Here is a 72,089-nt window from a genome sequence, read left to right as displayed (position 1 = left end):
CGCGCAGGGCGCACATAACAAATGCACGCGCTGACTAACATGGCGCGCTCGCGCAGGGCGCACATAACAAATGCACGCGCTGACTAACATGGCGCGCTCGCGCAGGGCGCACATAACAAATGCACGCGCTGACTAACATGGCGCGCTCACGCAGGGCGCACATAACAAATGCACGCGCTGACTAACATGGCGCGCTCGCGCAGGGCGCACATAACAAATGCACGCGCTGACTAACATGGCGCGCTCGCGCAGGGCGCATATAACATAATTACCTAATATTTAGGTTGATTACTTGGTTTAAGGGATTGGGAATTTACCGGGTGTCACAGCAGCAGATAATCATAACAATTTGAGAAGCAGGTTATAGATGTGGGGTACCAAAAAGACCCAAATACACTTATATACCACCCGCGGGTCATAGAGGAGCCTCTCACATGTCACCCGTGGGACATATGGATCACTCGCATATCATGGTAGAGGAAGAACGTCCTCATACCACGCGCGGAAGCATCCTGGCACCCTCAGAAGTCATCCGCAGGACAAGACATCGGTCCGCCAAAATGACTGGAGGGCAATGCCAACTGGACAGCTGTCAATAACTAACTACCCTCTAGAAGAACGCTCACGATTGTTACTTGAGGAGTACGTGACTTGCCTACCAACGAATGAGGGACACCTGGCCAGGTTGTTATAACCGTGCACATGGTCAGGGTGCAATCCGTCCTATCATTGGGTGACGCATGTCCAGGTTGTTGTACCCATGCACATGGGACGTATAGCTCAACCAATCACAAGAGGACACGCGTCCAGGCGGTTATCGAGATCTTATAGAAGAGGAAAGCTGGCCCAATCACCTTCCTACATCCTTCGGCTATAAATACCTTGTCAACCTGCATGAGGTATTCATTCACTCACTGGTATTCTTACTCACTTATACTCTGACTACTCTTAGTCTGTGGAACTTCGGTACTTTCTCCTTTACGAACGTTACTGATTCTCACACCGGAGGGTGGTTACAGGAAGACCCCCCACCTTGCTCTTCCTGTAACGAGGCTCACGGTGTCTGTTTTGCAGGTTCCGGTCACTGGACTTTGGGAAGTTGTGCTTATACTGTGTTGATAGTTATCGTACTTTACTCTGTGGACTCATTGGATCCAGGACCCTACCAGGGGAACGGATCCGTGTTTCTTCATTGGCGTCATTCCTTTTGGTGTTAGAACAACACAAATTTTTTCTTCGTTGGTTTTTAGGTTCGTTTAAAGTATGAGTAAACTTCCTGAGGGGCCGACGGGAACTCCTGTACAAACACCACGTGTCGATAATACTGAAGTACCTGAAGGTTTTGTTTCCAGTATTTTTGTACGCAGATTAGCTTCGGGTTCACGTGCCACCGGTGCAACGCCGGAAGGTCGTACCCTGGAGCGTGTTGTTACACCAGCCAGACCAACTCCCACCGATTTGGGACGTGTTACGGCTCCAGAGGGTTCCAATTTGGCAAGTCAAGGACGAATTACGAGACACACTCGCCGTACTAGATCAGTTCTGGATCTGGAAGATGATTCCGGAGATTCTGAACTAGCGAGATCTCATCATCATGAGTCCAGGTCTAGAGGATTATTGTCTCTGGACGAATGGTTACGCGTGCAACAAGAGAGTTTGGCGGCTGAATACGAACGCAGGGTACGTAATGAATGTTACCATGCCCGTGCTTTGACTTACGAAGAATCTCCTCAGAGATCTCTTTCGCCTCCTCCAACGATAAGAGGAAGTCAAATTCGTTACAGCCAACAAACTGACCAAGAATTCGTTCAACCACGAAGGTTACGTCCTCGTCCTCGTCCTCGCATAGACATGCAGATGCCTTCTTATTTGGACGAATACGACAGCTATGACTCAACCTATCACCCGAAAGATAGTTTCTATACGGGTAACAGCAGGATGAGTTCACGAGCAAGAAGTAGTCGTCCGCGGGATGTAATCCGTCATACCGAGTATCACAGCGATGCTGAGGAAGATTTCACAAAGCCATACCGTCCGGCAGCCTTTGCCGAGAAGTCGAAATTTATAGCTAGCATTGCGACAGCACCCTTTCCTGTCAATGCTAAAATACCTACAATGGTAGGTAGATACAATGGCATGACTGATCCAAGTGATCATCTGCAGAACTTCGTGGTGGTAGGCGGAGTGAGCGGATGGACGCTCCCTTATTGGTGTCATATGTTCGCATTGACACTAACAGGGGAAGCAAGGGAATGGTTCGAAAAACTCCCTGATTTGTCAAATCTCTAGTTGGGATGATCTGGTGAAGAAATTCTCAGAACAGTTCAGCCAACAAAAGAAGCATACGCGTGACCAATCAGAGATTCTGGATGTTATCCACCGGGATAATGAGTCCATAGAAGATTTCATCACCAGGTTCAATGTCGAAAGCCTGAACATTGGCGGGATAAGCAGAGACATGCTCCGCGGTGCTTTTTGCAAAAACGTCAAGTGTGACAAATTGATCCAAACAATCAATGGCAGGGATGGAATGCCAAAGGAGTGGGACGATCTTATGACCGCAGCGAAGTTATTTACCAATACTGAAAAAACATTGGGGAACAACAGTTCAAGACAAAAATTCAAAGTTGAGTTTCAACTCCACGACCCAATAAACAGGCAAAGGGGCCAATCTAGTCAAGACTTCAGCCAAATACAGAAGCATCAAAACCATTTGATGCAAGATCTCTCATCGGCAACAAGAACAAGGCAGGACCAGCAAGTCGAGGTCCTAACAGATGGACTCCTCTTTCAAAAAGTCCCACCGAGATTCTTACCACTGAGAATGTAAATTTTCGAAAGCCACAACCGTTCACAAGGAGATCATTCCTTGATAATAAAAGGCATTGTTCGTTCCATAGTGACATTGGCCATAATACAAACGAATGCAATGCTTTAAAAAGCGAAATCGAAGCGGCTGTGAAGTCCGGTAAACTAAGACACCTGGTGAAAGATGGAAAGTCGGGGACTGATAAAGCTCCTATGCGGGACAACCAGGGCCCATCCAAAAGACAAGTCAAGGACTTGAACATCCATGTGATACAGGGCGGACGAAAGACGGGAGGAAAGAGAAGAGGAGTGGGAAAATGAACGAGTAATATTTCCACGAGTGAAGGGCGGACCCAATAACAAGAATCCCCTGATCATTACCGCCCTCTTCGGTCATTACCGTTCTCAATATGTGTTCTTTGACACTGGAAGTACATCGGACATCATGTATGAACAATGCTTTGAACAACTTGATGATGAGGACAAAGAAAGATTGAAACCCATCCATGCCCCAGTTTCGGGGTTTGGAGGAGAAATAATGCATCCGCGAGGGGTGATCTCTTTCCCAGTCACCCTAAGTGATGGAACTCATTCAAGGACCGAGGAGGTCGAATTCTTAGTTCTACCTGCAACGTCGAAACATGACATTATCCTCGGACGAGAAGCCATTGGTGACTTCAACGCTCATCCGTCAACTGCTCACGGTGCGGTAGGAGCTCCAATACCCACCGGTGTGGCAATAATTCATGTCAATCGACATTGTTTTGCAACTGAGAGTTCAAAGCCTAGCAAGATTCCAAAACAGGCTTAAAGAACTGAGTCTGAAAAGTGGGTTTTGAACAAGAAGTTTCCTGATCAAACTGTAACGATCGGACCATGCTATCTCAGAGATAGTAAGGACTTTTCTGAAACAGTTGTTGTCAAAAAAATGTTGATGTCTTCGCATGGCAACCCGCGGACATGTCTGGTGTCCCGCGGAGTGTTGCGGAACACTAGCTAAGGGTAAACCCTATGTTTACACCAACTGTTCAAAAACAGCGTAAGATGGGTCCGGAAAAAACAAAAGCAATGAATGAGTAAGTCCAGGACCTCTTACAGGCTGGAATCATCCGACCAATTCAAGTATCAAACCTGGGTCGCCAATCCAGTCATAGTTCCCAAAAGCAACGGGACGTGGCGGATGTGCATAGATTTCAAGGATCTTAACAAGGCGTGTCCCAAGGATTGCTCTCCTTTGCCCGAAATAGATCTCAAAGTTGATGCTGTGGCACCATTCAAGTTCAAATGCTTCCTGGATGCCTACAAAGGCTATCATCAAATCCGCATGGTTGCAGGCGATGAAGACAAAACAGCATTTCGCACCGATCAAGGCACTTTTTGCTACAAAATGATGCCTTTCGGATTGAAGAATGCGGGTGCCACATATCAACGGTTGATGGATATAGCGTTTAAAGGAAAAATTGGTCGAAATTTGGAAGTTTATATGGACGATCTTGTGATCAAAAGTGTTGAGGAAGACCAGATGTTGGGGGATATCGAAGAGACATTCGAAACCTTGAAGAGCATCAACATGAAGCTGAATCCAGTTAAATGTTCATTCGGGATGGAGGAAGGAAAATTCCTCAGAGTAATTGTCACGGGTGCGGGCTTCAAAGCTAATCCAGATAAAGTCCAGGCTGTAGCCCGCATGCCTTCTCCCTCCTCTCTCATGGAAGTTCAAACACTCAATGGTCGATTGGTTGCTTTGAATCGTTTCTTGGCGAATCATGCAGCCAAGTCTTATCCTTTTGTATCAACACTGAGGAACTGCCTTAAGAAAGCACACTTCAGATGGACTGCGGAAGCGGAACAGGCTTTCTTGGAAGTTAAAAAATGTTTGATGGAATTGCCCACGTTGACAGCACCTTATGCGGGAGAACCTTTAACAATGTATTTGTCAGCATCAGACATTGCTATCGGGGCTGTCCTCCTGACAGATAGGAAAAACATTCAAACACCAATTTACTACGTCAGCAGAACACTATCAGACCCGGAGACAAGATATTCTATGTTAGAAAAACTTGTCTTAGCATTGGTTTACGCTGCCCGACGTCTCCGCAGGTACTTCCAAGGGCATCCTATCAACGTTTTGACCGGATATAAGCTCAAAAACGTTCTCAGTAAGCCAGAGTCGTCTAGACGATTGGTAAAGTGGGCCATCGAGCTAGGTGAACACGCGATAGAATACAAACCTAGGCCAGCAATCAAAGGGCAGGTGTTGGCGGACTTCGTCACTGAAGTCCCGCAACACAAAGAGAAAGAAAGTTGGATCGAGCAACAACCCAAGCACCTCCTGATCAAGGACAGGTTTGGTCTTTGTTCACGGATGGGGCTTCAAGCAGTGAGGGATGTGGTGCAGGCCTCAGGCTAGTCAATCCCGAAGGCCATGAGTTCACATATGCCATAAAGTTAAACTTCAAGAGCACTAACAATGAGGCAGAATATGAAGCTTTTTTGGCAGGCTTAAGGATAGCCAAAAAGCTTGGGGTTAAACATTTGGAAGCTCACGTGGATCCATGTTGATTGCGAGGCAGATCAACGGCACATATGAAGCAAAGAATGACATAATGGCTTCATCTGTGTCACAGGCGAAAGATTTGATGCTTCAGTTCTCCTCATGCAAGGTCATCCACATAAAGAGAAGCGAAAACAAATTAGCAGATGCTCTAAGTAAATTGACTTCAACAAACTTCGAGCATTTTTCTAAAGACGTCCTCATCGAAATACTGGACCGCCCGTCTGTCCCGCAACACCAAGTTTTAGTGATCCAAACGGGAGTGGAATCCTGGATGACACCCATTACAACATACTTGTCATCCGGGGCCCTCCCAGAAAGAAAAGCCGCAGCTCGGAAGATAAACCACAAAGCCTTGAACTATCAGATGCACGATGGTGTTTTATACCGACGTTCCTTCCTCGGACCACTACTTCGATGTGTGGATGCCGAGGACGCGAACTATTTAATCAGAGAAGTTCATGAAGGCATATGTGGTCTTCACGCTGGCCCGCGCATGGTCGTAGCAAAGTTAATGAATGTCGGATATTATTGGCCAGGAATGCATTTGGATGCTGTGCACGAAATCAGAAAGTGTGATTCGTGCCAGCGTCATGCTCCTAACACGCTACGACCAAAGAACGAGTTAGTTCCTGTCACTTCAGCTTGGTCGTTCCCGAAATGGGCGATCGACATAATGGGACCTTTCCCCGAAGCCCCCGTACGTGTCAAATTCTTGATAGTAGCCATCGACTACTTCACAAAGTGGGTGGAAGCTAAACCGGTTGCTTCCATAACAGCAGCAAGTGTTAAGAAGTTCCTGTGGGAATTCATAATATGCCGGTTTGGTCTTCCTTTGGAACTCGTTAGCGATAACGGCACTCAGTTCGCGGACAGTGGGCAACAAGAATGGTTGAAAGAATTACACATTTCTCAAATCTTCACCTCTGTAGCTCACCCGCAAGCGAATGGTCAGGTTGAGAGAACCAACCGGACGATCAAGGAAGGAATCAAAGCAAGATTAGGGACTAAATGGACGAGCTGGGTCGACGAATTGCCCCATGTACTATGGGCCTTCCGCACTCAAAAGAATTCTAGCAATTCTGAAACCCCCTTTAGTCTAACCTATGGCACAGAAGCCATGATTCCGGCCGAGATTGGAATCCCATCGGCCCGAGTTTTACTGATTGATGACAATGATCATGAACTCCGAATGAATATTGACCTCCTCGAGGAGAGGAGAGAACTAGCATCGATCCGCGAGCACAATTACAAATGCCAGTTGCAAAAGTATTATAACTCGCGGGTCCAAAGATTTGAGTTTGATGCGGGAGACTTTGTCTTCCGCAACAATGAAGCCTCCGGGTAGGAGCCTCCGGGCAAGTTGGCCCCAACTTGGGAAGGACCTTATAAAATTCAGAAAGTTTTATCTAAAGGTGCCTACAAGTTAGAAAAGTTGAATGGGACTGAGATCCCTAGAACTTGGAATGGGGCCCAACTAAAGAAATGCTACATATAGTTTGTTTTTCTCTTTTGGCCTGCGTGCCTAATCAGATATTCACAACCTATATAATTTCACCTTTTGTAATTTGGCTTATGCCTCATTAATAGAAATTTTCATTTCAGTCGTTTAAGACTTGTATTGTTATGTAATCCTTTATTGGCCTACAAAGAAGATCCTCCAAACACTTATATTATGAAAAATAAACAAAGCGTACCGGATATAAAAATAAGCCTTCTTTATTCATACAAAAGAGATTACAAAACATTGAGAGTTTAATTACAAAGAAAAAGGAAAATCTATCTATGGTGCGACATCATTATGTCCCGCACCTTCACCTTCCGCACCCTCGGCATCTTCTTCATCAAGGTCAAAAAGAAATTTTAACTGCTCGATGTTGTCCTCCTTATCCGCAAGCTCGGAATTCTGCTCCGCCAAAGAAAATTTCAAAGAATCAAAATCCTTTGTTTTTTGTTTAAGGACGGCAGTAGTATCATGGCCGGCCAAAATATACTCTTCAAGAACCCTAGAAGTCGAGCCAAACTTGTAGCCTTCATCAAAGCCTAATTGGCAGCCAGCCTTCATCAAAGCCTAATTAGCAAAAAAAAGCTCCTAAAAAAATAATGAAAAATTAATAAAAAAAAATCATAACTCAAAATTTAATAAAAAAAATGAAAATCGTAAACGCAAAAATGTTTCCACCATCTTCCACGTTCTCAAAAAAAATAAAAAATAAAAATAAACTCTAAAAAGACACAATGTTGAGAAAAAAACACTATTGTGTCTGTTTATTTATCATAGTGTTTCGTGTTTATTTTCATTATTGATTGTGTCTTTTTTCCTTAACACTGTATCTTTTTTTCTTGATATTGTGTTATATTACTTAAAATTGTGTTATATTTTGTTCGGAATTGTGTTAAAGTTTGCGACATATTGTGCCTTCTTTTTATTTATCATTGTGTTGTTTGTTCATTTTCGGCATTGTGTCTTTTCCTCTAAATTGTTTCTTTTCGTCGATTTTTTTTAACGGGAATGACGGTGGAAGCATTTTGGTTTTTTAATTTTTTTTCATTTTTTATTTATGTTTTGATTTATAACTTTTTAATTATTATTATTTTCTTTTTTTTTTGAATATTTTGTTAATGAGTTTTGTGACCACAAATTCTTTTCATACTTCTATTTTTATCTCTATTTGTATTTTAACTTTACCCTATAAATTATGATAACGGTTTAAACCAGGTTGAGTCATTCGGATACGTAGACCCATGGGTCATAAAATAAAGATTGTTGAGGGCCCACTTCTTTATTATCTAGAAAACATGATGACGTCACGCTGTATGACTATGTTTATCTATTCTTATTTTATACTAGTAATTTCACCCGCGTTGCGGGGAACTGTGACGGTCGATTTGAATGTTGTTTACCGAAACAAAGAACTATGACGGTCGATTTAAATGTTGTTTACCGAAACATAATATTGGTGGTGCCCAAGTCAATCACCTATGCTAATGCTCAACTTGTGATGCCATATGCCATGAAAGAATCAAGTAAAGCTACATTAATGCCAAATTAGCCCTATGCAATAGCAACGTGTGAAGTTTACAAATTGATACAAAACATCAGAGATAATAAAAATCATATACAACGAAGTCCATCACAATGGTTTTTTTATTCTTTTGTTCCTTTTTGAACTGGCCATCACAATGGTTTAATTCCCAATTTCAATAGCAGAAACTAAAAAACAATTCATATATCCACACACATTCACAACCACATATATAAACAAATAATGTTAGATCAGACAAAATCATATATCCCAAAACTGAAGTAAATCTATTTTGCGGAGATAGAATATGATGCAGTGGTCAGATTCATCATGGTCTTTAAACACCATTCAAGCCATGAACACCACATGCAACATATAACCCCAAATGTGAAAACCGGATGCTCAGATCGATCAGTGTCGAGCGATCATCAGAAAAACAAACCCAAGACTTAAAACCCCCCATTGAAGCCATGAACCCACCGAACAAACAACACTCAGCTCTAAACTTTCGAACGAACTCATAAGTCCATGCATAATGCATTTCAACATTAATTAACAGAGCGGAAGCTTATAGGTAGAAACCCCAAACTAAACTATTGAGATAGAACCCGTCAACAGTAACCGCCATGATAGCGGTGGATTCAACGGAGAGAGAGAGATAAGAGAGAAAGCAGGTAAGCATGCAGTTACAAATAAATTGAGTATAGAAGGGGACACGTGCAAAGTGATGATACACGTCTTTCACTTGGTACAACCTCATAAGCTGAAAGAACAAATTATGAAGGACAATTCTCCCAATTTTATTATTATATAAATTTCTATTTCTTGTTCTTTTTAATTTCTCGAATAACTTATCTCATGAAAAAGGCCCGGGACAAGTGTTTCATAAAATAATTAACTAAACAATAATTAATTTACATTGTCATGATTCATTAAAAAACTCACCTGATATTAGAGTGGGAAAAAAGATTTGGGCCGGAAGCCGTAGTCCCAGGTTCGTATCCGACCCCATCAGATTTACCTTGGCGGGCCTTCGGCTACCCAGACCCAATACTGTTTATGATCACGAACATATAGAGTTGTCTTTGCCCCTGGTATCGGGATTTTTATTTAGTTGGTCGTTTAAAAAGACGAATAATATTATTTTATTAATTGAAATTTGTTTAATGTAAATTAGTAAAATAATTCTACAAGAATTCGAAATTTAGACTGTCAAAACATTTTGTTTCCGAGTTTCATTTAAGGAGAGACAAGAAAAGGAGGAGAACTGAAAGAGAAAAGAAAGAGAGAGGAAGGAAAATGTGTCACTTCATTTCATGTTCCCGAGTTTAATGAAAAATGGAAGAAAAGAAAAGAAAATGTAGGAGTTAATAGGTAGTTAATGTTATACACACGCATATTCTCTCCTAATCTCTCTAATTTGGAAGGATGGGTATAGACTTAAGTTTTCTAGCATTTTCTCTCCCCTCCCCTCCCCTCTCATCCTTAAAAAATCTCTGGAACATGATTCCTTCCCATTTCCTTCCCTTCCCTTCTTTAAATGAGACTCGAGAACACAGCGTTTGGATTCATGTAACGAGAAATCTGAAATGAAAATAGATACGGGTTTAAGAAAGAATAATACTTATGTTTACTAGTACTAAAATATGGTACCCATTTAAAACACTAGATAGCTTAGTATCTGATGTTCACGTGATTTCGCTCTAGTTTATTATTTATTTATATCGATGTTGAGTATATGAGTGGGTTGTGATTATGATTCTCGTTTTACCCCTGGACCGTGTATGTATTTGGCACTTAATCTGGTTATTCGGGGTTATAATTAAGAAATAAACTCGTATTTTGATAGTCTTCATTATTTATCCTTGCTTCCTTGACATCATACTTTTTGGTATATATGACAATATTAGAGCTAAAGAAACACGGATCCGATCTTCTATACGGGTCCTGGATCCAATGAGTCCACAGGATAGGATACAATAACAACCAACACAATACGAGTATAACTTTCCGAAGTCCAATGACCGGAACCTACAAAAACCAGACACCGTGAGTCTCGTCACGGAAGGACAAGAGGGGGGGTCTTCCCGTAACCACCCTCCGGCGTGAGAATCAGTACAGTTATTAAGAGAGAAAGTACCAAAGTATTAGAGTAAGTACAGTGAGAGTGTATGTGAATGAATACCTCATGCAGGTTGACAAGGTATTTATAGCCGAAGGATGTGGGAAGGTGATTGGGCCAGCTGTCCCTTTCTAGAAGATCTTAATAACCGTCTGGACGTGTGTCCCTTTGTGATAGGTTGAGCTATACGTCCCATGTGCATGGTATAACAACCTAGACACGTGTCACCCTATGATAGGACGGATCAAACCCTGGCCATGTGCACAATTATAACAACCTGGCCAGGTGTCCTTCATTCATTGGCTGACGAGTCACGTATTGCCCAAGAAAGCATCTTGGTAAACCTTCTGGAAAGTAATTAGTTAATGACAGCAGTCCTGAGGCATTACCTCCCGATCATTTTTTGCGGACGGGTACTCTATCCTGCGAATGACCTCTGACGGTGCCAGGATGCTTCCGCATACGTCCTGTGGATGTTTCTTCCTTAGACGGTTAAGCGGGTGATCTGTATGTTCCGCGGGTGGTATATGAGGGGTTCCTCTCCGACCCGCGGGTGATACTTAAGGGTATTTGGGTCTTTTTGATACCCTACCTCTATAAGTCCCCCCCAGTCCAGTGTTTCTTCCGCGTGAAATTTTTATGCGGGAGAAATTTTGGACTTAATATATTTTGGGGGTTTTTGAATCTTGTAAGTTGTTGAAATATTTTTTTTTGGAAACTGTGGATAATCATGAAAAATGACAGGTTGACCACTCGCAGGTGCGTGAACAGATGATGGGATGTTTATGACGTCTGTCATTATACCCGACTGTGCACCTTTTTCTCTTTTTCGAATTTCCCGCGTGACGTGGCGATTTTTGATTGAGCGATGATTTTCTCTCTCCACTGTTCATATCTCATCGCATTCATTGCTCTTCGTTTCTTCTGTTAACATGATGGCTGGTCAATCTGAGATTGATGAAGTAGAGATTCAGTGGGATCGACCTTATTATGAAAGGTTGATCGAAACCTACGATATTCCACCGGAGTGGGGACCTGAGTTCCCCTCTGCCGGATCTATAGCTAGTCTGCCACCTCCCGGCAAGATGGTTGGGTATGCTGATTACTTTGTCTATAGGAATTTCCGTTTTCCCATTATAAAGTTTTTCATGAAAATTTTTAGTGCATATGGGATACATTTATCCCAGTTACATCCGCATGCCGTTATGTGGATTCGTCACTATGAATTCGTGTGTACGGCGCATGGGATGTTACCTCGCCTTGACCGATTTCCTGTTTTTTACCGATTTGCCAACCGTGGTGGTTGGTTCACATGTCAGGGGCTTTCCGATAGGAGCATTGGTTATGATATCGAGAAAGGCTCCAAGGATTGGCGCGGTAAGTTTTTCTAGATATCTGAGGACGTAGTGCCCAACACTATGGTCCGACATCCGGCCACCGAAGTGCTTCTGAAAATTGTCACGGCCTCCCACGAGGGTCAGGAGTGGTTCCGTGTCCTAACGTCAGAACCGACGCCGATGCGGGCATTACCCGAGGAAGCTCTTGTGTGGGCAGGCATCAGCCGTTTATGGCCAACGCCATATTTGGAACCTGTTTTCATTGGTTTGGACGAACGCAAGTTGTCTCCTTTCTTTTTTCTCTTTGTTTGAAATATTATGATTATTTTTTATGTTTTCCCTTTCAGGTCAGGGTCCCATATAAAACGCTTTGTTCGACGATAGGGGTTGTACGTGGAAGAGTATTCGAGATGCGGGTGAAAAGCCCATTCTTGAAAAGACTAAGGACCGATTTCTTTTTCCTATGAAGGTGTTCGCCGAACACGTAGTTTCGGACGCTACCTTTTAATCAGGTGCGTATGTTTTAAACCTCCTCCTCTTAACGACCTTACTTCTGATGGGGTGATCGTTATTCTATCATCGAGTGACGATTCTGCCTCCCAAGAAGAAGGGGACTCTGACGACGCTCCTGAATTTTCATCTGTCTCTCCCACCTATTAGCATAATTGAAGCAAAAGAGGACTTTTCATTCTTCTCAGGCAAGTGATGCGGGTGCAAGTACCGCGGATGCCGGAGATGAATCGGCGAAAAAAAAGCGGCGGACTAATCGTCCGAAGAAGCCGCAATTTAGTCTTGCTGAGCGCATGAAGACGGTAGATGGTAGGTATTTCACTTTCTATACTTTACTGCTTTGGTATGTAGTTAAATGTGACTTTCTTATGCAGTTCCTTCGATTATTGGGGATGATGTGTCCGAAAAGTTACCATCACCAACTCCCACATTTCAGAAATAACCATCTCCTCCTCCCGAGAAAGAAACAGAAGATAGGCCTCCTACCCCTTTTACTGAGGCAAATGTGGAGGGGTCAAATCTCCAGTCTGGGACCAATGATTCTTTTGACTATCTTTTCAGACTGGGGATGCAATTGGGTTCCAGGAGAATAGCCCAGCTGTGAATGCAGAAGGTTTTAGGACCGAGGAATCTACACCTCGCCCTCCTCCACAATTTTTTGCTACATCTTCTCCTCTACCCACGGGTGGGGAAGGAGATTTCCAAATTGGGCAAGCATTCTGGGGTACCGGGGAGGCAACAATACAAAATGCTCCTTAACAATTATCCTCGAAACCCGTTCGACTCCATGCATCAAGCTCTTATTATTGCAGAGGAACGAATCTGGGCGAGGACTATAGTTTGTTTGTCCCTGACTGGGATATTGTCAACGGGTCTCGTTTCACTAAACCAAACGTTTGCATGACGTCCGTTAGTCAGTGTGTTCCTCCCGCGGAACGAGTTCACCAGCGTGGATGTTCTCGTCATGATCTTCACATTGATTTTTCTTCGTCCTTTGCCAATGCTTTGGCTTGTGGACAAGAAATATTACGCGAGTGGTGAACGATGGGAGGTAAAATGGGAGAAGCTTCTCGAGCTGTCGAGGAATCTATAAAAGAAGAGGCGGAGCATCGGTCGGCGGCGAACACGGCGAAATGGAAACTGTCTGATGCTGAAAACGCCCTTAAGGGTGAGAAAGACCGGAATGCTGCCGCTGCCCGTCAGTTGAAAGAAGCCTGCGAGAGGCAAAACGGTGTCCTCGAGGCTGCTCCTGCTGAGACCCAGAGGAAGCAGGATGACGTGGCAAGGGCCCTTGAAGCTAATTTGGCCTTAGAAAGCCAAGTATCCCGCCAAGAAAACCATATCCAAGAGCTTGAGGCAGAGCTAAAGTTGTAGAATGAGCAATCTGAACTTAAAGACAAAAATGCTGCTGAAATACAGTCTGCTTATGATTCCTTGCTGCAATCTCATGCGGAAGCGGAAGCTCGTGCCGCCGAAGCTGCTCATGACAAACAAAAAATGGCCGACGAGATGCGAGAGCTTCAGAGCAGGGCAGAGCGCGCTGAGTAAGATCGACAGTGGTTCCTCACCCGAGGGCTTGATTCTGTAAGGTTCCTTCGTATGTTTTTCCAGTGCATACTTTATGCTTTCAATGCTAATAAATTATATTTTTCCTTTTTCAGGTCATTCGTCATATTAAGGGAAGTTATGAGCTGACTGATAGCTTTGTTAATTTAATTACTGCCTCTTCCCAGGCCGGCCGCGTGAAGTGATTTAATGAAGGGATGACATATGCTCAAACCAATCGTTCTTTTGGAGATCATCCGCTTCACGGCCTTGATGTCAAGCAAGAATATGATATGCGGATCAAGGAATATGACGGCCTGGTGTTCCCTCTGCAGAATATGCTCCCGGAGTTTGCCTCAGCCAATGATCGTGTGCAACAACTGAGGAATTATCTTGACGACGAGTCTGAGGACGCCTCGTCTGAGGACACCCCACCGACTCATCCAGAATATGTTGTAACTTCAAATCCATAGGATAGGATAGGCCAAATCTTGTAATTTATTTCCATATTTTTGTAACCTCCTTTTTGATAATAAAAAAAGAACTGTTGTCTTTATAAATATTATATTGTTTGAGGGAAAATATCTGTGTAGGATATTTTTATTTTGTTCAAGATTAGAATTTTTGTAAGTTAGATGGCTATGATGATGTGGCGGAAAGAGAAACATCATGAGACAACTGACAAGACGTGTAAAGCGTCTTTTGACAGCCTGCTCACACTTTCTTGAATCTCCCGCCTGACGTGTCAAACATCTAGCGGTCCGCGTTTTCTCTTTCTTCTGGCCATTAGTCAGTCGCATTTATTGCAATGAGTATAAATACATCACTTGCAGTCTCCCATTCGTTCTTATCTTTGAATCTTTTTTCTCTCAAACATCTAGATCTTAAGCCTTCTGAGATTTATTTCTTTCTCATCTTTGATCAAACACATTAGCTTAATGGCTGGTAATAAAAAAGAACACTTTAGCTATTCATGAAGTCATGAATCTAAAGGAGAAAGACTACAATGACTTCGTCAACGTATATGGTTTGGCGCCAGAGTGGGGTCCTGAACGTCCGGACGACGGTTCGATTGCTACTGAACCTCCAGCGGGGAAAATGGTCGTATATGTTGATCTTTTTACGATGGGGAACTTCCGGTTACCCGTAAAGAAATTTATGAAGGCCATATTGACGTCCTATGGTCTTCGCTTGTCACAGATTCATCCCTTCGGGATGTTGCGGGTTCGTCACTTTGAGTTCTGCTGTCAGGCCAACGTTATTGAGCCTACAGTTGCCCGGTTTGCCTTTTTTATAAATTGACGAGCCGGGATGGGTGGTACGGTTGGGCTTTTACCAAGAAGGGTCCCATCGGTACCGAGTGGTACTGGAGCCTTTACGAATGGAAACCAAAGTTTTTCTGGATTCAGGAAGATGAAATTCCGTTTACGATGACTCGTCGCAAAGCGGATGATGCTTCCCCATCCGTCCCTGCTATCACTCAGATCAACCTTCCTTGGTATGCCACTTTGACCAAGACACCCATGCCACTGCGGGCGATTCATGAGGGGACGTTAGTACACGCGAAGATGAGCCGTTTATGGCCATTCCCCAATTTGGAGTCGTATTTCAAAAATTCTGACAAGAGTGAGTCATTATTTTTTTGTTTAAAATTTTGTTTCATACTCTTGACATTTTCAATTATAGGTGAAGGCTTTGTTCTTTGCTCGCTTCTGGATAAGGTGGAGGGTCTGATGGTGCGCCGACCCATTCATCCAAATGAGTTGCCGTTTCTTGAACGCGCTCGGAGCATTTTTTTATTCTCCACCCGTCACTCAGAACCTGTGGTGTCTGAGGCTATGTAAGCGAAAGGTGAGAAGATCATCGCCGAAGGTGAGAGAATTCTAAAAACTCGACCTCTTACTGCTATGACTCCTAGCGGGGTGATAGTACTTGTGTCTTCTAATGAAGAATCACTGCCCCGTGATGGAGAAGCACTTATTGATACTACTGATTCTACAAACGTCTTGCATTCATCTATAGGTTTGACCCGGAAACTTGGTAAGAATCCAGCCACTAGCGCTACTGCGGGTGATGACGATGCTAATGTCATTGTTGAGGGTGGTCATCAAACGGCTGATGATGTCACCCATGAATGTGAGCATCAAACTGTTGATGCGGGCGTTTCCAAAGCAGCTAGTAAACGCAAGGTTCAACCTGCCAAGGTTGTTCCATCAAAGAAATCAAAATGGCAAAAACCTGCTGATTTGGAAACGCGCCTTCACCAACTTGCTTCGGACGATATCTCCTTAGGTAAGTTTAATGCTTCTCAAATTTGTCGATTTGTTATGGATCAAATATATGTCTGATCTACTATTGACGTTTTACAGTAACCCTGAAAGATTTTTCTGAAGACGTTTCAGGTTTGAAGAGCTCAAATCTTCCTCTTACTCCGCCCTCATCGCCACTCAACACCGTCCAAAATCCGATAAATGTAACGGATACCTCTCCTCTCAGAGGGAAGGATATCAGCGCCTCCAAATATCATGTTATGTCATCCTCCTTCAATGTCCATCATTCTAAGGATCAAGGAAGAGTTAACCTTACTTATGGGCAGCAGAAATCTCTGCCTCCTCATGAAGAGGAGGAGGCCTCAGTACATCGTCCGCAGTGGTCGCTACGCCAAAATTAAGTTTTTAGCGACTCGGACGTGTGCTTCGAGTACTTGCGGGAGAGCCTTCCTCCCGCGGAGAGGGAACGTCAACGCATCCGTATTCGCCAAGAGCTACTAAACACTCATTCTTATTGCATGGTGAATGCGGTTTCCACCGGTCAAGAAATATGCCGAGACTGGTTGGTTATGAATGAGGCGTGGGAGGAGATTGAGGCTAAGGTAGTTGAGGCCAAGAAGGAAGCCCTTGGGGCTATGGATGAAGCTCGGGAGAGCCGCCATGCGCTGGAAGCAGAGAAGGTTGCTCGTTCTGTCGCTGAGGAAGCCAAAGTTGTTCTCCAAAAGCAGTTGAATGAACAAGCTGAGCTGGTAAGAACTCTACAGGCTGAATCAGCGGCCAAAGACAAGTGTTTGACTGATCTTGCTGCTAATAGCCGGGAACAGGCCTTAGAATGTGATGGCCATAAAATGGAGCTTTTTCGAGCTCAGGCGGACAAGAAATGGTTGTTGGCGGAAGGAATCCCCCAGGTAACTATGTTTTTCTATATTGTCATGATCATTCGTGAAACACTTGCTTACATTTCATTTGCCAGGTTATCACCCACGTCCAGGCGAGTGATGAACTCGAGGATTGTGTCGCCATACTTTTGAATGCGTCTAAACAGGCTGGCCGTCAAATGGGCTTCCAGGAATGCTACAAATTTGCCTCAAAAGCTAAGCTTCCGGAAGAATACATTTTGCATGGCCATGATACTGCTGCCGTACTTATCCAGAAGACAAAGACTTTTGATACTCTAAAGTTTTCTCTTGCGGAGCAGATATCTGAGCTCGCGGATAAGGATGACAGTATAGATCAGTTAAAGGATCTCCTTGGGCTTGCTGAGGAAGATGAGGATGACCAGAACGATGTCGGAGGTGAAAATGCGGAACACGAAGGTGCGGCATCGTAGGCATAGCTTCCTCTGTATATGAATTTTTTTTTTAGTTTTGTAGCTTATCAATTTTGTTGTAATCCCATTTGCATATATAAAGAAGTCTTGTTCCATCCGGTACACTTTGTTTTGTTCCACATAATATAAGTGTTTGTAGGATCTTCTTGTTTGTCAATAAAGGATTACAGAATAATACACATCACATTTGATTGAAATAAAATTTCCATAGATCAGGCATAAGCCGAATTACAAAAGATGAAATTACATTTTTTTCTGCTAATCTATTTGGGCACGTGACAGGTGGTCCATTGGACAACCCTTAAGTGATATAAGACCGTTAATAACCATGCATACAATTGGTTTATTTTGTGGAATTAGTTGACTATGGTTACTCATATAATTGCAGGTAGGAGAAGATAGAGGATGTAATTACGAGAACGTGGGCGAAAACGGTGAAGAAAATGGAGTTGAAACGAGAAAGTTATGATGAAAACAAGAAGGCCTTGTTAAAGGCCACCGTAGCTTACGGTGAAGCCACCGTAGCTTACGGTGGCCTCTGAAGAAAATCATACCGTATGGCAGTTTTAAGCCACCGTAGGGCATTTTTAAGCCATCGTAAGCTACGGTGGCCACCGTAGCTTACGGTGGGACTGACGCTGAAACTTGTAACAGCCTAATAAACTCATTTTAGGGTTGGCTTTTGACATTCTTATCATATCTTTTCATTCTAGTGCAACCTAGAGGCGATTTTGGAGTGCAGGAACATTATTTTGAGTGTAGTAATCATTAAAGACTCGTTTTTTATTCATATGACATTTATAATTGAAGGGATGACAACTCGAAACATGTGTGGTTAAATTCCTTTGTGTTTTCCCTTGGATTGTAAGGTTTCTTATGATTGATTTGTTGAATGTTTAGACAATTTCTGAGATATTAGTTTGATCTTATTGATTAACTTATTATGGTGTTTATGTATTGATTGATAGATTGTTAGTTTATCGATTTTGTGTTCTAAACCGTCAGTTCTTGGTTTTGTTTATAATCGAGATTAATCGGGAGGGATTTAGGGTTGGATAAACTAATTGGTTTTTGATTGATCACCTTGCGTTGTATAATCCAAGTACTTGATCTTCAATTATCGCAATCGTTTACATAAACACAAACTCAGTTTAAACATCAACTGTAACATTCATGGAAACCTGAAACCGAGGGAGGACATATTTTCTCATATTGTTTTAAAACTCGTTTAATTATTTCAGTTATTTTCGTTAATCAAATCCAAACAACCAACTCCTTGAATTTATTTTTGCACTTAGATTAATTTAAATTAATTTTATAGCTACTCAGTAACGCATTTTCCACAAACGCCTTGTGTTCGATACCCACTTACCACTATCTATTTAGTTGTATTTGGTTTATTTTTGAGTGAGTCTTCGACCTCACGTCAAATTTTGGCGCCGTTGCCGGGGAGTAGTGCGCAACGTGTGTTAGATTTAGTAGTTTTTGTTTGTTATTTTCGGGTTTACGCTGGTTGTGTTAGTGTGCAGGTACCTACAGGTGTATGCATACTAGAAGATCTAACAGGTCATCACCGCTAGTTATTGATCCTGAGATTGACAAAACACTTCGAAAAAACCGAGTCTTACTTAGGGAGAATAAGTTTCTTGGTTCTCCAACAGCATCAAACAACATGGATTCACCAGTTTCCACTTCGGGTCAACCAGTCCCGACCACACCTCCACCAAATCCACCTCCACCAATCACTACTAATATACAAACAGCATCAAGTGAACTCCAACCACCATCCACAACTGAACCCATCAATGCTCAATTCACCTATGCAACATCATCCACATTGCCACCTATTACCAACATTTTTCCTACCTTTGGTGTGTCGTCATCATCTCAACAATATCAACAACCACCACCCTTTCAACAATCACAATCAAACTACCAATACCAACCCTAACCGTTTATGCAACATTCAAGATCACAAGGTGATGGATATGGATATGGGTTTGACAGTGAATTCGAGGGGTATGAAGTGGAAGGTTACTACACGGGAGGTGATGGAAGCCAAAGGGTAAATCCGGGAAATTTGGCATATGGTCAATGGCAACATCCGGAATCGGTGCAAGGGTTTAATAGACAACCACCACCGGTTGTTCAACAACAACCTCAACAACAACCGGTGGTTGTCCAACAAAACGTGCAACCACCGATTCAACAACATGCTCAACAACAACCACCACCGATTGTTGTTCATCAACAGGTTCAACCGCCACCGATTGTTCAACAACCACAAGGGCAACCTCAAGATCCGCAATTTCAACAACAAATGCCCCAACCACAGTTTCAACAACAATTTGTGCAGCCAAGGCCCGTTTTAGACCAATGGGTCAACCAAGAGTACAAATGGGGGTACCAAGAAGGCACGCAAGAGAGATGGTTAGGGGAATTGAAGCCCATTTCCGACCCATAATTACTAATAATCCGTCTCCGGTTGTTATTCCTCTCAATCATCAAGGGAGGACATTTGAAGTAAGAACCAATTCCCTTCAAAGTCTTCTGAAGTATAAAGGTCTAGCAACGGAGGAACCGTACTTCCACTTGGAGGCATATGACTCCATTTGCAACACAATTGGGGGTCAAGGTTTTACATCGGATGAGGTAAAGTTGGTTTTATTTCAGTTTTCGTTGGAAGACAAGGCAAAGAGATGGTTTTACACTTTGTCTTCCGCGTCTATCTATACTTGGGCCGAAATGCAACAAAGATTTTTGGAAGAATTCTATAGGGCCCAAAAGACCAACGATTCGAGAAGAAGTTTGAGAACCTTCCAACAACAATCGGGGGAAATGTTTCATGAAGCATTTGAGAGGTTCAATATGATGATCAAGAATTGTCCTCATCACGGTATTGCTTTATGGGAATTGTTGAATGCGTTTCACGAGGGGTTGAGTATGGAGGATGAACGTGATTTGAGGTCAATCTCAAATGGCACATTTGGTACCAATTATGAACAGGATGATTGGGTATATTTGGAACAAATGGCGGTCACTTCAAAGAGAAAAGCCCAAACCGGACGAAGAGCAAGACCGGCTATTGGTAGACCTCAAGTGCAAGCCATGGAAAAAGGAAATGTACAAACCAGTAATCAAGTAATCAATGTTTGTACAAATTGTAACGAGTTGGGTCATGCAACAGAGGTATGTACGGTAGGTCAAGCACTGGTGGAAGAGGTGAATGCACTTCAAGGGGGAGGTGGTAGAAATTACAACATGAACTCCAACACCTACCACCCCGGGTTAAGAAATCACCCGAATTTTCGATATGGAAACCCGGCCACGCAATCTAACCCGAATTTTCAAGGAAATCAAGGCAATAATGTTCCTCTCCAAAAATATAATAACCAAGGTAATTTTCATGGCGGGAACAATCATGGGTTTCAAGGTCAAGGGGGTGGCGGTCAAAGTGGGTCAACGGGTCAAAGTTCATCGAGTGGAAATGAGGTTATGGACATGTTGAAGTTGATGCAACAACACATGCAACGAAGAAATCAACTCGACGAAATTCGCATGCAAAAGGATGAAGTTATAGATAAAGCCATCCAATCGTTGACCACTCAAATGAGTCAACTTGCAACCGATGTGGCGAATTTAAAGAAAAACAGCTCGAGTTTAAAGAAGGGGAACAACGTGCATATCAATGCGGTAAGTCTTTTACCTAATTTTGAAATTCCAGTGTTTAAGTTGACCCAACACCATAGTTTGTTGAGGGGGGTGGTGGAAGATATTAGTGATGAGATTGAAAATGTGGTTAATTATAAAACAATTTTTCAAAATAACTCTGAATTACAACCGAATGAAACATCTTTTTGTGAAAATTGTTCTTGTGATAAATGTTTAAATGGCAAATTAACCAAAATAAGGGATGAGAGGGTTGATAATAATATTATCCTGAGTAAACTTCAAGACCCATGAGTGCCCCTTTTATCAATCCAAATTGGTGAATTTAAAACTAATCTGGCACTGGTAGATCTTGGAGCATGTGTTAGTATCATTCCCGGTAGTTTATATGATCAGTATAAGTTTGGTCCGCTATAAAAACTTAAACACCACCGTGGTTTTAGCGGATCAAACTCATACACTTCCCCGAGGCATGATAAATAATGTGATGGTACATGTGGAGGATTTCTGTTACCCAGTTGACTTTTTAGTACTTGATTATGCTAAAAATGTAACTAACACGCAACCCACAGTCATATTGGGTAGACCCTTCCTTGCCACTTCACTTGCAGTGATTGATTGTGCCAAGGGGACACTAGGAATAAAGTGTGGGAATCGTGATAAACGATTATTATTATTTGAAAATAATGCTAACTCTTTTGCTGACATGGAAAACCTAAAGGCGGATTTTGTTAACAAGTGTGTACCCTTGAGCAAGGATCACACGAAAGTGGAGTGTTTTGTGATTGACAGGTTAGTTGAGAAGAAAGAAGTTGAACATCAACAGAGTGAGATGGCGGCAGAAAAAGGTAGCCGACCAAAAAAGACGAAAATGAGACATCCACCTAACCTAAATGATCCATGGTGGAGGATGAAGATGTTCGGGCCTGACCCTGGTTTGCAAGAAGACTGGCAACAATTGCTTGAAAAGGAGCGTGCTTATAACGAGAAAGCTGCACGAGAGTGGGCCAGTCACCCACCTTGAATGTCATAAAAGTTTCAAAAAGGTGGTCATTGTACATTTTGTATATTTTAATTTTTATTTTGCATTATAATTTCTAGTTTGTTTGTTATTAGTGGTATTTTAAACTACCATCTTAGCAAAAACCAAGTGTGGGGAAATTCTTATGGATTTCTCTTCGACACTGTGTTGGGAACAACCCGGGTTTTTCATGAAAGGAAGTAGAGTTTTACTTAGTAGTGTCTTTGTTTTTATTTTCTCAAAACCATACATTGGGGACCATGTATCCCAAGTGTGGGGATGGGGAAATTGGAATTTCCTTTTTCAAAATTTAAAAAAAATAAAATTAAAAAATTAATTAAAAGAAAAATTAAAAAATCAGAAAAACTTAAAAAAATTTTAAAAAATGTGTGTTTAAAGAAACCGGAAAGTGGTAAGATGGCGGGGTAAAGTTTTGGTCCCTTTTCATGGTCACAATTCCCTAAATAACACGTGTCTAGTTGTTTTAAAAAAAAAGAAGATTATGTAGTTTTCTAACCAAGGTTAGCATGTTTTTGGTGTAATAACTTGCATAACACGTTCGTTTACACTTGAGAATTGAGAAAGTATTGGTTGGTGAGATGGTTGATATTCTCCGATAGAACTTGTACAATTAGTGCATTTCGAGATCTTAGCTTGGCATAAGTGCAAAAGTGATAGAGGCACTTAGGTTAAGCCTCGTCTGGATGAGCGAGAGTGTGGGTTTTGGGGGGTTGGGGCCTCATACATTATACATATGAGGATGGCTATGTGAGGGGCGGGGGGTTGGTTCCTTTAGAAAACCTTATTGGGCCTATTCTTTTATTTGATCAACCCCGGTGTTATACTGTGAAACGATCCGACTTAATAGGTTTTATGTAATTGTTTTAGTAATTATCAATTAGATATATTAAGCATTATGTTTATTATGCTTACAAAAAAAAATATTGTATTAGAATTGCAATGTTTAAGTATGCAATATTCAAGTGTTATATTAGTTCAAAAAAAAATGTGTTAGAGTTTCAATGTTCAAAGCATTAAGTATTGAGTGAAAAAAAAAAGAAAAAAAAGAAAAAAAAAGAAAAAGAGAAAAAAAAAGAGAAGTTAGTGATGTATATAGTTGTTTATTTCATTGTTTACTTAGTTTGTTTGTAATAAGTCGGATCGGATCGTTTGAGCTACTTTCAATATTCCATTCCATACCCTTACACTTGGCCCCATTACAACCCGTTTAAGACCATCTTAATTTGTATTCATGTCAAATGCATTTACATAGGTGCAGATTTGATGATTGTACAAGCGTATGCGAGGAGAATTGATTGAATATGAAATGTGTGGATGATCACCAAGGAAAAGTTAAGGTGTAAATGTGTGTTATGTATAGGTAAAAACCGAAAGCATGTTAGGTTTGGTTAGAAATCTTCGGTTTAAATGGAACATCAAGTAAACTAGTGCACCCGATAAAAATAAGGGAATAGGGTATGACTTGGGACCTTAACCGAACCGGAATTGTGGTAAGATTGGTGGCTACAAGTTAAAAGTAATAAAATTGTTGTTTGAGGTGTTGCTTGAGGGCAATCAACGGGTAAGTGTGGGAATGAGGCCAAAAAGGAAAAACGTACTATATGTAACACTTATTTAATTGGGCCCCGTTCCAAGTTCTAGGGACCTCGGTCCCATCCAACTTTTCTAACTTGTAAGCACCTTTAGATAACACTTGTTTAACTCTATAAGGTCCTTCCCAAGTTGGGGCCAACTTGCCCGGAGGCCTCATTGTTGCGGAAGACAAAGTCTCCCGCATCAAATTCGCATTTTTGGACCCCGTGAGTTATAATATTTTTGCAATTGGCGTTTATAATTGTGCTCGCGGATCGATGCCAGTTCCCTCCTCTCTTCGAGGAGGTCAAGATTCATCTAGAGTTCATGATCATTATCATCGATCAATAAGACTCTCGCGGATGGGATCCCAATCTCAGCTGGAATCATAGCCTCCGTGCCATAGGTTAGACTAAAGGGGGTCTTAGAATTACTGGAATTCTTTTGGGTGCGGAAGGCCCAAGGTACATGGGGCAACTCGTCAACCCAACCCGTCCGTTTATTTCCTAACCTCGCTTTGATTCCTTCCTTAATTGTCTGGTTGGTTCGCTCAACCTGGCCATTCGCTTGTGGATGGGCTACGGATGTGAAGATTTGAGAGATGTGCAATTCTTTAAACCATTCTTGTAGCCCATTGTCCCCGAACTGAGTACCGTTATCACTAACTAGTTCCAGCGGAAGACCAAGCCGGCAGATTATGAATTCCCAAATGATATTTTTAACGCTTGCCGCTGTTATGTATGCAACTGGTTTGGCTTCCACCCACTTCGTGAAGTAGTCGATGGCTACTATTAAACACTTGACGCGTCCCGGGGCTTCAGGGAAAGATCCCATTATATCGATAGCCCATTTCTGGAACGGCCAGGCTGAAGTGACTGGAACGAGTTCGTTCTTTGGTCGTAGCGTGTTGGGAGCATGACGTTGGCATGAATCACACTTCTTGATTTCATGCACTGCGTCCAGATGCATTCCCGGCCAGTAATATCCGGCATTCATCAGCTTCGCCACGACCATACGCGGGCCCGCGTGAAGACCACAGATGCCTTCATGAACTTCTTTGATTAAATAGTTCGCGTCCTCGGCATCCACGCATCGAAGCAATGGACTGAGGAAGGAACGTCGGTATAAAACACCGTCGTGCATCTGATAATTCAAGGCTTTGTGTTTTATCTTTCGGGCCGCGATTTTTTCTTCCGGGAGAGCTCCTGATGACAGGTATGCTATGATATGTTTCATCCAAGATTCTACTCCCGTTTGAATTACCAAAACTTGATGTTGCGGGACGGATGAGCGGTCCAGTATTTCAATGCGGATGTCCTTAGCAAAGTGTTAGAAATTCGTTGAAGCCAGCTTACTAAGGGCATCCGATGACTTGTTCTCGCTTCGTTTTATGTCAATCACTTTACATGAAGAAAATTGAAGCATCAAATATTTCGCCTATGACACGTATGAAGCCATTACGTCATTTTTTGCTTCGTACGTGCCATTGATTTGTCCCGCAATTAACATGGAATCCACACGGGATTCCAGGTGCTTCACCCCAAGCTTTTTGGCTATTCGCAGGCCCGCCAGGAAAGCTTCATACTCCGCCTCGTTGTTAGTACTCTTTAAACTCTAGCTTTATGGCGTATGTAAATTCGTGGCCTTCGGGATTGACTAGCCTGAGGCCTGCGCCAGATCCCTTGCTGCTTGAAGCCGCATCCGTGAATAGTGACCAAATTTGTCCCTGTTCAGGAGGTGCTTGGGGTTGCTCAATCAAACATTCTTTCTCTTTGTGTCGCGGTACCTCAGTGACGAAGTCCACCAACACCTGCCCCTTAATTGCTGGCCTGGGTTTGTATTATATCGCATGTTCACCCAGCTCGATGGCCCACTTTGCTAATCGCCCAGACAATTCCGGCTTACTCAGCACATTCTTGAGTTTGTATCCAGTTAACACGTTGACGGGGTGCCCCTAAAAGTACCTGCGGAGACGTCCGAGAAGTAGACCAGTGCTAAAACAAGTTTTTCCAGCATTGAATATCTAGTCTCCGGGTCTGACAATGTTCTGCTGACGTAGTAGATCGGTGTTTGAACGTTCTTTCTATCCTTCAGGAGGACAGCCGCAATGGAAATGTCCGATGCCGACAATATAACGTCAAAGGTTCCCCCGCGGAAGGTGTTGTCAACGTAGGTAACTCCATTAGGCACTTTTTGACTTCCAGAAAAGCTTGTTTAGCTTCCGGAGTCCATTTGAAGTGTGCCTTCTTGAGGCAGTTTCTTAATGTTGAGACGAAAGGATAGGATTTAGCTGCATGATTCGCCAAAAAGCGATTCAAGGCAACCAATTGACCATTAAGTGTCTGAACCTCTTTAAGGGAGGAAGGAGAAGGCATGCGGGCTACGGCTTGGATTTTATCCGGATTAGCCTTGAAGCCCGCATCAGTAACAATTACTCCAAGAAATTTTCCTTCTTCCATCCCGAACGAACATTTGGCTGGATTCAGCTTCATGTTTATACTCCTTAAGGTTTTGAACTTCTCTTCGATATCTGTCAACATTTGATCTTCCTCAATGCTTTTGATTACAAGGTCATCCATATAAACTTCCAAGTTTCGACCAATCTTATTCTTAAATGTTATGTCCATTAATCGTTGATATGTGGCCCCGCATATTTTAGACCAAATGGCATCATTTTATAGCAGAATGTGCCTTGGTATGTTCGGAACGCAGTCTTGTCTTCATCTCCGCTGCCATGCGGATTTGATGATAGCCTTTGTAGGCATCTAAAAAGCATTTGAATTTGTATGGAGCCACTGCATCAACTTTGAGATCAATCTCCAGCAACGGATAACAGTCTTTGGGACACGCCTTGTTTAGATCCTTGAAATCTATACACATCCGCCATGTCCCATTGCTCTTAGGAACAATAACCGGATTGGCGACCCAAGTCCGATATTGGATTGGACGAATAATTCCCGCATGTAAGAGGTCCTGAACTTGCTCATTCATTGCTTTTGTTTGTTCCTGACCCACCCATCTTACGTTTTTTCTGGACAATTGGTGTAAACATTGGGTTTACCCTTAGTTTATGTTCCGCAATAGCCCGCAGGACACCAGTCATGTCCGCAGGTTGCCATGTGAAGACATCAACGTTTTTTGTTAATAACTGTTTCAAAAAGATCCTCACTATCTCAGAGATAGCATGTCCAATTGTTACAGTTTGTTCTGGGAATTTCTTGTTTAACACCCATTTCTCAGGTTCAGTCCGTCGGGTTTGTTTCGGAATCTTGCTAGGCTTAGAACTCTCCGTCGTGAAATAATGGCGATTAACGTGAATGATAGCCACTCCGGTACGAGTTGGAATTCCAACTGCACCGTGTGTTGTGGAAGGGTGAGCATTGAAATCTCCGATCGCTTCCCGCCCCCAAGATAATGTCATGTTTCGATGTTGCTGGTAAAACTAAAAATTCGACCTCCTCGGTCCTTGAATGAACTCCGTCACTTAGAGTGACTGGGAAGGAAATCACCCCTCGCGGGTGCATTACCTCCCATCCGAATCCATATACAGGAGTATGAATAGGCTTCAACCTCTCCTTATCTTCCTGGTCGAGTTGCTCAAAGCACTGTTCGTACATGATGTCGGATGTACTACCAGTGTCAAAGAAAACATAATAGGAGCGATAGTGGCCGAAGAGGGCAGTGATGATCAAGGGATTCTTGTTACTAGGACCTCCTTTGATTCGTGGAAAAATCACTGGCTCATTCTTCCACTCTTCATCATCGGATTCTCGTCTCTTTCCTCCAACCTTATATCCGCCTTGGATCATATGAACGTTTAAGTCATTGACTTGCTTTTTTGGCGGGCCCTAGTTATCTCGCGCAAGAGCCTTACCAGTCCTGGGTTTTCCACCTTTCACCAAATATCCAAGTTTCCCGGACTTTACAGCCGCCTCAATCTCGTTTTTCAACGCATTACATTCGTTCGTGTGGTGACCGATGTCGTCGTGAAACGAACAATGTTTCTTGGCATCGAGGAACGACCTCCTCGTGAGTGGTTGTGGTTTCCTAAAATTCATATTCTCTGTGGTGAGGATTTCAGCAGGAGTCTTTGAAAGTGGAGTCCAATTGTTGGGACCTCGATTCGAGGGTCACGTTTTATTTTTATTGCCAATGAGAGATCTTGCATCCATACTTCCGTGTCCGGCTGAAGTCTTGACCAGATTGGCCCATTTGCCTGTTTATTGGGTCGTGGAGTTTGGAACTCTACTTTTAATTTCTGCTTTGAATTGTTATACCCCAATGTTTTTTCAGTTGTGGCAAACAACTTCGCCGCAGTCATGATATCGTCTCATTCTTGTGGCATTCCATCTTTACCGGTTAGTGTGCGGATCAACGCATCACACCTGACACTCTTGCGAAAGGCACCGCGAAGCATGTCCTTGCTGATTCCACCGATGTTTAGACTTTCGTTGTTGAATCGGGTAATGAAATCTTCCACGGATTCGTTATCTCGGCAGATAACATCCAAAATTTCTGACTGGTCACGAGTATGCTTCTTTTGCTGGCTAAACTGTTGAGAAAATTTTTTCACCAGGTCATCCCAGCTAGAAATTTGACCATCAGGTAACTTTTCAAACCATTCTCGTGATGCCCCTGTTAGTGTCAATGCGAACATGTGACACCAATAGGGGAGCGTCCATCCGCTAACACCACCTACCGCCACAAAGTTTTGAAGATGATCACTTGGATCAGTCATTCCATTGTATTTACCCACCGATGTAGGTATCTTAGCATTGACAGGAAAAGGTGATGTAGCGATGCTTGTTATGAACTTCGATTTCTCAGCAAAAGCTGTTGGGCGATACGGTTTAGTGAAATCTTCTTCCGCATCGCTATGATACACAGTGTGACGGACTATATCCTGCGGGCGACTGTTTCTCTCCCGCGGACGCATCCTGCTGTCACCAGTGTAAAAACTAAAGTCTCCTGGATGATAAGTTGAATCGTAACTATCAAACTCATCTACATAGGATGGCATCCGCATGTCCATTCGAGGACGGGGGCGCAACCTCCGTAATTCACCGAACTCTTGATCCGCCTGTTGACTATAACGGATTTGACTTCCTCTCACTGTTGGTGGAGGAGAAAGAGATCTCCGGGGAGATTCTTCATAAGTCAGAGTGTGAACATGAAAACGTTCATTGCGCACTCTACGCTCATATTCAGCTGCCAAACTCTCTTGTTGCACGCGGAGCCACTGTTTCGGAGATAGTGGTCCTCTAGATCTGGAATTATGTCGATGAGTCCTCGCCAAATCAGAATCACCTGAATCATCCTCCAGATCAAATACTGGTCGATTTCGACGAGTTTCTCCCATAATTCGTCCAAGGTCTCCCAGATTGGAACCTCCCGGTGCTGTAACACGTCCCAAATCAGTGGGGGTTGGCCCAGTTGGTGCAGTGACACGCTCAAGGGTACGACCACCCGGTGTTGTATCGGTGGTTCGTGAACCCGGAGCTGTGATACGTGCAAAAACACTTGAAGCAAAACCTTCAGGTATTTTCGTGTTAGTAACACATGAAGTAGGTGCAGGAGTTCTCGTCGGCCCATCAGGAAGTTTACTCATATTGAACGAACCAAAAAACCAACGAAAACTTGTGCAGTTCTAACACCAAAACGGATGGCGCCAATGAAGAAACACGGATCCGATCCCCTATACGGGTCCTGGATCCAATGAGTCCACAGGGTAGGATACAATAACAACCAACACAATACGAGTATAACTTCCCGAAGTCCAATGACCGGAACCTGCAAAAACCAGACACCGTGAGTCTCATCACGGGAAGGACAAGAGGGGGGTCTTCCTGTAACCATCCTCCGGCGTGAGAATCAGTACAGTTCTTAAGAGAGAAAGTACCAAAGTATTAGAGTAGGTACAGTGAGAGTGTATGTGAATGAATACCTCATGCAGGTTGACAAGGTATTTATAGCCGAAGGATGTGGGAAGGTGATTGGGCCAGCTGTCCCTTTCTAGAATATCTTAATAACCGTCTGTACATGTGTCCCTTTGTGATAGGTTGAGCTATACGTCCCATGTGCATGGTATAACAACCTGGACACGTGTCACCCTATGATAGGACGGATCAAACCCTGGCCATGTGCACAGTTATAACAACCTGGCCAGGTGTCCTTCATTCATTGGCTGACGAGTCACGTATTGCCCAAGAAAGCATCTTGGTAAACCTTCTGGAAAGTAATTAGTTAATGACAGCTGTCCTGAGGCATTACCTCCCGGTCATTTTGTGTGGACGGGTACTCTATCCTGCGGATGACCTCTGAGGGTGCCAGGATGCTTCCGCATACGTCCTGTGGATGTTTCTTCCTTAGACGGTTAAGCGGGTGATCCGTATGTTCCGCGGGTGGTATATGATAGGTTCCTCTCTGACCCGCGGGTGATACTTAAAGGTATTTGGGTCTTTTTGATACCCTAACTCTATAAGAGCTTACATATTTAGCTGTACGTTAATGCAATATTTAATCTGCATATGAATTATCTTGAGATTGGTCTACATTCTATTCGTTGGATGGGTAATTTAGCATAAACTATTTGGCTTCAATTTATTGTTTCTACAGTTGATAAGCATATTAACCTCGTGACTAAGCTAATTCAGCTACAAATCAAACTATTATTGATAATATATGTAGCCGTTGGAATATTACACTATTCTTCTAGTTTCACAGTGTGCACTTATGGTGTTCAATGAAATGCCTGAATGAGTTACACCTAAAATAGAAGCCTAAATATAGATATGACCTGGTCAGGGATGTCCTTTGTGATGTGTTAAAACGGGCGGGAATCTCGGCAAGAAAAGAGGCTCCTGTGAATTTCTTGTCGGATCCGCGTGAAGGAAGGTCTACTCTCCGACCAGCGGACATTCTTGTGTTTGGATTGGTTGGGGGGAAGCATGCTTGTGTGGACCTTACTGGGGTGTCCCCTTTTGTCGTGCTTAGGGACACCGGGTTTGTTGCTAGGCAGGCCATGCTAAAGGCTGAAGCAGGAAAAATTGCGAAGCATGAGAAGGCGTGTGCGGAGAATCAACACGCCTTCATTCCTTTTGCTTTTGATACATTTGGGTCTCTTGCTCCCGATGCTGCTACGTTCCTAAAAAGAGTTCAGCGGGTCGTGCACAGTAACTCAACGACGCCGAAGAACGATAATTTAATTTTCAGTAGGATCGGTTTTGCCATTCAAAAGGGGATGGCGGCGCATCTTGTTGCCCGCTTACCTGCCTCTTTATTATAAATTGGATCCTTTTATTTGAAATAAAAATTGAAACCAAAAATATTGATGATGCTAAAGTACCTCTATGTTGTCGTTAACTCTTTTAAATGAAAACCAGGTGGGTAAGAATGTTGCGTCCAATGCAACCATACAACCTGTAAGTGGGGATGAAATGGGCTAAGATATTAGTCGGGTTAGGAGCGTTAAAGGGAATGACTACTGTTCAGCGCCACTTTTGTTTGATTTAAATGCGAAAAATACACATGAAACTCCACTAACCTGCTAAGTTCATGTTAGATGTTGAGATATTTTAACACAAAATTAAAACAAATACTCAAAAATATAACATACTTCATAAGATTCTCTACAACTGCATGATTCACAAGGTCCAGTTTACCTGCATCATATTTAATTTTACTTTTTTACAAAAAGAGCAAAAATAACGAGTTTTGAACAATTTTAGGAAATAGATAAACATATGAAACATATACCATTCATGAACTAATTTTATCAACTTATCTTATTTTGCCTCTTTAAGATCATAGGGTCTACTGCATCAGCAATTGCATTAAACCATTTCGGTCTTCCAGTTGATAACATGAGAAATCCCAACACGAACCCAAGTAAGATTCCACACATGTATCCCATCATCATCATTTTCCATGTAAATCCACTCTCTTCTCCATCTCCATCACCACAGAGTTTTGGATTCCCTCCAAATGAATTTTCTTCAAATGTGTTGAACTGTTTTCCTTATGGAATGCGACCCACTAGATGGTTTTGTGATAGATTTAAGATCTCAGGAGACGTAAAGTCAGCAAGGCTTTGTGGGATCTCTCCTATGAGTTGGTTCCAAGACAGGTCTAGTGATTCAATTTCTGATATTTTCCCATGAGTTTGTAGGATTCGGCCCGTTAGACTGTTGTGGGACAAGTTGAGGACTTCTAAAGAGTTAAGATTTCCAATGATCTTTGGAATCTCTCCTTCAAATTTATTGTTTGATAGATCAACAATCGTGTTCTCAACCAAAAGTCGCGTGAAAATTTATTCTACTCCTTTAATCGTAATAGTGATAGTGTAATACATGTCACCCGTTTGTATATATTTTGGTTCTGTATTATTTTTTACCACATTCTTCATCACCTTGAAATTTTGAAAAGTATTTTGTAGGGAGTTGGCCTACAAACCTATTATGAGATAAATCAAGAACTCGCATAGTTGGAAATGAGAATCTAACCATGGAAGAGGTTGCGATACCACCATGAAAATTGTTTGATTTGTAAAAAAGAGCCTGTAAGTTGGGAAGATCACCTAACCAACCAAGAAATGTGTCATTCAAGTGGGCATTTCCTAAATCAAGTATTCTTAAATTTTGGCATTTGTTCAAATAAGTTGGCACCTTTCCTTGTAACTGATTTCTGTTCAAAAGAAACCCTTGTAATTGGCCCCAATCCTTGTATACATTTGGAATATTGAGTTTTTTGAAAGATTCAAATCTACCATATGATTTTCTCCGGTCTCCCCTACCCAATTAGGAATGTGTCCTTTTATATCATTGTTAGACAGATCTAATTTGTAAATATATTTCATGGCTCGAACGAACACCGGAAACACCTTAAGTCTACAAAAGGCCAAACTCAAGATCTGAAAATTAGGATTGACATAATGATTAGCATTATTGGTGGTAACATATATTCCACTGTATGACAGAATGGGTGTGTCAAGGTTTTTGAGGCTTGATAACAATGTATCCAACTCCCATTCACCTCTAAATTTATTATATGAAAGGTCTAGGGAAGTAAGGTTGGTAAGTCGTTAAAATGTTTGCTGGATGGAGCCACTATGAAGCACATCAATCTGGCCGCTTAATTGATTCTTAGCAAGGGATAATTGCATTCAAGATTGAAGAGATATCGTTATTTGGTAGGTAAAAGTACCTCCAGATATTTAAGACTTAAGATGTTGTTAGGTAACTTTCCTTGAAGTTTGGTGGAGCTAAGAACAAGGGCTCTTAGAGGTGAAGAAATATTAAGATAAGTGGGTAAAAGTAAAACAAATCATATTTTAACTTCAGCAAGTAAGAGATCTCTCAAAAAAGTGGAATTTTCAAGGAGATTACTGAAAATATGATGTTGCATCTGCAAATTATCAATCCAATTCCCATAGAGAGAAAGGGAAACCAATTTAGGAAGAAGTGTGATCTCTGAAGGGATATGCCCTGTGAAAATGTTCCATGACAAGTTGAGTATTTCTAAAGATTGAAAATTGAATATGTTGTTAGGTATGTTTCCTTGCAATTCAGTAATTTTAAAGAAAAAGAGAGATTTATATTATTAGGTAAAACTGAAGAGATGTCAACACCATTAAGAGAAAGTTCTTTTATGACCGTGGAATTTTGAAGCAAATTGTAGAAAATGTGAGGTTCAAGATTGAGATGAATCTGGTTCTCATACCAAAAACTAGAGAGATCAAGGGACACCAACTTATGAAGGTGTTAAATATTTGCAAGAACTTGACCCGTAAACTCACAAGAGGAGATGTTGAGATGTGTGAGACTATTAGAAACCCTGCCTATGTGAGTCGGAAGTTGGGAACGAGTAATATTATTGTAAGCAGGGTTGAGTCTTTGGAGACGGGGGAGGTTAAAAAGAGAGGTGCTAGGGTGGACAGTGCCTTTTACCATGCCACAACTTAGATCAAGACCGATAATGTCACCAATGGAGTGGTCACAAGTGACCCCATTCCAATCACAACAATCTGTACTTGTGTTCCATTTAATCATTTTTGGATTATAATCAGAACCAAGCCAATCTGCACATAAGTCGGCGTACTTATACAGTGTATCATTGATTGAGGAAAGGTTATGTTTAAACAAAAGCAAAGCAAGGGTCTGTTGAACAGAGCATTTATGTGTTGTATTGGTAGAAGATGAAGAGGATGACGTAGAACAGAGAAAGAAATAGGAAAGGATAAAGAAGAGCAACATCGAATTACTCATTTTTGTTTGATGGTGTGTTTCCGATTGCTATGGACATTCATACTTTGCTACAATCCATATATACAATAATACACGCATGTCTATTCGTTTATGGCCTCAAACTTCTATTTTCATGTCTTATCATGAAAACATCTGACTTGTAATTTTTTGTGGTCCAAAATTCTCACTCATATATTGTCATAGTGAAGACTTTTCAGTAACGTATCTGTTTATCTACAAGACTTTGATTTGTGCATGCGGTTAGGATTTTGGAGGTATACTTGCAAATATCTTGTAACGGAATTAAGCTAATTAATTTCCGGAAGACAAATATCAGAAACAGGATATTGCTTCATAAATCAAAAACTAAAGGCAAACGCGTTACGACTGTCTCAAATAAAGATCGTAGACTACAACTTACATTCTCATGTTCTATACTCTGTTGATGTAAAGGGATAACATGGATTGTATAATCAACTTCTGCCTGCATATGGAGAACAAAAGGTGAACTGAACATAAAGTTCGTTAGTTTACTGATATCCTCAAATTAGTCTGTGTATAAAGTTAGAAACAAGGGGTTAATCCCCAAAGAATACAAATGTATAATAATTCCTTCCAGTCTTGGGTATAAATGCCCATGATCTATCAGTACTAACTAAAAGCTCTACGGAATTGCAGCATCCACAAGGCAACCTGCATTATGAAAAACCTGGTCTCTAATGAAATCTGCTCAAAGCAGACAAATAGGTAGGTAAAGAGCGAACTCGCATGTGATAACTTCTCCTCAATTAACGCCTCTGAAGAAACTCTTCCAATGATTATGAAAGACTCTACAGATGGTCTTTGTATCTGTCAACAAACATAGTTCCAAATTATAATACATGGTCCAATGACATTTATAAATCAGGTAAATAGTGAGAAGCATACCAAAGCGTTATTTACAGAACGCAAGCAATCATTAGTTTTTAACATTAGCAGTATGACACGAGGCAGTTTATGCAAAAGCTCTGTGATTTGAGGGAAATACTGAGAAGCATACATCTGAAAAACAAGACATTAATTGACAGTCAAAATTCAAAACCCCAAATGATTCAAGGTTAGTTATAAGGGGTAACCTGAAGTTCTGAGTGATCATTGCCTTGTATGGCAAGATGGTCAACTGCAGGGTCAATAACCCTATTCCATGGCCTCATTGTAAGAATCCCTGCAAATAACGCATACAGATCCTCTCCTGCTCCAAATTTCATGCAATTTTCCTTAATTCCTTTCGCATCAGCCAGCACTAAAGCCTGCACAAGCTTCAGTTGTTAATGGCATAAAGACGCTATGAAAATATAAAGAACGTTAGGACTCTAGAAAAATGAAGCACCTTCCAAAGGGCAGCATAGTTGGTCCTTGTGGAAATGTCAAGTTGCTTGTACAGACCGTGGTCCAGCAGCACCAATTGTGGCTTTTTTCTTCCTATATATTATTAATATATATAAAAATCATCTTGGTCTTAACAAATTAGATCAAAGCTATGTATGTATGAGAAACGAGATAAAAATCAAAAGCTTTTAGAATGAAGAAAACTCGGTTTACAATGTATGATTCCAAGTGTCTCATTTAACAGTTAGATGTCATACCAAATATGCCACTTTTGTGAGAAGGCAGTGTGCGAACTAGCAAGTTGGCAGCATGTGGGTCACAATGCACAAATCCATGTTTAAACATCATCTCAGCAAATGTTTTACTCACCTGTATTTTCACGAATCAGTTACATATGAAGCAAAAAAAAGAAATAATGACAATTTTCTGTCCAGAAAGAAAGAGCTTACAAGCCTTGCGATGTCATGAGGGTTGAGGCCAAGTTTTTGAATGCTCTTTAAATCATTGACTTGTGGGCCTTCCACAAACTCCATGGTCAACAGTTTTGAGGTACTAAGGTTCCAGTACACAGCAGGTGCATAAACATACTCTGCAATATGAGGAGATAACCTTCGAAAATTATCCATACATTTTATGCTGTTGTTGGCTTCATTTAAGAAATCTAGTTCCTGATAACCATCATTGTAACTTCATTAACAATATCAAAAGAGCCTTACATTTGTTCAAATCCGGTTTTTGATGTTCATAACATCTTGACAAGTAATTAGGTCAAAGTGAAAGTCAAAGATAAGTCCCTAACCTTAGGTAGACTCTCGTGCACTTCATCTATCAACCACCTATATTCAAACCAAGCACAACTGTGGTTATTGCCAAATATCTCCATTTACAAACACACACATAAAATAAAAACAGCTAGAGATATTAACCTGTAATCAAATGAGGGAAAGATCCAATGCAGGGTATTAACAATCAATTCCACTGTTGCATAATCTGCAGCTGCGGTATCTGTCATGTGCATATGTTGTACCTGCAAAAAAAGAATAATTCTCAAATGAGGATAACAGATATAAACTCTTGTATAAAGAATCAAAATAAGATGGAATATAATGGTAACAATTTGAAACCTTGACAGCAACTTTTTGTCCCTGATGAGTTCGAGCAACATGAACCTGAGCAAGGGAAGCGCTTGCAATAGGTACAGGATCGAACTCCTTAAATATCTGTGTAAAATAAACATTTAACTCACTTTTAAGACATGAATAATCAGAATAATAAAGATATAACATATTAGCATACATACTTCTTCAGGTGGGCCACCGAGTTCTTTCTTGACAACCTGGCACACTTGATCATACGACGACGTTGGGCATCGATTCAACATCGACTCACTCAATGTATTGATGTATTCTTGAGGTACCAAATATTCCTATATCATAAAATGTCATTTAGCTCAACCATAAATCCAATCTTCAAATAAAAGACTGATTTATATCCATAATAAGGGACAGGTCTCCTACCAGTTGACCTATATATTGACCAAGCTTGATGTATATTCCACCATTTTTAAAGCAAAGTTCTTCGAGCCTACGTGCACTCCTTGTGTGGACGTCATGTTTAACTTTTTTCCTCTCAATGCTATCTTCAGGCAGTTCCAATAATGAGTACTGATAATCTAAAAGGGCGCAAATACTTCGCTTTTTACAAAAAGATAGTGGAATTCATTCGTATTGTATGAAAAGTAGCTTCATTATAAGATAAATACAGGGATGCCTTAAACCAAGAAAAATGAACCGAAACAAAAGGCGTGCCTTGACCACCACTACGTGTTTATACCATTTGCATTTGATACTTTAGTTTCTTTATGTTTGAGGTTGTGGAACTACTTAGCCGAGTCCAAAGGGTCATGTTTTTGACCCCAAAATCTATGAATGTAAAAGACATTTTTTGAGAAACATAAAACCAACAGTTCGGTTTATTGTTTTTGTAAAAACCCGACCCGAACTAAATCGAATTTATAATTTTAACTTTATTTTAAATAACTTCAAATTATTTAATAAATATGTTACTCACATATTTTATCCCAAACGTATAATAATCAATCAATTAGTTATCTATTAACAGAATGATTTAGGTCCAAATTCATTATTTTGGGCCAAAACATTTTTTTCAACCCAAAATTTTCAAGCTCAAATGAAAAAAAATAAACGAAACTGAACTATTTTCCAATATTCAAAAATGTAGTTTTGGTTTTTGGATCAGTTTTAGTCCAAAACCAACCCAACCTAACCGTGCACACCGCTAAAAATAGAAAAATGTATTGCCCGTTTGCCTTCTATTTCTATGTAATACAATGAAACTTATATTGTGAAACAAAAACCGACAGTTTGGTTTATTGTTTTTGTAAAAAATGAACATGCAATTTGGTTTTGATTTTGCATGTAACAAAAACCGACAAAACCAAACCGAATTTATAGAATTTTATTTCATTTGTTTTACAAATATATGAAGTCACATATTTTATCCCAAACATATAATAATCAATTAGTTATTAACAAACAAAATAAATTAGACCCAAATTCGTCATAAAAAATTTCCTTCCCAAAAATTTTCAAGCTCAAGTGGCAAAACCGAAACCGAACGATTTTTAAGAAAGTTTAGTTTTTTTTGGTTCAGTTTTAACCCAACCCGAAACTTGACTACACAGCCCTAATAATAGAATATTTACTAGACTTGTGAACCCTAACTAGTCAAATGAATGCAATAAAAAAAGAAAGCTACCAAATGCAATAGTGGCGGCGGTGACGGATAAGCGAAAGAGGCGAACGGGTACAGTGGTGCAAAGCTTGAGAGAAGTGGCTGGATCGTCGGAATTAGCAATAGTGGCGGCACCAGCACCGGCGCCTAAAGCGAGAGCAGTGAATGCGAGCTTTGATTTAGCACCCCAGATAGATCGCGCCATGTTTTCTTCACCGGCACCGAGAGAAATAATGTTCTTCGGCGACAAGGTGGAAACAAATAAAAATATATTAAACTATTTTGTAGATGAGTCGTCTAGATAATATTTAGTAATTTTTATTAATATGTAAACGAACGGACATAAATAAATGAGCATAAACGAACGTTCACCAACATAAATGAACGAATGAAACATGTGTTCATGTTCGTTCGTTTAATTAAACGAATTTCCCGTCGAACAGTTCACAAACAATTAGTTAAATGTTCGATTCGTTTACAGGCCTACTCATCTGAATTACTAGTAAAGTTTTGTCCACGTTGGGCCGGTTTTACCTCGTTTTTGGGGTTTTCAATATGACCTAAAATGGTAGATAGCTGCATACGGTTGAAATCCTATTTACTATAGAAAAAATATGTTAGTTAGAAAAAAAAGTTATGAAACTTGTTAACATTTAGTGAATCGTTTTATTATATTATTTTCTACTTAGGTTAACTTTTTTGGTAAAAAAAATTATCACTAAATAATAACGATGATGATTCGTGTATTTTCTATTAATATGTAATTTTGTTTTAAAAAGAGTACATCTATAATAAAATTTCACAAGATTAAAACACCTAATTAAAGTTTAGTGACTTTAGAATAACAAAGCACTTGTAATATTTTAGTGAAATCATCGGAAAACTGTTGTTATTATTTGATGAAGTTTTCACATACTTAAAATGATGCCCAATCTAACGGGGGCACAAACCCAATATTTGGCCCAAACTGAACCGGTTTTGAAACCATATATAATAAAGTCAAACAAACTCGAAACATGTTGCACCTAAGCCGGATCTAGTTTAGAAACCGATTAATAAAGGAAAGCCATACCGGTCGATTCAAGTCATATACCAAACCGGTTCCATACTGACGGATTGGATGGCATACATACCTTTTTCACCCAGACAGTTTCCGGACCTCTTTCGGTTTGATTGTGCACTACTTCAATTTCAATTTTCAATCATGAAGTAAATGATGTTGGGCCAACCTGCCAATATCTCAGGCTTAGAAAACAAAAGGAGAAGAGCCCGTTTTAAAAATATAAATTATAGGCCCATCACATGTAACTAAAATATATCCATTCTTGTTTCTAATATAAACAGTCGATATCTTATGTTGAAATGTTTTTTTCATGTGTAAACTAGTTTTATAGCCGTCTCAATCGAATTTCTCAAAATAATAAAATTAAAAACTTAACTAAAATATTCAAACAAAAAAAACTATCTTTCAGACTTTCAGTATCATTATCCAAATGGAGTGAGCACCTCTAAAGCCCAAACACCTTTACTTCTTTTTTTTAACGCTTTACTTTCTACTCCTAAACTACACCAGTTGAATAATCTACCGGAATGCTACGATTTGAATCCTGGTCTTATTTTTAAAAGACAAAAGTCTATACCATCCAACCAAAACTAAAATAGTTACTTAACACAAATATGATGATATGAACATATGATAACATATGTGGTAGCAACATAAGTTAAACCTCATTCCCAATTACGAGTTATAATATTACATCCGCATCACATAATAACAAATCAAAAGTTTGTTATATTAAAAAGATATTACTTTATAAAATAGTAATTAAAATAGTATAAAGTTTTTTTTTATTCTAATCCTATATATGTTACCTGAATAAAAGGTTTTGTAGATTTTTTTATTTTTAAATAGTTTGACATTATAAAATATTTTTTTTAAATTGACAAAATTAGTAAAAGTTGAGAAAAAAATATTTTAATTGTGAAAAATTGCAACAAAAAAAATAAATAAGACTTTTTTTTGCAGTTCTTTTATTTATCTTTTTTTGTGCAATTTTTCGCAAATTAAAAATTATTTTTCTCAGTTTTTAAAAAATATTTTGCAATGTTAAACCATTTAAAAAGTAAAATAACCTACGTGACCTATTATCCAGGTAAAATGTATAAGATTAGAATAAAAAGAAAACTATAGTGACCTGATTGGAACAAAAGATTTTATGAGCGACTTGATTGAAATAATTTTTAAACTTGATTACTATTCTATATAGTTGCCCCTATTAAAAACATAAGTTTTTTAGTTTATTATATACAAGACATATATATATATATATAAGTTTTATCATAATTTTATGCCATTTCCATTTTCATATTATAGAATTTTATTATTTTTTGAACAGTCATTTAGATCAGTGACCCGCAAGATCATCTGTATTCCACGCTCAAGAGCAAGGCCGGTCAACGGCTTTGGAGTCTTAATCGAAATGATACTTTGTGACCCTTTCATGACAATGGTGGAATAAAATAAAAAATAAACAAATATGTTTATTACAGGTCTCAAACTTCTGACGTATAACTTAACAACAACCAAGTTTACCACCAGACTATACATAACTTCGAGTTTACTTTGTCCATCATAATATATTTATATATAATGTTTTATTTGAGACTTGGAGACCTTAATTAAATATAGACCTAAAGCCCCTACCTGGTTTAACTCTGCAATGCTTAGGAGAAAACTAACTACAGGTGTCAAAACCCCCCAAACCCCCTAGCCTAATCTAGAACCTCCTTATATTTTTGTTATAAGTGAAATTTAAACCAAAAACCTCTCCTCTTTCAAGTTATATTTGACAAAAAGTTAGTATATTACAAATTATAAAAAATAACTATCTTAAAACTCAAATATGTTAAAACGTACAATATGATTTGTGTAAGCAAATACGCAATGCCACATTAAAAGAAATTATATTCAAGGCTTTTGAACCACCAAAAGAGGTGAGTCATTTGGATGAATCGGGGCATGATACGTAGACCCAATGGGTCAATAGATAAAGATTGTTGAGGGCCCACTTTATAATCTAGAAAACATGTTGACATCATCCTTTGTGTGTGTAAACCGTGTTTCCCTTTTCCTTTTTTCTATTTCAATTTCTTTTCATTTTCTCATCATTTCATCTCATGAAAAAGGCCCAGGACGTAACAGGAATTACTTTTCATGATTCATTAAGTGGATATTTTTTCATCCAATAGTAAAGTGTCATTTCGTCCTTGTGATTTGATAAATAACACGAATTTAGTCTAAAATATTTATTTTTTGCATATGAATCATCCACGTTTCCTAGTTCTTGCAAATTATATCCAAATCACTAACCCCGTTAAATTTAATCGTTAAGTTAGAGGTAGACATGTTTTTTCACTCTTTCTTTATTATAATACTTATTTTACTGAACTATAGTTTTCGTCCATGTGGTTTGTCAATATCTACGGTTTTAATCTAGTAGTTTCAAATTTGCAATTTTCTTTCTTATGGTTTCATTTAACTTGCAATTAAACCTGAATACACCAATCTCGTTAAGTCTGATCACTAAACCTATCAGTGTGCCCTTCACGTGAGTGAAAGTTTTGTTCCTTCTTTTTTTCCCCCAAATACACCCCAGCTCCTCACGTGAGAGGGTTTATTTTGGGAGGAAAACGACAAAACTAGCCATCACGTGAGGGGAACGCATATGGGTTAATGACCAGACTAAACGAGGTTAATAAATTCGGGTTTGATTGCAAGTGAAATGAACCACAGGGAAGAAAATTGCAAATTTGAAACTACCGGACTAAAACCGCATATTTGGACAAACCACATGGAGGTAAACCGCAGTTCACTGAAATAAGTATTATAATAAAGAAAGAGTGAAAAGACATGTTTACCTCTGGCTTAACGATTAAATTTAACGAGGTTAGTGATTTAGATTGTAAATGACAAGAATTTGAGAAACGTGGATGGTCCATATGAAAATAATAAACTTTTTGGACTAAATTCGCATTATTTGATAAACCAAAATACAAAAATCGCACTTTACTATTTTACTTATCATTTCAGAACATTGTGGATTCATATTATGAAAGTGGATTCTAAAAGCGTGTAATGAAAACACTTAGGTAGTGTTTGGTATGATGGAATAAAAGGTGGAATGGAATGAATCATTTCAAGGAAATGAATTAACGGATGTTTGGTTGTCATGTGTTAATGAAATGGGTTATTCCTTAAGGAATAAAACTCCTTCCATTTATACGATTTTTATTTATTTAAGAGAGGGTGTTTTTTTCCATTCCTTCAAGGAATGGAATAATAATAATAATAATAATAATAATAATAATAATAATAATAATAATAATAATCTCTATTATTGTTATTATATCAATATTATATTATAGAGTTAAGTGTCATTTTAGTGCATGTGGTTGTTGATTACGCAACTTTAGTATCGTTTTTGAATTTTATGCAAATGACTACTTCACATTTCTAAAACTTGCCATTTTAATACGTTTTTCTAACCTCGTTAATTTTTGCTCGTTAAGTCAGGGGTAAAATGGTAATTTCATTTATTTTTATCATTTATTTTTAATCAAATACCCCTTTTGTTAAATTTTGTTTCGTTTCTAAACATTTCAAAACCCTACGGACTAATTGTGTCAACACCTTAAACTAAACAATCCCAACCCCTTTCACTCCCGTTTTCCTCGACGGCCAAACATTCCCGCTGCCGGCAACCTGGATCCTCTCCGTCCATGCAAGGATAGGCTTGTTAATCGTTAATTATTAATTCAAACGCAATACGAATGTATTCAGAGGCCAATTACAATCATTAATTTACGTCTTTAACAAATCATTGACTGGATTGAACAAACTTGAAACCACCACTTAATAATAATCAATCAGAACCCTACACAAGTTAAATCGAACCTTATAAAACCCCTTAGCATACTTGTCTGTGGATTTCGAACACACCAATGCCCTTAATTTTTCTCAACACACTCTGTATGACCAAATCGGGACTCGCTGTCGCGTACTAAAAATCCGAACAAGCCTGTTACCCGTCAATTCAACATCACCCAAGTATCATTTTATGTTAAATCAACTCAACTTATCACCATGGTGTAACACCTTCTGCCAACTTCGAACGTGGGCATTTCATCAATCAATTAGGGAATTTAAAAACTAGGGTTCTTGAGGATTGGGGAATATTTAGAACCTGTGTATATATTTAATATGAAGCAAACTTTTAATCTTTTAAATAAATAAAATAAATGAAATTACCATTTTACCCCGACTTAACGAGCAAAAATGAACGAGGTTAGAAAAACGTACTAAAATGGCAAGTTTTAGACATGTGAAGTAGTCATTTGCATAAAATTCAAAAATAGTATTAAAGTTGTGTAATTAAACAAACCACATATACTAAAATAGCACTTAACTCTATATTATAAATATTTATCTATATTATAATTATTGTATATTATCAATATCATAATATTTTATTATTATTTTGCATATTATAATATAACTATTATTATATTAGAATTACTATTATATTTAAATTTGAGAAGTTAAAATTTCACAACGTACATGTGTGACTCAACGTTTTTTACAAGTATGTTTATTTGGTTAAATAATCTCGTTGTAAGGCGTGGGTCTTAAAAACTAGTTATTATAAATATTCATATTATTTATTATTATTATTATTCAACGTTTTTACGAGTATGTTTATTAGTATTATTTACTAATAATAATATTCACTAATGATAATAATTATTATCATTGCTGAATAATAATAATACAAAAGTGAAGAATCATTTTATTCCTACATGGTAACCAAACATGACAATGGAATGTTAATAATTTATTTCATTTCTTTGCTCATTTCATTACCACGTTCATTCCATTTCTTCACTTATTCCATTACCTCATACCAAACAGACCCTTACGGTTATAAAAAAGAAAAAAAAAAGAATTACTTACATTTAAAATTAAAGGGTTATTTTACCAAAATATAGTACCCGTTCAATGTAAACTTTTTTTTTTCTTATTGAAAACCGCATACATACATTGGATAGGTGCAATGGTTTTATTTGGTATCTTCGAATAACTCTCCAAATAGCTTAATTTCCTGATGTTCATGTGATCTTGCTCTGGTTTGTGTTGATATTGACTATATGAATGGATTGTCATTTTACCATTAAGTAATGAACTCATATTTTTTAAGGCCTTCATTATTCCCTTGTCATCAATCATCACACCTTTTGATTTGACAACAATAGAGCTACATATTTAACTCTTGATACAATTTGTTTTATCTACATGATATGAATTATCTTGAACTAAGTCTACATTATATTCATTGAATGGTTTTAGCATAAACTACATGACTTCAGTGTATTTCTACAGTTTTACAGCATGTTGGCCTCATGATAAAATGGTCGGCTTTGACATGGTTTAATCATATTTGTTTCAAGCTTCACGTGATCACGTCATTGTGAGCGTTTACCCTAGAGTTAAAATATTGGTTTTGTCGGTCTTAAGAGTTTATTAAATTCTTTTTGGTTAGCATTAGTTGTTAATAACGATTAGCTCACATTTTTTAATCTTTATAGCGTCTGTTTTTTAGTGTGAATACAATATAAAGCTCAAATACTTTTATTTTCTCACGATAATTGTTGATAAATTCAAAACAAGATTTATTTATTTTAGTGTCATTTTCTTACCTTATTTCAAGCTTTTTGTTTCATATTCACATGTCTCTGAAAGAATAAAGCCGTGTAAAATATGGTTATATAATATTATCTAGAAACAATGGTTTTAACTCTTCGACATTTGGGATCATGTGACTTTGATTTTTCAATCTCTAACTTGTAAACTTTTTAACATTTGACTTATTATATTTTAATAATAAGCTCAAACATCCAATGCTCATTTATGTTATGTTTTGAGCCATACATGTCTTTAGTGTATTGGATGCTTGACCTTCTATCCCAAGTCTCAGTTACCTGACTTTTCAATCTTTCAAGTTTTTTTTAATTACAAGATGCATATGCATGTATGTACATGTAGATTGGAATCAAAATTCAAAACCATGTTATTATTGAATGAATATTAATATAAATTCGCTCATTCGAAGTTGGTGCCTTTTTATTTCTGTAAAAATATAGGATATCACCCAAAACAATCACTGAAATCTTCGATATTATCTATACCAAATCAACATTGTTGGTTTAACCAGATATATCTATTCCAAATCGCGCGTATTTTTATTTTCTACTTATTGTCATCCTTCATAATTAAGTTCAAATGCTAACACTCGCTTCTTTCAATAAAAATCTTTATTTAAAACTGTTAATAAACAATAAGGTAACGCTTGATTTCATTAGTAGTATAATTACTTCGCAAAATTCGTTAAAGCTCCAATTTTCAGCCATTTTTGTCGTGTCGTTGCTGCCTCCAACGCTAGCTAGCAAACCAAATATAAATATTTCCTCATCAAATACATTTCAATTAGTTTGACTATTATTATATTAATATTTTGTTTCTTTTGTGACAAATTTTATTTCTTTGATTGATTTCAAATCATTTAAAAAAGTTATAAGCCAAAATATCTATGACAAATTTTGCTTTATGTATCTAATTATACTATTAAAGCAATAGGCTTTAAGCCTATTTCCACCATTCCTATTGGTTGGTTACTATTTTTTCCATGTATATCAATGACTTCTATATTTTTCATCTTAATAAAATAAATCAATAATATATTTAAATAAGATTCATCAATGCTATTAATGTTTTTTCTTTGAACTAGACATTTAATCTTTAATTTTGAATATTTTATAATTATGTTTAAACTTAATAATTCTAACTATAATTATGTTTTATAACTAATTTTGTTTTATTATTTTTGGTTGATTTGATTCACAACCTTTTTTTCTTCACATTAGGTTTAATGTTTTTTATATAATACATAATATATAATTTAGATAATTACTTGATATTTAATGAATAGAAGAGATTACGGATTTAATAAAGAGATCGGTGATTTTAAATATTCTAATTGATTATATTGGATTTAAATCAAATACTCCGTAATATACAATAATTGATTATAGTAAATATAGTAAAACTTAATGATGGTTAATCATAACAAATATACGTAACAAATAATCAAATCAAATAATATAGAGATTGGTGATTTTACCTATTGACCGATTTAAATAATTGGTGATTTAAAATATTCTAATTGATTATATTGGATTTGATAATTAGTGTTCAATTGTATTTAAATTCTGTTAATGTTAATAAATAAAAACAAAATTAGTAACTTTTATTTTCACACCTTATATGAATTACATTACATAATATATGGTGTTATAATTGATGTTTAAATATAGTCAACATTTAGATTAAATAATATTATATTTATACTAATCTAATTTTGTAAGATTGGATTTTAGTAAATTCAAAACATGAAAATCCATTAATTACGATTTCCCTTATATCCGTCCTTACTATAAGTTTTTTGAATATTTTTGAAATTTCCTAAATTTTTGTTTCTAATCAATTACCTGTATAACTCCCTAGATTAAAAAGTCTCTCATAATTCGTCTCAATTGATTAAATATTTGATTAATCATTCTTAAGATTTACTATAAATACAAATGTTGACCTATTGACTGATTTAAATAATTGGTGATTTTAAATATTCTAATTGATTGTATTGGATTTGATAATTATTGTTCAATTGTATTCAAATTCTGTTAATATAAAAACAAAATTAGTAACTTTTATTTTCACACCTTATATGCATGGTTGTAAAAATCGCGCCTAGGCGCCGAGTACTCAACTAGTAATCCCCGAGTAATCACCGCCTAGGCCGAGTTCTCGGTGAGCCATCCCCGAGTACTCTCCGACTAAGGCCGAGTACTCACCGACTAAGGCCGAGTACTCCCAACTCCCCAGCCGACCGCCTAGGGTCCGCCTAGCGACGTTTGCAACCTTGCTTATATGAATTACATTACATAATATATGGTTTTATAATTGATGTTTAAATATAATCAACATTTAGATTAAATAATATTACATTTATACTAATCTAATTTTCTAAGATTGGATTTTAGTAAATTCAAAATTTAAAAATCCTTTAATTACGATTTCCCTTCTATTCGTCCTTACTATAAGTTTTTTAAAAATTTTTGAAATTTCCTAAATTTTTGTTTCTAATCAATTACATATATACCTTCCTTCTATAATTGAGTCTCCCATAATCCATTTCGTATAAATACGTAACTTTGATAGGGTAATTCTTACACCATCAAACCCTCTTTAGCAAAAACGATTAGCCTTGTGCCAAAGGTTTTTATTTTGTGTTGTTTTTATATCGTTCATTTTTGTATTCATATTTTAGCTTAAAAATGTTATTGTTGCTAAATGATTTTTTGGTTTTTTAAAATTTTTCACCACTAGCAAGATGAAGCCAACAAATATCACCATGTTGAACCAATTGGACGTTCTTAACAATGAGTGTATCCTAATGGTGCGTATTTTGAAACTTTGGCAGCTGAAGGACAATTCAAAGCCCGAGGAAGATTGGTCGATCGAAATGATCGTGCAAGACGAAATGGTATTGTTAACACATTCTTAAATTTACTATATTATTCATACAACTTTGTACTAATCTTAATAATAATGTGGCAGGGCAACAAAATGCAAGCCTATGTAAGGAAGCCATGCATTCCCAAGCATGACATTTGGCTTGGCGAGACTAGATCTTTGATTGTTCGGAAGGCCTCACTCGGTGCAAATATGTCTACTTACAAATACATCGACTGCCCACACAAGCTTTGTTTCACAGCCGAGACTCATCTCTCAAATTCCTACGAATTTGAAGGTCACTTGTATGGGCTGAAATTTGTTACTTTTGATGACATAAAAGCCAAAATTTTTCCACAAAATGGAACTATAGGTTATTTGTACAAACTTACGTACCACATAATTTTGATTCTTAAACATTTTGTCAATAACTTTAAACATAAACGTTTTATCAGTTTCGAGTGTAGATGTTCGAAAGATATTACTGGGTTATCATAATTTTATCTTACAAAGAGATTTGATGTTTTCATGTCTTGGGTCGTAGACATATTTTTGAAATATATTTTGTTGTATATGCTTTGGTACTTGGTGCTTGCTTATATACATATTAATATAAAATATTGTTTCTTTTTTCTTTTCTAAAACAACCTGTTTTGACCTGAATATTTTGGTCATGACCTTAAAATGAATTTAGCCATGACCATTTATGACTTGAACATGTTTAGGACATAACCCGTTTTGACCGTAACCAAATTGAACCGTTTTCAAATTGACCCGTTTTGACCCGAACCCATTCTAGGATACCTATTCGACGTGACTCGCCTTTTTCGTAAGAAATAGATAGACTGCATGCTCGGTGACTTTCAAGCAATTAGACCTTTTTTTTTAATTTAGTTAAATATTATTGCATAACCCTTTTGACATTTAAAAATAAATTATAAACTGAAACGGCCCATTTATGTAGTTTGAAATAACATATTCATCATATTGTTCTAAACTCACAAAGTTTTCATTTCATTACTTCAAACCTATGATAATGTGTTTTGCGGTGTAAATATAGCATCTGTCAAGAGCTTGGAACCAAATTAAAACAAGTTTCTCTATAGATCTATGGCGCCGTTTATTATTGTTACTCCTGAATAAAACTTGATTTTGGTGGGTGGTCTTTCCATCTTTAATGTATGCTTTGACATTTTTGTTGCCACGGGTAACCTAAAATAAGAATGTGTTTGATTTATAATGATTTTTGTTAGCTTTGCATGTGTTGGGTTTCTTAATTAATGATGATATGGGTGTGTATTTTTTCGGTTTGATTAATATTACTGAAGTTTGACTTTTGTTGGTGAGTCTTTTCAATCTAAGCTACAACATTGACAAGCCAGCATGTTTTAGTGATGTTAAGTTCTCTACATGTAGCGTAATGGAGAATGAGATATTATTAGGCTCTCTTTGAAAGAAGTTGATATAGCATGCCAAATGGGTATTAATTGTTTAGCTTTGAATTTGTTATGACTACACTATTTTTGTTTGTAAAACTATGTGGTTATTTATGTATTTTTAAGACTGCATGGTTATAAGACAACACCTCTTTTTTTTTCTTTGTGTGTGTGTGTGTGTGTGAACTACTTATGTGTGATTACTTTCACCACATTTCTTGATTATCAATTGGGCTGGTTTTGACGGTTTTATGATTCGGTTTAGTTGGATGTGGTTTGATGGTTTTGAACAAATTGTTTAACGAATGCATAATTTTGCCTTAATTTTAAAAAGTTGAAAAATGATAGTTTATGACTAAATTGCCTTAATTTTAAGAAGTTGAAAAATGATAGTTTATGACTAAATGATATAATGTGTAATAACTTTATAAATTTGAAATGAAAAAAATAATATGATAATGAAGCTCTCATATTTATTAATTTTTTATTCTCAGCTCCGTGTAGTACACGGGTTATAACCTAGTTTAAAAATATAATCTTAAAATGACACCACTCAAATATTTTTAATGCATAACTAACCAACAAGTTAACCAAATTAACCAGATATGTCTAGAAAATTCAAGAAGTTTGATTGTTATCTAATCAACCATGAAGACGTGTTGCTATCCCTACACAAAACGTACAAAAATACAACCATCATAATTCATATAATTTGAAAAGTATTGAAGTTTGTTTTGTTGACCCTTGACCGGTCTCGATACATATGGCTAACCACCCGGCCGCAGGCGGCGGCTGTTTCATTGCCATGTGGGTGCATCATGCAAGCATTCACCTACAAATGTTATTTCTAGCCACTAAAAATAATTATTAAGATCTTTAATTTCAAAGAAAGTGATGGGTGCATGATATTTTAATTTTTATTATAATGGCGTCACTGGATAAAATTCTATATTTTGTTTCAAAGTTTATTTGTAGATATTTTTAAATTTTAATGATATGTGAATGATGACGAATTAGCAAGTAGGATTTTGGTTATTATTGTATTGGTAGTATAATGTGAAAGATAAAGAGTGAGGTTTAGAATATTACAGATGATTTTAGATGGACATTACAAGTGCTCAGGGGTGTGTATTGTAAAATAAGTAATTGGTAAGGTGAATATTATAAAAAAAGGGTAAATTGTATAAAAGCATTATCAAGTTCTACATTTGTGGTAAATAATCAAGTTTCTTTTCAAGATTGGTATAATAATAAATTCTAGATATGCTATCATTAGGTTTTATGAGTGGTAAAAGTCTTCTTTATTATGTCATGTTGCGTTTTTAGAAAGTAAAATAAACGTTATCTGAATTTTTATTTTAAAAATAAGATGTTGATTTATGAGTAACTATGCGGTGGTGAAAATACAATGAATGATTTAAAATCATACCACGATAGCAACAACAAATACAAACAAAGTCAACAGAAAAATAAGAGTAAACAACTAATTAAATCTACATATAGCTAATATGGCTTCTGGCTTCCTATACAAGAGGAAATATATTAGAACGAAAATCACTAGAGAATGGAGACAGATCAAAGATGGTCGGCATCCATTAAACATCTGGTGACGATTAGTGTCTGAAAATCATAAAAGGATAATATGATACGTAATAATGAAAACCATAAATCGTTATATAGAGTTTTATACAATCACACTATTTAATGGTTAGAAGTTAGAAAACTAACATATTTCTAAAAAAAACTATAAATATCAATAACTAAATAGATTAAAAGCTAAAAATTAATATTTATCATAAACATTGGTATTGATATTACTATGCTTATCAACAACTAAATAGATTAAAATTTTCTCTTTTGTTTGTATACCGAATTTTCTATTACATAGCATAAATTCCACAAAATCATTTGTTCTTCTATACATCTCATAAATATTATTATTATTATTATTGAGCTTATCGAAGAAACACGAATCCACCCCTCAAGGTCTTACACGTTAGTCCGAGGGTAATGGCTAAGTATTCTACACGATGGGTTATAAAACCTTCCTAGCGCAGACAAGTGTATCCTGCAAAATAGAACACCGTGAGCTCGTTACGAGAAATGGGGGGATTCTCTCGTAACCACCCTCCGGCGTGAGAATCAGTATTTGATAATACGAGGTAGTATAATTTGATAGTGATAGTAAGCGAGAGTCCCTCCTTTACCATTTGGAGGTTTACTGGTATTTATAGCTGGAGGAGAGAGAGTGTGACCAACCACCTTGTCAGGTTCTCCACCAATAATATTCCCCACTCGTGCGGTCGTGGTGGTTGGTGGAAGTTGGTGGGCATCATGGCCTTTTGACAAGGATTTGATTGTACTGTTTGTACCATCCTTTATGTGTTGTCCAATCCCCATTGGTTTGGTGTTTATCCCTACGTGGGTTACCATCTTTTTGTCCCATGCTGGTGGGACCTTTGTATTACCATTCCCGAGGTGTCAGGAAAAGTTATATTGGACTCCACTCTTCGCGCCATGCACTATGCCCTGCGTTAGTGGCTTCCTAGCGCCTAGTGTTCCGCCCGGCGTATGCAATTATTGTCATACTTAGCCAAATGGTGGGTTTCATACCCTACCTCTACAAGTCCCCCTAGTCCATAGTCGCCATTCCTTCAAGAAGTGGGGGCTGTGGACTTATCATGGGCTTTTGGCTTTCACCTTTTTTCCTTGTTGGTTTGGTTTATTTTCGTGGGTATTTCCACATATTGGGCGGGTGACTTCATTAGTCATAACCGTTGGTTGACGGTTGATTCATGTTGAGTCATCCCGTTTGGTAGTCTATATTGGCGGGTGATTTATGTGCAATCGTCCCATGATTGTGCCCATTTTGGCGGGTGATTTATACTAAATCATTCCGTGATGTCGCCTATTTCGGCGGGTGATTTATCTTAAATCATCCCATGTTGTCGCCTATTTTGGCGGGTGATTTATCTTAAATCATTCCATGATGTCGCCTATTTTGGCGAGTGATTTATCTTAACTCATTCCATGATTGCGCCTATTTTGGAGGGTGATTTATCTTAAATCATTCCATGATTGTGCCCATTTTGGCGGGTGATTTATACTAAATCATTCCGTGATGTCGCCTATTTCGGCGGGTGATCTATCTTAAATCATCCCATGTTGGCGCCTGCTTTGGCGGGTGATTTATTTTAAATCATTCCATGATGGCGCCTATTTTGGCGGGTGATTTATTTTAAATCATTCCATGATTGTGCCCATTTTGGCGGGTGAATTATACTAAATCATTCCGGGATGTCGCCTATTTCGGCGGGTGATTTATCTTAAATCATCCCATGTTGGCGCCTGCTTTAGCGGGTGATTTATTTTAAATCATTCAATGATGGCGTCTATTTTGGTGGGTGATTTATTTTAAATCATCCCATGATGTCGCCTATTTTGGCGGGTGATTTATCTTAAATCATTCCATGATTGCGCCTATTTTGGCGGGTGATTTATATTAAATCATCCCCTGTTGGCGCCCATTTTGGCGGGTGATTTATATTAAATCATCCCATGTTGGCGCCTATTTTGGCGGGTGATTTATATTAAATCATCCCATGTTGGCGCCTGCTTTTGCGGGTGATTTATCTTGAATCATCCCATGTTGGCGTAACCTTTTCTGCCAACACTTACCGTTTTTGTTTCCCTTTATGTGGATGACGTGTAGTTTGGCGTTGGTGAGTGAATTAAATGCAAGTCAGTGAAACGACTGCTGGACGTGACAGTTTGACGACGGTTGCTCTGCCCTGCAGACTTTCTGCCTGTGTCAGGCGAGTGGGGTGAGAATCCCGGTGATGCGCCCAGCTGTAGTGCATACCCTCTGTCACGTTATTATCGTGGTGCTTTCCGATTGGGCCACGTGTTAATTATCCTTTTTGTACCCCTGTCCCTCATTAATTGCGATTAGTATAAATAGGGGGAGGTTACACCGCCTTAAGCACCATTTCTCATCGTTTTCTTTTTCTCTCATTACTTCTCATTGCCTTCTTTATTTTCATGGCTGAGTCTTCCCAAACCTCAAATACTAAGAAGAATAATTCTATGGAGTTCGTCGGTTGTCGTATGTCTGCCGACGACTTCAACGATATTGTCAGAGTGTACAATCTTGGCCCTGAGTATGAGCCCGAGTTGCCTGCCCCTGGCAGGACTGCTCGAGAGGCTCCTGCCGGCAAGATTGCCGTGTATCGGAAGTATTTCTTTTTGGGCAATCTTCGTTTGCCCCTTACCCGATTTTTGGTGGATGTTCTGGGTGTTTTTGGGCTGCATCTTAGCCAGATTCATCCGTTCGGAATGGCTCGTCTTCGCCATTTCGAATATACCTGTCATTGTCTCGGTACTACTCCGACGGCTGATAGGTTATCGGCTTTTTACCGGTGGCGTTTCGCCCAGGGATGGTATAACTTGAACACCCGCCCGGTGCAAAGGCCATTGCTCTGGATGCACCACCCAGTTTGCATGAGTGGAAGAGTCTGTTCTTCTACGTCTCCGCTCGTGTGGTGCCACATCCCATGTTTCTCACGGATGTGAAGGAGCTTCCTGAGCCGAAAGTGGTTCCTTATTCCGGTTCGGACTGGTTCACCACTTTGCAGGCTAGCCTGTCTCTGCTCCGTCATTATTCGGAGCGCGCGTTGGTGTTATTCGGCATGAGTCGTATCTGGGATGATGCGGCTTTTGTACCGGTCATTCTTAATGGCGGTCAAGGTTAGTATTTATTATTATTATTATTATTATTATTATTATTATTATTATTATTATTATTTTTGATGATATCCTAACTTGTTTTTCTACAGAGGTGGACGACCGCATGCTCCTCCTGCAACCTGCAGCTAAGGGCGTTAAGATGTTGGGGCGAAGGGAGTTAGGTCCTCGCGAAGAGCCGATCCTTACTCGAAAATTTGTGTTTCCTCTTCCTATGGGGCAACCATCTGCCTCGCGGCCGCTGCCACCTTCTAGCTCTGTTACCCTTCAGAGTGGTAAGTTCTTCAACTGTTTCCACCGTTTGCTTTGTTTATTTTACTAACGTTTCATTCTCCTTTTCAGGTAGACGATCTAACGTTGTGCGCCTTCCTAAGTGCAGTGGTAGGGGCGCACAACGCAGTGGTGGGGAGACGATTGCGTTTCCGATAGACGTCGAGGTCTCTGCCGTTCCCTTTGGGGTTCCGGTGTTGTCGTCGGTTTCATTGCTTGAAGCACTCAGTGTGAGTGCCAGCGTGGCGTCTTTCCCAACCACCTCCGCACAGGTTTCTGTTGGCTTCTCCTCGCCAACATCTTCACAGCCTGTGGTTGCTGTGTCTGCGCTAACCACATCGGTTGCCACTCCCATTTTGGTGGCGACTGATGTGTTTTCTACAGCTGCAGCTTCTGGAACCGTTGTGGATACGAGTTTCGTATCTACGGGTCCATCTTCTTCCTCTTCCTCCTCAGTGGGTTGGGCGTTCACTGTTCCACATCATTTGGGTCCCACCCCTGTGATTAATGAAGATGATGAAGAGGTGCTCCGCACTGTCAAGAAACCTCGTCTTGGCGGTTTTATCAAGCGTGGTCTTGTTAAATCGTCAGGTATATATTTTTCTACTCTTTCTTTTGATTGAACTTGACCTTCTCTGAAATCATTAGCTTATTTCAGGTTTGATGGCTATTTCTTCGTCGACTGTTTCTCCCGCAACTTCTGTCGTTACATCTTCTCTGGCGGCTATTTTTGCCAGTTTGCCGATGATGACAAGTGTTGGCAGCTTGTCGGAGGCTGGGCCAACTGTACAGATGCTGAGTTTGCCAATGATAGCGGGTATGGTTGGCCCATCTGAGGCCGAGACCATTGTGACGACTGTTCGTGCTTCAACTGGGTCAATTCCAGTTGTCTCGCTGCCGGCGTCGTCTGCGCAACCAATGAAGGCGATTGTGGACGAATCGCCTAAGGTTAGTCTTGAATCAGCGAGTCTCTCCGTCGCTGATTTTTTGAAATCAAGACAGTCCTCACCAGACAAGACTTTAATTCTTGATGGTGATGAGGCTTTGTCGCTGCCTCCTTTTCTCCTTGGTGCGACGGTGCAGGGTAAATTTTTCAAAATCCAAGGCAGTAGCAGCGGCGGGTTCAGCGGATGTTTGAGTGGTGGTGTACTGGATGTGGATATGGACCCCCGCGACTCCATGGAGGCGAGCCAAGTTTTCCGCCCCCGCTGGAAGGTTAATTGTGGGGCCAATTTTGAGGATCCCGCCACCTGTTCCGAGTTTTTGGAGTATGTTGTTCCTCCCGGTGAGCGCATTGCTCGTAAGATCCAGCCCCGAGGCACTTTGTACTCCGATGCTGCTTTTCACCAAGTCCAGGCCTTCTCTTGTTTTGCGGAGTTGCTGCGCGAGAACCGTGCCCTTCATGAGTACAAAATCGATGCCGGTGTTCGCATGAGAGAGATGGAACTGTTGGTGAAAGACGTTGAGGCCGGCGCCTGGAAAGCGGATAAAGAATCGGCTGATAATCGCCAAGCTTTAAGCGATGTTGAAGCGAAATTGGCTAAGGCTGAGGCAGACCTGGCAGAGTCTGCCCGCGACCGCGCCGCCCGCTATAAGGAGTTTGAGGCTGCGTGCAAAAAGTCAAACGCTGATCTTGTGGACGCACGCAACCGCGCTGTTGCCGCCAAGGAGGCTTCCGCTCGACTCGAGAGTGAAAACGCTGATCTTCGTAAGCGTATTGAAGAGTTGGAGATGGAAGCCGCGGTGAGAAAGGCGGATGCTGGTAAGTTGGCTGATACACTGGCTTCTAATGAGGAGGCCATTAAGGTTTTGACCTCTGAGCTTGCTGTCACCACTGCCAACCGCGATTGGTTGTTGAAGCATGCTATTTTCAAGGTATTATCTTCTTTCGCTGCTCTCCCCCCTTATTATTTTTTTTTTATTTACTCTAATGATGTTTTCCTTTGTTTAGGTTGCTCAATGAATCGTTAGTGATGATGATTTAACGCGCTGCGTTGGAGCCCTTGTCAATGCTTCTCAACAGCTTGGTCATAAGGCTGGTTTTCATGATGGTATTACATATTTGCGCAACAACCTTCCACTTGAGGCCTATGCCCTTCACGCCATTGACATGGAAAAGGAGTATACTGATGCTGAGACGGACTATGATTCTCTCACGTTTCCTATTCTTTCGAAAGTTGCTCAGTATACCAAGGAAGAGAATGGTGTGCAGCTGTTGAGGAATTTGCTTGAGCCTTCGCAGGCTGGTCCTTCCACCGCTCCTGCTGGCGATCAAGAGGATATTTCGGTCGCTGACTCTGGAAGGAGTGTCAACGATGTAGATTAGGCATTTTCTTTTGTGTTCTTTTTCTGTATTTCTCCTTTTTTTTTGTGTGGGCGTAAGTGCTCGCTTGTAAATTTTTGCTTATATATGAAAAGGTTTGTTTTGTGAAATTCGGAGTATCGTTTCCATTCATATTTGAACCTTGGCCTGTTTTTACAATTGGAATCGATTTACATATAACACCTTCGCAATTGTGCTGCGTTCCATGTTCTAGGAATCGCTGAACCATCGAGGTGCATCAAAGTGTAGGCGGCTTTTCCCAATACTTCCTTGATCTGGTATGGGCCTTCCCAAGATGGTGCTAGTTTGCCTTGCGGTTGTGCTCTTGATGCCTCGTTGTTGCGAAGGATGTAATCTCCGATATTGAACTCACATATTTTCACTTTAGCGTTGTAATACTTTTGTAGTTGACGTTTGTAATTTTGTTCTCTTATTGCCGCCAACTCTCGACGCTCTTCAAGAAGCATTAGGTCTAACTTCCTTTCAGCGTCGTTGCCTTTCGGTATTGTGATTCTTGGCGACGGGACGCCAACTTCGGCGGGGATCATTGCTTCGGTACCATAAGTTAGGCTGAACGGCGTTTCCGCGTTGCTTGTGTTTTTATGCGTTCTTATGGCCCATAGTACGTGAGGTAGCTGATCGACCCATCCGGATTTGTGGTTTGCTAATCTTTTCTTGATTCCGCCCACGACTGTTCTGTTGGCGCATTCTACTTCGCCATTCCCTTGTGGATGAGCAACAGAAGTGAATGTCTGCGTGACATTGAGCTCTTTCAACCATTTTTGGATATGTTGGTCAGCGAATTGTGTTCCGTTGTCACCGACTAAGCTCATGGGTAATCCAAACCGACAAATTATAAATTCCCAAATAAACTTCTTGATGCTTGTTGCGTTGATTGTTGCCACCGGCTTTGCTTCGACCCACTTTGTAAAGTAATCGATCGCTACGATCAAAAATTTCACGCGGCCTGGCGCTCTGGAAATGGTCCGGGTAATATCAATTGCCCATTTCTGAAATGGCCAAGAAGCTGTTACCGGTATCATGGCGTTATTCGGACGCAGGGTGTTTTGTGCATGACGTTGACAAGCGCTGCATTTTCTCAATTCTTTCTCGGCGTCAACATGCATGCCTGGACAATAGTATCCCGTGTTCATGATTTTCGCCACCACCATCCTCGGACCTGCGTGTACGCCACATATTCCTTCATGAATTTCTCTAAGCAGATAATTTGTGTCCTGTGGGTCTACGCATCTGAGGAGTGGGCCCAAGTATGATCGCCTATATAAGATATCTCCTTGGATTGTGTAATTCAACGTTTTATGGCGGATCTTCCGCGTTTCTGCTTTCTTTTCTGGCAAGATGCCTCTCGCGAGGTAATTGATGATTGGTGTCATCCAACTTTTTTCTGCTTCCGAGCAAACGAGAATTTCTTTATTCATTATTGAAGGCGTAGCTAGGACTTCAATGCGGACGTCTTTTGCGAGGTGCTCGAACCCGACGGATGCAAGTTTGCTTAAGGTGTCAGCCTGTTTGTTCTCACTTCTATTGATGTGTTTCACCTTGCATGTGGCAAAATTTGCCATTAGCACCTTAGCTTGTGCTAGGTATGACGCCATCTTATCGTCCTTTGCATCATATGATCCTTCAATTTGGTTTGCCACTAACATGGAGTCCACATGTGCTTCCAAATGGCGGGCCCCTAGCTTTCTAGCGATTCTTAACCATGCCAACAATGCTTCGTACTCCGCCTCATTGTTTGTACTTTTGAATTCTAGGCGTAATGCGTACGTGAAGTGTTGCCCTTCTGGGTTGGTTATCTTTGGCCCGCTCCAGCGCCTTCGTCATTAGAAGCTCCGTCTGTGAACATCTTCCAGACTTCATCTTTCTTTTGATCTACAGGGACTTCGATCTCTTTTTTGCATTCTTCCTCTTTTTCTTGAGGGATTTCTGCGATGAAATCAGCCAAAACCTGGCCTTTAATTGCTAGCCTTGGCTTGTATTCAATGGCATATTCTCCCAATTCTATCGCCCACTTGGCAAGTCTCCCTGACAATTCTGGCTTGCCCGGTACGTTTTGTAAGCAAAAGTTGGTGAGAACATGTATTGGACGCCCCTAGAAGTATCTTCTCAAACGTCGCGCTGTTTGAACCAAGGATAAGACTTTTCCAAGGTGGAGTATCTTGTTTCTGCATCTGCCAGTGTGCGGCTTATGTAATAAATGAGTGTTTGAACACCATTTCTTTCCACCATCAAGACTGCGCTGACTGTTTTTTCTCATGCTGCTAAGTATACTATTAATGGTTCTCCAGCTTTGGGCGCTGTGAGTGTTGGTAGCTCTTCCAGTCGTGACTTGATTTCTTGGAACGCCATTTCAGCTTCTTCCGTCCATCGGAATTGAGACTTCTTGAGGCAATTTCTCAAGGTTGAGACGAACGGGAATGATTTTTCTGCGTGACTAGACAAAAATCTATTCAGGGCGACTAACCGGCCATTGAGCGTTTGTACTTGTTTGACCGATTTTGGCGATGGCATTTTTCGCACGGCTTCCAATTTCTCTGGGTTGGCTTTGAAGCCACCATTCGTCATGATTACTCCTAGAAATTTTCCTTCTTCCATGCCGAAGGAACACTTACCCGGGTTGAGCTTCATGCTAATTGACCTTAGAGTTTTGAAGGTCTCCTCGATATCTTTTAACATGGCTCCTTCGGTCTTGCTTTTAATGACGAGATCATCCATGTAAACTTCCAGGTTCCTCCCAATTTGAGGTTTGAACACTTTGTCCATCAACCTTTGGTAAGTAGACCCAGCGTTCTTGAGGCCAAATGGCATCATTTTATAACAATATGTTCCGCTGTTTGTTCTGAACGCCGTTTTGTCTTGGTCTTTTATCGCCATGTGGATTTGATGATACCCCTTGTAAGCATCTAGAAAACACTTGAACTGAAAGGGTACCAGTGCGTCAACTTTAAGGTAGATCTCTGGCTAGGGGTAAAAATCTTTTGGGCACGCCTTGTTTAGATCCTTGAAGTCAATACACATGCGCCACTGGCCACTTGACTTGGGTACCATTACCGGGTTTGATACCCAAGTTTGGTACTGAATTTCCCGGATTATGCCTGCATCGATCAGTTGCTGGACCTGCTCGTCACAGGCTTTTGCCTATTCTGGCCCCATTTTTCTTCGCTTTTGTACCACCGGGACGAAATTTGGGTTAACTTTTAACTCATGTTCCGCTTTGCTTCTTGGGACTCCCGTCATATCCGCTGGGGTCCAAGCGAATACATCGATGTTTTTGAGTAATAAGCTCTTGAGCGATGCGCGTGCTTCTTCTGAGATAGTTGGGCCAATAGTTATGCTTTGCACTGGGAATTTTTTGTTGAGCGCCCATTTTTCCACTTCTCTGATCTTGCTGGTTTTTTGCATCTTCTGCGGCGGTGTTTTTCTTTCCGCCATGTTACACTCCTTGTTGGCGTGGATCATTGCTATCCCGGTCGGGGTTGGTATCCCCACTATCCTGTGTGTTGTTGACGGGGTAGCGTTGAAGTCACCAATGGCTTCTCTTTCCAATATTATATCGTATTGTGGGTGTGAAGTTTCCATTACTAGGAAATCAACCTCTTCTGTTCGGGAGAGGAGCCCATCGCTCAGTTCGACTGGGAATGTCAGCTATCCCAACGGGTATGCGATACTTTGGTTGAACCCTGTGATTGGAGCGTTCACTGCTGTCAATCGGCATTTGTCTTATTCGTCTACCAGGTCGAAACACTGGTGGTACATGATATTGGACGTTGCCCCTATGTCGACAAAGAAGCGCGGCGTCCTGTAATTACCGAAAACGGTTGTGATTACTAAGGGTGCCTTTTTGTTCGCCCCTCCTCTGACTCTTGGAAAGATGACTTGTTCTTCCTTCCATGGCACCCATTCTGTCCTCCTTTTCTTGCTCTGAACGTTGCTCGAGAAAATATTAGCGTGTAGATCTTTGATCTTCTTTTCTGGTCTTCCGATATCTCTTGGAGGTGGTGATGGTCAGGCAAAAGTCGTGTATATTATTATATTATTTGTTTAATTTTAGTTTAAATATTATGTGAACTTTGGTACTTCAAGCGTGTTTATGTGTTTCAGGATACTTGACGTTAAGGACGCTTATCGGGATGAATTACGGGCTTGGAACGAAGATATAGAAAACTCATGATGATTGGCACGCTTTCCTATGCAAAATAAATGAAGAAAATAAAGAAAATTCTGTCAGACGCCTTTAGCGCGGTGCTAAAAGGTCCTGATGGTGATGTCAGCGTATCTCTAAGATCATCAGAATTTTGAGTTTTTAGCGCGACGCGAAAATCACACCCCTGGGATGTTAGCGACGCGCTAAGATCCTCCTGACGGGAAAAATAACCCTAACTTTGATATAATCAGTTTTTCAGCCCCCATTGGAGATATCCTTCATTCCTCCAACCAAGTACAAGCCCTAGGACGATTTTCCACCATCCCGAAGCCTCCGGTTCGTCCGTTTATCGCATGCTTTCATCCTCTCATCAGATAAGCGAATCCTTCGTGATGCCGATGTCAGGCTAAACCATTGTATTCACTTTAGGCTAGGGTTTTGTGTAAACTAACTTTGATCAGATTCTATGTTTTGAATGAGTATGAACTTGATTGATTGTTTTTAATCTTGTTTTACATTATGAATTGATTATTTAAACAGTTTATGATTTTGATTATCAAACTTTGCATCACTTATCTGGTTGTGTTCATCACATGTAGGGTTAGCTCTTATGTCATTGAACCAGTAATCGTTAGTTATTGCTTAAAATTGGTTTTCATACATTAAACTGGTAATTGGGTAAGCCGGAGTTCAGTTGTGTCAACAATTCGGTTAGGGTATCGTTTGTCCTCACAACCCAACTGTTAGGTTTAGTAATTACTGCGCAATTAATATTAAAGAATCTGTGATTAATCGGTTATCACTTTACCTGAACCTGAAGTGAATCTTCTCTCATAATTGTTTACAGCTTTAAAAGTAATCGTGTGTTCTTATAATCATCTTTACAAACTGCTTGACATCGACTGTCCGCTTTAGTTAATTAATTAATAATCATGAACTTTACTTGCACTTTCCACTGATTCCCTGTGGAGACGACCTTACTTACCCATACTAGTTATAGGTATTTAAGTTTTATAAATACTTGTTTTTTATTAGAGCACGACATCTACATCAAAATGGCACCGTTGCCGGGAAATCAACGCGCAAAGTGCTAGTTTAGCTTACTTTTAGTTTTTGTTTTTAATTTTTCTTCGTTGATTTTACGCGGGGTGTTCGTGTCTGTGTCTTTGCAGGTAACTTCACAAGTTGATGCAGACGAGATATTCCCGTGAGAAGGAGCCGCTCCAGTTTGATCCCGAAATCGAGAAAATAGCAAGACAAAACCGAGCAGCTCAGAAACCCATATTAAACCAAATACCTGAAATCAGAACACCAAAAGAAGAGACTATGAGTACCCGAAACAGAAGGGACCCGAATATATACCAACCAAATAACCAAGAGCAACCAGTTCCACAAAACCAAAACGTTAACCGTGACAGAAACCGTAATCTGTTCAACCGAAGAGATGTTAACCGTAATCCCAGAAACATGGATGACAACTTGTCAATCAGATCAGCTCCAGTGAACCGTCAAAGACAGAATGATTTGAGAGAGGAAAGACCCGAGATTGATCGTGCTCGTGCACGGGTGGAAAATTGGCACATAGGGGACGATTTTGGTTACGATTCTGAGGATGATGAGGAGCGTATAGATGACCGGAGGGGTCGATATCAGCAACAAGATCCCCGTGATGAACAAGAAATCAGACAGAATCATCCAGAAAATCAGAGAGATCGATCACCCAGACGGCAACAACACCATGAACAACCGTATTATGATTTTGATGATGGAGTTCCAAGGGCGTTTATTCCACCGCCAGTCAGAGGCGTTCAAAGTCACTTCATTCCACAAGTGGCTACGAATCCTCTACCAATCAGCATTCCAGTCAGACGGGGAAGAACTTTTTCGGTAAGGCAGAACAGTTTAACGGGATTACCGACATTTCATGGAAAGGCTACAGAAGAACCATAATTACACTTGAGTGATTTCAACTCGATATGCGCACTCATCTCGAGTCAAGGTTTTACTGCGGAAGAGGTGAAGATGGTAGTTTTCCAGTTCAGTTTGAAAGACGCGACAAAGCAGTGGATTTTATCGTTGCCATCAGCCAGTATTTTCACTTGGGGGGATTTGGCACAGCAGTTTTTAGATGAGTATTATACCCCCCCAGAGAACCACAGAGGCCTGCAACAACATTCGAAACTTTCAGCAGATCACAGGTGAAACCTTCTATGAATCATTCCAAAGGTTTAAACGATTGTTGAGGACTTGTCCACATCATGGGATTGCCTTATGGGAATTGATAAAGGCATTCCATGATAGTCTCTCAAATGATGGTGTTCGTGATCTCCAAGCCACCACGAATGGATCGTTTCTTGCAAATGACGAAAACGAGGATTGGGGACATTTGGAGAGACACGCGAGTAATTCGAAGAGACAAGCACAGTCGAACAGGATGTCAAAAAGATCAGTGGTAAAAGCAGTTGAAAGTCACGGGTCAGATGATAGAATGGATAGACTGGAAAAGAAGATGGATAGGTTGTTGGTTGCAGGTGTACAAGAAGTCGGAAAGTCGGGTAAAACATATCCGGTATGTGAAGGTTGTGGTGAATTAGGACACGAGGTTGCGAGTTGTGGGGTTGTGCAAGATGAGGAAATTGAAGAAGAAGAGGTCAACTATGTGCAGGGTGAAAGGAAATACAATAATATGAACTCAAATACTTATCATCCGGGCCTCAGGAATCATCCAAACTTCAGTTATGGAAATCCGAACACGCAACAGAACCCGAACTTTCAAGGTAGTTTTCAGAAGACAGGTTATCAGTCAAACCAGAAACAGTATGGTAACAGTTCGGGAAGCGGTCAGAGTGGGTACAATCAAAGAGATTCGGGGGGTTACAATAAAGGTTATCAAAAGAGTTATCAACAGGGGCAAGGAAATTCTTCGGGTAACAAAGAGGAGTCACTTAAGGATGTGGTGGAGTTATTGAAAAAAATGAAGGCAGATCAAGAGACTCAGAATAAGGCATTGAATCAGAGGTTGGAGCTTCAAGAGAAGGCAAATGCTGCGAGAGATAAACAGGTGAGTCAACTGGCTGAAGAAATGGCGAGCCAAAAGAGAAATCCATCCAAGTTACCGAGTGATACTTTGAAGAATCCTAGCCATCAGAACAATAGTTCTTCAAGTGGGAAGAATACCCACATTAACCAGGTAAGTATCCTTAGGAATGGTAAGGTTTATGATAACGGGGTAAATCCACCATCCTCCTTTGTTGAAGGAATGGTGGAAGATTTGGGGGAAAATGGGAATAGTGATGATGAGGTGGAACTGCACCAATAAACACACCGAAAAAGTCTATTAATAAAAATTTAAACGAATCGGTAAAGGAAAAAGAAACACCAAACGCCAAGGAGACGGGTCCCACGGGTAAAACTGTTCCATTTCGCGGGAAATGGAACAGTTTTACCCGTGGGACCCGTCTCCTTGGCGTTTGGTGTTTCTTTTTCCTTTACCGATTCGTTTAAATTTTTATTAATAGACTTTTTCGGTGTGTTTATTGGTGCAGTTCCACCTCATCATCACTATTCCCATTTTCCCCCAAATCTTCCACCATTCCTTCAACAAAGGAGGATGGTGGATTTACCCCGTTATCATAAACCTTACCATTCCTAAGGATACTTACCTGGTTAATGTGGGTATTCTTCCCACTTGAAGAACTATTGTTCTGATGGCTAGGATTCTTCAAAGTATCACTCGGTAACTTGGATGGATTTCTCTTTTGGCTCGCCATTTCTTCAGCCAGTTGACTCACCTGTTTATCTCTCGCAGCATTTGCCTTCTCTTGAAGCTCCAACCTCTGATTCAATGCCTTATTCTGAGTCTCTTGATCTGCCTTCATTTTTTTCAATAACTCCACCACATCCTTAAGTGACTCCTCTTTGTTACCCGAAGAATTTCCTTGCCCCTGTTGATAACTCTTTTGATAACCTTTATTGTAACCCCCCGAATCTCTTTGATTGTACCCACTCTGACCGCTTCCCGAACTGTTACCATACTGTTTCTGGTTTGACTGATAACCTGTCTTCTGAAAACTACCTTGAAAGTTCGGGTTCTGTTGCGTGTTCGGATTTCCATAACTGAAGTTTGGATGATTCCTGAGGCCCGGATGATAAGTATTTGAGTTCATATTATTGTATTTCCTTTCACCCTGCACATAGTTGACCTCTTCTTCTTCAATTTCCTCATCTTGCACAACCCCACAACTCGCAACCTCGTGTCCTAATTCACCACAACCTTCACATACCGGATATGTTTTACCCGACTTTCCGACTTCTTGTACACCTGCAACCAACAACCTATCCATCTTCTTTTCCAGTCTATCCATTCTATCATCTGACCCATGACTTTCAACTGCTTTTACCACTGATCTTTTTGACATCCTGTTCGACTGTGCTTGTCTCTTCGAATTACTCGCGTGTCTCTCCAAATGTCCCCAATCCTCGTTTTCGTCATTTGCAAGAAACGATCCATTCGTGGTGGCTTGGAGATCACGAACACCATCATTTGAGAGACTATCATGGAATGCCTTTATCAATTCCCATAAGGCAATCCCATGATGTGGACAAGTCCTCAACAATCGTTTAAACCTTTGGAATGATTCATAGAAGGTTTCACCTGTGATCTGCTGAAAGTTTCGAATGTTGTTGCAGGCCTCTGTGGTTCTCTGGGGGGGTATAATACTCATCTAAAAACTGCTGTGCCAAATCCCCCCAAGTGAAAATACTGGCTGATGGCAACGATAAAATCCACTGCTTTGTCGCGTCTTTCAAACTGAACTGGAAAACTACCATCTTCACCTCTTCCGCAGTAAAACCTTGACTCGAGATGAGTGCGCATATCGAGTTGAAATCACTCAAGTGTAATTATGGTTCTTCTGTAGCCTTTCCATGAAATGTCGGTAATCCCGTTAAACTGTTCTGCCTTACCGAAAAAGTTCTTCCCCGTCTGACTGGAATGATGATTGGTAGAGGATTCGTAGCCACTTGTGAAATGAAGTGACTTTGAACGCCTCTGACTGGCGGTGGAATAAACGCCCTTGGAACTCCATCATCAAAATCATAATACGGTTGTTCATGGTGTTGTTGCCGTATGGGTGATCGATCTCTCTGATTTTCTGGATGATTCTGTCTGATTTCTTGTTCATCACGGGGATCTTGTTGCTGATATCGACCCCTCCGGTCATCTATACGCTCCTCATCATCCTCAGAATCGTAACCAAAATCGTCCCCTATGTGCCAATTTTCCACCCGTGCACGAGCACGATCAATCTCGGGTCTTTCCTCTCTCAAATCATTCTGTCTTTGACGGTTCACTGGAGCTGATCTGATTGACAAGTTGTCATCCATGTTTCTGGGATTACGGTTAACATCTCTTCGGTTGAACAGATTACGGTTTCTGTCACGGTTAACGTTTTGGTTTTGTGGAACTGGTTGCTCTTGGTTATTTGGTTGGTATATATTCGGGTCCCTTCTGTTTCGGGTACTCATAGTCTCTTCTTTTGGTGTTCTGATTTCAGGTATTTGGTTTAATATGGGTTTCTGAGCTGCTCGGTTTTGTCTTGCTATTTTCTCGATTTCGGGATCAAACTGGAGCGGCTCCTTCTCACGGGAATATCTCGTCTGCATCAACTTGTGAAGTTACCTGCAAAGACACAGACACGAACACCCCGCGTAAAATCAACGAAGAAAAATTAAAAACAAAAACTAAAAGTAAGCTAAACTAGCACTTTGCGCGTTGATTTCCCGGCAACGGTGCCATTTTGATGTAGATGTCGTGCTCTAATAAAAAACAAGTATTTATAAAACTTAAATACCTATAACTAGTATGGGTAAGTAAGGTCGTCTCCACAGGGAATCAGTGGAAAGTGCAAGTAAAGTTCATGATTATTAATTAATTAACTAAAGCGGACAGTCGATGTCAAGCAGTTTGTAAAGATGATTATAAGAACACACGATTACTTTTAAAGCTGTAAACAATTATGAGAGAAGATTCACTTCAGGTTCAGGTAAAGTGATAACCGATTAATCACAGATTCTTTAATATTAATTGCGCAGTAATTACTAAACCTAACAGTTGGGTTGTGAGGACAAACGATACCCTAACCGAATTGTTGACACAACTGAACTCCGGCTTACCCAATTACCAGTTTAATGTATGAAAACCAATTTTAAGCAATAACTAACGATTACTGGTTCAATGACATAAGAGCTAACCCTACATGTGATGAACACAACCAGATAAGTGATGCAAAGTTTGATAATCAAAATCATAAACTGTTTAAATAATCAATTCATAATGTAAAACAAGATTAAAAACAATCAATCAAGTTCATACTCATTCAAAACATAGAATCTGATCAAAGTTAGTTTACACAAAACCCTAGCCTAAAGTGAATACAATGGTTTAGCCTGACATCGGCATCACGAAGGATTCGCTTATCTGATGAGAGGATGAAAGCATGCGATAAACGGACGAACCGGAGGCTTCGGGATGGTGGAAAATCGTCCTAGGGCTTGTACTTGGTTGGAGGAATGAAGGATATCTCCAATGGGGGCTGAAAAACTGATTATATCAAAGTTAGGGTTATTTTTCCCGTCAGGAGGATCTTAGCGCGTCGCTAACATCCCAGGGGTGTGATTTTCGCGTCGCGCTAAAAACTCAAAATTCTGATGATCTTAGAGATACGCTGACATCACCATCAGGACCTTTTAGCACCGCGCTAAAGGCGTCTGACAGAATTTTCTTTATTTTCTTCATTTATTTTGCATAGGAAAGCGTGCCAATCATCATGAGTTTTCTATATCTTCGTTCCAAGCCCGTAATTCATCCCGATAAGCGTCCTTAACGTCAAGTATCCTGAAACATATAAACACGCTTGAAGTACCAAAGTTCACATAATATTTAAACTAAAATTAAACAAATAATATAATAATATACACGACTTTTGCCCGTGTGGCCATGTTGTGGCCATATTTGTCGTGTGGCCATGTTGCTCATGAAAGTCGCAATAACTTTTCATATATGTGCTTGGCCCCTGTTTGACTTGTGCCGGTTTCTTCAGCTGGATTCTTTCGTTATACATTATATGGGTTGGGCTTCTTGTCAGCGGGGTCCATCTGGATCCGTTTGTTTGGGTTGTACTCGATTGACCTTTTTGTCTTGCTTTGGATGGATCGAATGTGGACTCTCTTTTCCTGTTCAACCTCGACCATACGGAGGACATTCTTTTGCCTTGGCGAGCCCTATTAATGTCGTTCCAGGCATCGTTCTTTGCCAGTTCTTTTCCCAAAATTTTTTACATACGCGCGTATCTCTTGGCCGCGGTCATAACATCGTCCCATCGCTGCGGAATGCCATCTCTACCCGTAAGGTTCCGTATGAGATCGTCGCACTTTACGTTTTGGCGAAAGGCTGCCCGCAGAAGTTCTTCGCTTACGCCGCCGATGTTCAGGCCTTCCTGGTTGAATCTAGTGGTGAAGTCTTCAAGCATTTCGTTATCATTTCTGATGACATTCAGAATATCTGCTGGGTCACTGATGTGTCGCTGTTGCTGGCTAAACTTTTGAGTGAACTTTTTTGCTAGGTCTTCCCAGCTTGTGATTTGGTTATCCGGTAATCTTTCGAACCATGCTATAGCGGCTCCTACTAGGGTTAGTGTGAAGATATGGCACCATAACGGCATGGTCCACCCTGATACTAACCCCGCAGCTGTGAAGGTTTGTAAGTGATCGTCTGGATCTGAGATACCATCATATTGACCCATCGTTGGCGGGATTTTGGGGTTTTCTGGTAGTTCGGCTTCGGCTATTCTTGCCACGAACTTTGATTTTCCCGCCGATGTTGTTGGTCGGTATGGTTTGGAAAAATCTACCGCCGCTTCTGGATGGTATTTTACTAACTTTCTGGCCTCTGGTCCTTTCCAGCTCTCTTCATAGTTAGGGTCGTCTAGGCGTGAGTCTGCCTTTTGGTTCGACCTCTGGGCTTTCTCTCCTGCTTTGTTGTTTTGCTTAGCAGGAGGCGTTTTGGCGAATGGCGTTTTCGCCTGAGCCGGCGTGGAGTTTTCTTCAGATTCTTCTTCGTTGCTACTAGAATCTGTCTCAAACAGTGATCTAGGTTTCACAACGGATGCCATTTTTTCTTGTACTTTGTCTCTCAACTTTTGTTGTTCAACCTCGAGCCACGCCATGATGTCCGGCGACATGGCTGCTTTGGAACGCGCTTTTGTTTGCTGCTTATCTGTCATGGCAGGGTGAACGATGGAGGCATTAAGGAGACCTCCATCCGTATTTTCTACGTCCAGATTTTCGATGTTTTCCTCTAGGTTGGTTTTTTGGCCAACCTCCTTTGGTGTGGTCTTGCCACTCATCTGAGCCAAGAACGGAGTGAGTTACTGTTCTAGCTTTATGAATGGATGGCGCCAATGAAGAAACACGAATCCACCCCTCAAGGTCTAACACGTTAGTCCGAGGGTAATGGCTAAGTATTCTACACGATGTGTTATAAAACCTTTTTGGCGCAGGCAAGTGTATCCTGCAAAATAGAACACCGTGAGCTCGTTACGAGGAATTGGGGGATTCTCTCGTAACCACCCTCCGGCGTGAGAATCAGTATTTGATAATATGAGGTAGTATAATTTGATAGTGATAGTAAGAGAGAGTCCCTCCTTTACTATTTGGAGGTTTACTGGTATTTATAGCCGGAGGAGAGAGAGTGTGACCAACCACCTTGTCAGGTTCTCCACCAATAATATTCCCCACTCGTGCGGTCGTGGTGGTTGGTGGAAGTTGGTGGGCATCATGGCCTTTTGATAAGGATTTGATTGTACTGTTTGTACCATCCTTTATGTGTTGTCCAATCCCCATTGGTTTGGTGTTTATCCCTACGTGGGTTACCATCTTTTTGTCCCATGCTGGTGAGACCTTTGCATTACCATTCTCGAGGTGTCAGGAAAATTTATATTGGACTCCACTCTTCGCGCCATGCACTATGCCCTGCGTTAGTGGCTTCCTGACACCTAGTGTTCCGCCCGGTGTATACAATTATTGTCATACTTAGCCAAATGGTGGGTTTCATACCCTACCTCAACACTTATCAACTAGTTAAAATAGATAAACATTTTTTCTTCAATATATAACCACAATGAATCTAATTACATAACATAAAAAACATATAAATTTCATTAATACAAACATCTATTTCTCCATATATTAAAAATCTTCTAAACTCAATAACAAATTTACACAGTTGACAAATAATTGATTTTAGAAAACCAAATTATTTATATAAATAATGCTTTAATCAGGTAATTTCCGTTTATTTCATGCCTCTTTCAACACAACCCGACCCCACACACATTTCATACGGTTTACAAACAATATTATATAGAGAGAGAAAAAAAAATTGATGTGAGAGAAAATGCCTCTTCTCTTCTCCCCTATTTGACCCCCTTTTATTTCCCAACTCAAACATTTGTTTTTGCTTCTTCTCCTTGTCTCCATATTCTACCAATAATAATATTACTATCACACCTTCAAAAACATCATGGGTTTTTTGAAAGATGAAAGAAGTAAGAAGGCTTTACGAGGATTCAAAACCTTGTTCTTTTTAGTAACTATGATCATTTCCTTCATGTTCTTTTCGGCCCCAATATTGTTCGCTGTCGCGGACGCTTTGCTTCCAACAGCTTTGTTATCCGCTTCGCTCACACCGCCTTTATCCGAACCCACTCGGACGTTCTCGTTTATTCAATCCCTTAATTCTCATTTGATCAACTACGATTTTCGGTATTCGTTGATCGATATCCCGATTATTTCCATAATCCGATCAGCCATCATACTCTGTGAGTAATTAATTTTGTTTTCATTAAACCCTGAAAAATGACTAGCCTGGATATATATGACAGGAGGTTCCATGTTCAAACATGACAAATGAACATGGACCTCCCGGCCATGTGTCCTATTCCTATACCAGGCTAGCTCACCTGACAGGGTTTTTTACTTTTTACTGTATAAAGTAAATAATTCTCTAATTAATTAATCATTTGACAATTTATGTTGTTAACGTAGGTGTGTACGGACTATGTGATGGTCCCGGGTTATCAAGGGGCCCATACTTAGGAATCACTATGGTTTGTTCGGTTGCGTCGTTGTTGTTCGTATTGATCAAGGCGTCGTGTGTGTTCGGCAGCGAGTTTACCTCGACGCAAGTGGCTTTGTTTGTATGTTCGATGTCGTTGGCATTCGGACACGTGTTAGTGGCGTACCGGACTAGTTGCAGAGAACGACGGAAGCTTCTCGTGTACAAAATTGACATTGAAGCGGTAAGTATTTGTTTTGATGTATCGTCTTATTTAGCTAATAATTTTTTTATAAAATAGTTGCTGTTTTAAATATATATATATATATATATATCCTTTTGAATAAAGATTCTTCCCATTAAACCTATAATAAACCTACCTTGAGAGTCCATTTATGCTTAATTTAATACCTAAATAGTTCACTATGCAATAAAAAGTTGTACATCATGCATAAGCTACTTGTAAGCCATCTCTCACAAGTTGTACATAACTGAAAAAGTGGGGCCGTTACAAAAGACGTGAAACGTTTTTTTCGTGATTTGCCATTGTTGACTATTTCAACGGTGGAGAAGAATTTTAGGTGGTTGTATAAATGTTACATGAAATTTTTTTACATTATTAATTATATTTAACCAAAAGTAGTCAAATTAATTGAAAGGCGTTACATAGGGCTTTTGGCAAGCTAGAGTTATGTTATTAATGTACAACTTACTAATGAGGGGACCATGACATGTTACATTTCAACGGCTAGAAGAGAGAATGTCCATTTTGTTGGGTAGTAAATTAAATTGATTTCGACTCTTCAAGAAAAAATACACTTTACACGCGGTTTGAATTTCTTTTACTTCAAGAAATATCTATAATTGTAGAGTTTATCTATAATCGACATACAAAGCTGAAGTCGGTCTTCCCAAAATATCACAATTTTCATGTAATATTCGCTTGAAATGACTTTAGTTGTATAATGTATTGAAAATATAATGGGAAATAAAGTGTAAATCACTTTAGAATAACATCTACCGAGTGAACCGAAAGCGTTATATGATTCGTATTCGGTTGCATAACTTTAAAACAAGCTAAAGGGACTTTATGATTTAACAAAATTCCTTTGAAGTACAAGTTGAGATTCAACCATACCCTTTTGGTATAACTCTAGTAATAAGATAATTAAAGAATTGATCTTTTTATTAGTTGGAATAAAGGGTTTTCTTTATTTAACAAGATTATGTATTTTTTTATTTCAGGTATCTACATTTAAAAATGG

At 39.8% G+C, this 72,089-nt stretch overlaps 2 protein-coding genes and 2 pseudogenes across 2 annotated transcripts in view; 1 reads left to right on the top strand and 3 right to left on the bottom strand.

Annotated features, from left to right (window-relative positions):
* Nucleotides 1–31,519: 31,519 nt before the first annotated feature.
* LOC143576226 (receptor-like protein Cf-9 homolog) lies at nucleotides 31,520–33,110 on the bottom strand (annotated as a pseudogene).
* LOC143576232 (receptor-like protein Cf-9) lies at nucleotides 33,107–34,302 on the bottom strand (annotated as a pseudogene).
* A 213-nt stretch (nucleotides 34,303–34,515) lies between these two features.
* On the bottom strand, nucleotides 34,516–38,361 carry LOC143576229 (putative ABC1 protein At2g40090). Its single transcript, XM_077060369.1, has 12 exons — nucleotides 38,173–38,361; nucleotides 36,912–37,066; nucleotides 36,695–36,820; nucleotides 36,519–36,614; nucleotides 36,321–36,421; nucleotides 36,194–36,230; nucleotides 35,844–36,062; nucleotides 35,652–35,763; nucleotides 35,396–35,487; nucleotides 35,142–35,315; nucleotides 34,954–35,067; nucleotides 34,516–34,875 (listed from the first exon to the last, which is right to left on the bottom strand). Exons 1-12 carry the CDS (start codon nucleotides 38,351–38,353, stop codon nucleotides 34,678–34,680), a joined length of 1,605 nt encoding a protein of 534 aa, XP_076916484.1. The 5' UTR covers nucleotides 38,354–38,361; the 3' UTR covers nucleotides 34,516–34,677.
* A 31,798-nt stretch (nucleotides 38,362–70,159) lies between these two features.
* Nucleotides 70,160–72,089, top strand: part of LOC143576228 (uncharacterized) — a 2,946-nt gene continuing 1,016 nt past the window's right edge. Inside the window, exons 1-3 of the mRNA XM_077060368.1 lie at nucleotides 70,160–70,588; nucleotides 70,815–71,068; nucleotides 72,070–72,089. The exon at nucleotides 72,070–72,089 is cut by the window's right edge and continues 142 nt beyond it. Of these exons, the coding sequence (XP_076916483.1) occupies nucleotides 70,291–70,588; nucleotides 70,815–71,068; nucleotides 72,070–72,089 (572 nt within the window). The 5' untranslated portion in view covers nucleotides 70,160–70,290. The remainder of the gene's footprint in view (nucleotides 70,589–70,814; nucleotides 71,069–72,069) is intronic.

The sequence above is a fragment of the Bidens hawaiensis genome, unplaced genomic scaffold, assembly GCF_021521415.1.
Source record: "Bidens hawaiensis isolate Kalapana, Puna unplaced genomic scaffold, B.hawaiensis_p1.1 tig00028030_1, whole genome shotgun sequence".
Taxonomy (NCBI): domain Eukaryota; kingdom Viridiplantae; phylum Streptophyta; class Magnoliopsida; order Asterales; family Asteraceae; genus Bidens; species Bidens hawaiensis.
This window is presented reverse-complemented; position numbering and strand designations above follow the sequence as displayed.

Excerpts from the sequence above, each read along its gene's own strand:
- LOC143576229 (XM_077060369.1), bottom strand. The coding sequence starts at position 38,353 with ATGGCGCGATCTATCTGGGGTGCTAAATCAAAGCTCGCATTCACTGCT. Across the intron at positions 36,615-36,694 it reads TCGGTGGCCCACCTGAAGAA|ATATTTAAGGAGTTCGATCC; the intron begins GTATGTATGCTA and ends TATTTTACACAG. Across the intron at positions 36,231-36,320 it reads TTTCCCTCATTTGATTACAG|GTGGTTGATAGATGAAGTGC; the intron begins GTTAATATCTCT and ends GTTTGAATATAG.